Source organism: Ptychodera flava, chromosome 10 (assembly GCF_041260155.1).
Source record: "Ptychodera flava strain L36383 chromosome 10, AS_Pfla_20210202, whole genome shotgun sequence".
In the NCBI taxonomy this organism is placed as follows: Eukaryota; Metazoa; Hemichordata; class Enteropneusta; family Ptychoderidae; genus Ptychodera; species Ptychodera flava.
Window position 1 is genome coordinate 20,805,704 of NC_091937.1, and position 72,089 is coordinate 20,877,792.

Consider the following 72,089-nt stretch of genomic DNA (forward strand, 5'->3'; position numbering starts at 1 on the left):
TGAAGTTCGAAGAATCGTAAATGTCAACAGGAAAAGTCAGTAGAAGAAGCCGTATTTTCGGAAAATCGACATGAACGATTCTCCCATGCTTACAACAGTATGTTTTACACCAATGATTAACCTTTGTGACGCAATATGAATTACTGACCGATCAAGAATTGAACGATAGGGGGCGTTAGTATTTACTTTTTCAATGTTTTCGTCACGGAGCCTTTCGTGTGACATGCTGACTTTTCTGCTTTACGCTTTGTTCTTTTGTTTCAAGAATCTGGCGGGTGTAACACGTTCGTTTCCTTGCATATTCCTCACGCCTAATTGATCATTCATTACTGTACGTTTTTCATGAAAAAGTTTCCCTACGCTGTGTAATAATGGGTTTCACGCTCAAGTTACTCCTTGCACAAACATTAGACGTTTCCGTTACACTTGTACGTATCTCGGAAGAGCCAGAAGCAATTCCTTTTCTTTCAAGTAGAATTTTAGAGTCGCACTCAAGGAAGTAGACTTCAATGAGTAGTTGTACAATGTAACCATGAGAGTCACAAAGTGTCATTATGCAAATACTTCAAATAAACCACAAAGCCTAGATCACTGACTGTTTTTTCGGAGATATTTTGTTTCATACTTCGGTTTCACGTTTCTTGACAAACCTTATTTTTCTCAGCTTCATTCGATGCAATTCAGTCTCAGCTATTTTTCCCGCCAAGGGTATATGCAGTCTAGTTGAGTCATTATTACGTCGTTCGGGCGGAAAGCGTTTTTATCTCAAACCTATCGTGGCTGTGGAAACGTTCTACTGTAGTCTTATTTGGTTGTCAAGACATGGCAAAGTGTAGCAGTTTTGCGTTAACTAAATTTGTAATTACCATCGCTACTGTCACGCTGCCAAGCTTTAGACTCTCGAATGCTTCAGGTAAGTTTGCATGTTAGTTAGTATATAAAACACAGGAGAGACATCTGAATGCAATACAAAGCTTATAGTTCGGTTTCTATGGGCTATTTCAACTCTTTCATTCTTTTTTAAATTACTACATGACTGTATTCATTTAGCTGTATTGCGCCAGCGGTTGATATTGATAGCACTGTATTTAGCTTGAATGTTTGCTGACGTATATGTTGCAGTATGGCATTACGCATCTGACTTGACACTGCTCGAGTTCAAATAGAGGTATCATTTGTCATTGTTTTCACGCTTTTATTTCGAAAGCTGGGTTAAATCACGATATTTTAATCACCGACATAAAATAATCTATTCATTGTTACTTTCGAAAAGGGGATGTTTGGAGAAACTTGAGTGTCCAGATAACTGTGGTGGTTGCATAAAAATGCAAAACTGAAACTGATGACCGCCGGTGCACAAGATTTCTGAAAATAGCAGACGATATTTTCATAGACTCTCTTTTCACTTTATCAAACTTTTTAGAGACTTTCATTGTTTTTAGCTCCTCTGTCACAAAATCAGGCACTTAGATGATTCAAGTTTTTCAAATAACATACGAGCCACGTAGTAGTATAATTAGTGTGACGTACCGGCAGGGAAAGTTGAATAAGATGATATTTCACTAAGTTAACACAAGAGTTATTTTGACTGCTACGTCGGGCATGAGTTAACCTTCTGTCCATGAAAACAGCACAAAAAACCATATTTAGGGAAGTATTATTGATTTGAATTAAGCTTGTGGAAGAACACATTTTTTGTATTCGAAATCTTCTGGAGTTAGTCTTTGCATGGTGTACTTTACTTAAGCAATGTCTATCATTGCATGAGAAATTAATTGTTAAAGGAAGACTTACTTTTTGTCCACGTCGTAGGATGTGTCCCAGTATTCGGTGACCACTGTTATGCGATATTTACCGGCCTACGGTCTTTTAGAAAAGCGCTGTGGACTTGTCAGTATCACAATGTTGGCCAGCTGGCTGACATCAGAAGCCAAGGGGAAAACAACTACGCGGTAAGCAAAATGTGAGTATCATGATACCGACATAGGCATACATAAAATTTATCCTGGAAAAGTGTCGATGCATCGATGATGTTTTGACTCCATTTTTGATATGTTGAATTGTACAGTTTATATACAATTGATCCTTCAAATGTATCCGAAGACGCAAAAATTGGTCTCGCATGCTAGTCAGTAAATAGAGACGGGTAACACCATTATTAGTAATATAAGATAAACTTCTTTTTGTTATGTTCTTGAAAGTTTTGTTTTTTAGGTTACATAACTAGAGATTCAAATTATGCGACCAATAAAACATGACCATACACATGGTCTTGAGAATGATTGATCGGTAAAAATGCAACTCTCATCTTACTAATCAAAAATTGGGTATTTGTAATGCAATCAAACTGCTCAAAGTGCTTTGCATTGGTGTCAAACGCAAGAGATTGGTATTCCTGCTGCCCTATGAATGACACTATAGCAGAAAGTATAGACTTGTTCTCAGCATGATGGTTGCAAAGCTTAGGGTACAACGTCTGACGGATGACATGAAACCTGGTCGTCAAAAGTGGCAAAAGACAAGTATCTTCATTGTCGAAACAGAAAATCGTGCCTGCAATGATAAAGACATTCAAAGAAGGCCCTTGTCACACTCACTTGCGGTCATATATTTAAAGGGCAGCAATATTAAAGATCATCCTGAAAATGATCTGAGTGACTAAGTTGGTGCAGAGATAAACAAGACAGATGGCTCAGGTTGGCTCAAAGATGACCACACAAGTCACTTTTATGCGAGCGTAAAGCCATGCTTAGTAAATTCGCCTACAATAACTGAAGCTCATTTGTCGTGGTTTATTGGCAAACGATCAAGTGACTCTCCATGTTGTCTAGAAAGATACAGTTCATTATAATTTAATGGAAATGGATGATTTGACATTTTGTATGAGTGGAAATGTGAATTCCATGACCTATCAAACAGACACATACAACCTTGTGTCGAAGATGCTTGATGAATTAAGATATAGTGTAATGCTTTAGACAACCTTATAGCGACAATGTGGGATATAATACCTCGATTAGAAGTAAATGTTTTCCAGCTCAGAAAAAAGAAATGAAACTCTGCGAGATGCGATTCAATGTTTTTGTGACATTCATTTCTGTGGCCATTGCTGATATTGGATGACCATTTTGGCTTTCAACGAAATATTCTACGATGTATATAAAGAAAGAAACTTATCCTGCAGCCTTGAACACCTGATGTATTTGTGTATGCGATGCAATTTCAGCTAAGCTATACATGTACCTTGATATTTGTTGAGGAAACCTGCTTGGCAGCCATCTTGGATTGTTCATATCAATTTCACATTTTCATGGTTGATTTTACAGCAATTATACCAAAAGATACCAATTCTTTGACTTTGTTGAGATATGAATCGTTACATACTGAAACAGGCATGGGGGGGTCATCTTGGATTTTTATGCAAATTAAGGGTTATACATAACAGCAATGAAAGATATGAATTCCTTTACCCCATTTACCTAGCAAAGGAGACAAAAATGACTCCAACAGCTGCTCATTGAGCTGAGAGAGAGATTACATTAAACCTGTTTTAGAGGTCGTTTTGGCAGCCATCTTGGATTTTTATCCAAATTAGGTGTTTGACATGTCATTCAATGAAAAATATGAGTTCCTTAACCCGATTTACATGGCAAAGGAGGCCACAATGACTCCAACAGCCTCTCGTGGAACTGATATATGACATTTACATGTTTTGGAGGCCGTTTTGGGAGCTATCCTGGATTTATATGCAAATTAAGAGTTGTACATGTTGGGATATGAAAGAAATGAATTCCTTGGTCCAGTTTACGTGGCTAATAACACCAAAATCACTTTCATAGTATCTCATAGAGCTGAGATATTACAATTTATGTTTTAACAGCCATCTTGGCGGCCATCTTGAATATATTAAATGCCCAAGGATGCAAGATTGGACTCATGCAGATCCTGATTTAGTAGGCTTTGAAGATACAGAAACCCCCAAGAACCATTGTGTGGCCAAACCGTTTAGGTTTTGTATTTCGGCACCAGACTATATGCGGTTCTCAAACACAAAATAAAATTGATGACAAATAGACGCCAGAGGGTCTGCGCTGATCCGATTGAATCAGATCCAGTGAGGAGTTATGTGCCCAGAGCCCATTTTTATGTGACCGTCTCAGTGGCCCTCTACTGACAATATAAAAAAGTCACCTATACATCGATAATCCGACTTCAGACTGCGCCAATCCAAAAAGCTCGAAGCTTCGGCATCCCACTGGCTGCCACCAATGAGACAAGTCTCTCTACCCGGCCCACTCAACTTGACTCTGCGGTAGCGTGACAACAAGCCTGCCCAAGCGGAGGTCTTCACAGCAAACACGTACACGTTGCCCTGCCGTAGACTTACTTAAGCTATTGCCCTCTTCTCAGCTAGTCAGCACTTTGATTTTGCGATCGGGAGACCTTGGGCTGACTATGAAAGTAGAAAGAGGCAAAACTAGGTAAAAACAGAGCAGAGCTTAGGGCAGCGGACCATTCCGACGACGGCCAGACTCCAACTAACTCAGAACACGCCTTCTTCCAGCAATTTCTGGCTAATCACGTGACTCCAGAACGTACTTTAAATTGGCGTCCAAATTAAATTATGACATCTTGGTTATTCTGGATCAAGTATATGATCGAAAACTCCTATTCCTGAACCTTCCAAGACATCCTGAACAACAGTCATCATAGCACCACAATGGCATCATCCATTGGCAATCTAGGCCTACTAGCCACGTATTCATTACCGTTTCCATAACAGTATGTATGTATGTATGTATGTATGTATGTATGTATGTATGTATGTATGTATGTATGTATGTATGTATGTATGTATGTATGTATGTATGTATGTATGTATGTATGTATGTATGTATGTATGTATGTATGTATGTATGTATGTATGTATGTATGTATGTATGTATGTATGTATGTATGTATGTATGTATGTATGTATGTATGTATGTACGTACGTGTGTGTGTGTGTGTATGTATGTATGTATGTATGTATGTATGTATGTATGTATGTATGTATGTATGTATGTATGTATTGAAATTTTCATCTCGGTATACATTTTCCACCTGATCCATCTCTTTAAAATGTGTGATTTTGTAAACTAATTGTTCTACATTTGGCGTCTCGTATCTTGCGTGTACTTCCATTGCTTTTTCTTAGTTGTGAACCGCTACAGGCTCGTAAAATGAATCTCCTGCTCTATGGTTCACAAATCACAGAGGCGGAAATACAGTTTGGATCGGCATCCATGATCGCGTCACCGAAGGCTCATTTCAAACCATTATGAACGATGAAGCCCCCTATACGAATTTCTTGTACGGCGAACCTAATGACGGGAGTGTATCGCTTCGCCAAGACTGTGTTGTCCTTGGTGGAGGCCTAGGAGGAAAGTGGATGGATAGATACTGCTACGGACGATATCCAGTTCTCTGTAAAAGAAGAAAAGGTAAAAATGTTTTTTTTTCAGGACCACCGGGTTTGTGTCGCTGTGTCCAGCATTCTACCTGTCTTTGAAATCTCTCTGTATCAAATCGGCGTCAGTCAGTCAGTCAGTCAGTCAGTGCCACTGGCCTGTCTGTCTGTCTGTCTGTCTGTCTGTCTGTCTGTCTGTGCCTGTCTTTCAGACTGGCTGACTCTGTCTATCCTACGGGCTATCTATCTGTCTGTCTGTCTGTCTGCCTGTCTGTCTATCTGTCCCAGTCTCTCGTAGATTTTGTGACCGGCGACCAAAAATTATTAGAAAGTGTAAACACCAGGTTCACATGCTCAACAAATGTTCTTTGGTATTTCGTTCGTTCTCGGAAGTCCGCAAGGCCAAGCCAGTTATGAAAGACCATGCCGGTAACAGCCAGGTGTAACATGCAAACAAAATTGCAGACTTAGGCCAAAAAAAAAAAAAGAAATGTTTCTGGTCAGGCCTTTCTTAAAAAAATGGTGCGGCGACGCGGATTTTTTTTTCTTTTTTCTCCTCCTCAAGGGAGGGAGGAGGGTCAGTTAAAGCGCCAAAGCGTAGCGGCTAATTTGCATAATCATTTGCATATCATTAATTTATATTTGCATATGGATGTAAGCTTGCACATGCATCCACACATACATGTACACTCACAACAAAATGCAATGGTAACACACAAGTGTGCAGTTTGAACATCATGGAAACTCTTTATTACACTTAAATAAATCATCACAGTATTGTAATTACAATTGCAATTAAAACAGAAGATTCAGATTGAAACTTTGAGAGCAAGAAATGGTTCGTCTGATTGGAGTTTCATTATAATACATATATTGCTAATAAATTGTCAAAACTTGCCAACAAAGAGGAAAATTCACAAGTTTAAGCTTTACACAATTCAAATGTAATTGAGTTTTAATATCATTTTTGAACGACAAACACCGCGAATAATTTTTTATCACGGGGATAGATTTCAACCAGCGCCCCCCCCATAACTTCTACTGCCACTGGACATCGTCGTTCGATTCTTGATTTTAAAAATACCAACAAGATGATCACAAGACATGAACTAAGTACGACTAGAATCCCTCGAAAATCAGGTGTAAAATCTTTCAGAGGACGTGTCGGAGTGGCATTACACGCGACGCCTGGAGTATCAATGTCCACACGTTATAAACCCGTCGACCAACATGGCCGCCGCCATATTGAAATTTATGCAATGTGAACTCGATCGCGATCGTGATCGTACTAGGACAAAACTCATCGTTGTACAATCATAATCAACCTCACCAGTTAGCTCTTGTTTCTTTTGCGATCCATTTCGTTGATCAAAGCATGGGAATGTGATCAAAGGCCCTGCTAGTGCTACACCGCCTACCTCTGTGAACACTTGTCCGCGATGTATACTGAGTTGGTCTTTGTTGGTCGTAATAGTCGTTCTGGAATGAAAATTTGTGAACAACCCAGCCGATTCTTCTATTGTTTTAACGTTCCTCTCAACACTTACGGACAACTTATCTGATGCATACTATACTTCACACCTTCCACCAGGTTGAAAGTTGCAGTGAGCGCTAATGTGTAGACAATGCATGCATCGGCTGGTAGCTACGCAAAGCGTGTGAACTAAAGGATGGCGGGACTATTTGAAAGCGTAACGGGGAGAATCAAAGCGTACGGGGAGAGGCGAAAGCGTAGCGGGACCGCTATGGTCTGGGGAGAACACTGAGTTTTACAGTTTTATCAATATAGTAACATTTAAATTGTTCATGCAGTCACTGATCATGTGCCCCAAAGAATTTTCTCTTTCTCTTCAGCCGTTTTGGTTTGGTGTTATAGTAATCAGTATGTAGTTTGCCACAGCCGCCGGCCACAAATCAGGAAAAAAAAGGGTGACGCGCTGTTGTTCAAGTGACGCGCGCGCTGACCAGAAACATTTTTTTTTTGGCCTTATAGAGCCAAGCCGACCATCAGGTACCTTTCTTTAAGAAACTGTTCAGACACTAATAATCGTTTTCGTTTGAAGTTGACCTCGATGTCGATCAAAAGTGGCAACATCGAAGTAAGATTCTTGATAACTGGAAAGAAAAAACACTTAGGAATTTGGCTAGAAAAGGGAGACCGGACGTATTGACTGTCCCAGCCCTTAACGGGTTACGTTTTAAGAAACATAAATGCATCATTTGTTCTGTTCAATTTCCACATAGACAATGCTAAAGATTCGTACAAGTAATTAAATACATCATGTTAACCAACATTTGAATATAGCATTCTTTGATATAATTCAACGGGGCTCTTGACCGCTTGTTGATGATGACTGTCTGCAGAACTAAGGTAATAGAATGACCAGATGCAGGCGAACGTTGATTCCCATCAGTACCATCTACGTGCCTTTAATTCTATAAATAGTTTCGCAAAAAATCGTTGTTTTTGATTTTCCAATGTTAGGATTTTGATTTTTCTCTTATTGTGTTTTTTCCTCTTATTTCAACTGTCGAAATTTTAAATTGCGTTATATCACACTTTGATTGCAAGTATTTACGATTATTCTAAAAGAGCCTTGTGCTGTAAATAAAGCTTTGACCCACTGCAGTCAGAGGGCTGCCAGTGAAACTGTTCATCAAGACAAACTATGGACGTACCAAAACATAAGGTAATTTTGCAATATTAGTTTTAATTCGAACAAACCCGAAATCGTATGATAAAATAGTAGCAATTTACAAATGATCCTTGTAATTAGACTTAGTGTAACGTCATCAATGATGTTAAAGATGCATATTCAAAGCATTTGGGAAGCACACCGTGGGGCGGTGGTAAGGGTACCGGTCTCACTGTTGAAGAATGGTGAGTGCAAGACTTTGTACACTTGAGCCAGGCACCTTACTCCTTTTGTAGTGAATAGATATCAACTATACGTACAGCGAGCACTCGTGAACCTACTGTTAGACATTGGTCTTTGGTATCTCTTTTTCGCTAGTTCTATGTTGTCCGTATTTTTCATTTTTATTAAAATTTTCTAAATGTATCTAAATCAGTCCATATAATTCCAATTTCACAGGTATAAACAGTTTTCCTAGCATACTGCTTCTGTATATTGATAAAATAAAATTTCGATCGATCACAAAAATCACAAAAATGGAAAACATATTCATTTATTCATATATGCAATCGATTGCATTCGCAGTTGTAAAAGAAGTATGTCATATTATTGCATTTAGATTTGAGTTCGTTTTAATTTGTTTTACATCTATTACCTTACGAAATAAAAAGAAGAAAAAGCTGCGTTAAAGATTGGCAGTGAGTAAGTGTCCATAGGTCAACAACGCACTTCATCTTCGTTATCAAAAGCAAGTCAGCTGCAATCACGCGTGATCATTTTGGGCTTTGTGTCTAGTAACGTCCCAACTAAACTGCTGAAGAAACTTACATGCCCCGGGTCCTATCAATCCTTTCCAATGTTTCAGATTTGGTTTCTTGTGATGAGGTACATGCACCTGTCCATGGACGAATAACGACGGATCCGATGATTTCATTTCCGGCCAATCTGGGAGATATTCTTACATTTGAGTGTGACCCTGGTTACGTCATGGATGGTTCTTCCACAATTACTTGTGGACAGGGATATTGGGACAGAGCGCCACCAATATGCAAAAGTAAGTAATCTCAAGCTCTAAAGTCGACGGTTTTCATTTGCCACGAATTGCAATTGTACGTTATATGAAGCAGCTCATTTATAGTAGACCAAAGGGCTAGATTTTAAACTGTTATAATGCTATGCTGCTGCAAAACTAGCACGGGAAAAGTGAAAAAACAATACAACATTACGTATTTTCATCAATACAACGTGTTTTTTTTAAACAGAACTAAACCGACAAAAAATTAGTAGTAGAGGCTTCTTCGACTAATGTGTACAGTATATTAAATGTATAGTATGGAAATGCAAAAAATAACATTAAAATAGTTTGCAGGCACAGTGTGTATTAAGCAATTGTTACCATTTATCATTTTCTAACAAACTGGACTTTTTAAAAGATACCCCCGGCTTTGATTTTTAGGTTGTGAAAATGCTTTCGATGGATACTGTTACGAGACGGTTGAAGAGAAAGACCTGGTTGAAGTATCTTATTGTATCACGGAAAAGCTTGGGTATCCTGCCGACATTACCGACAGTGCCGAAAATGCTCATGTAGCCAGTTTACGTGGACTTTTCACCAGGTATGTAAAAGTTAAGGTGTCGTAGCATTTTTACCTACCCACTTTTTTCACAGCAAGATGACATGAAAGCGCCCGCATTACATGTTTTAAAAAAGCTAAGAATCTAAAATTTAGAATGGTACATGTACTTATACTTTACTCGAAGATGAAGGGGAATATATTTTAGGCACGAAAACTCGATTTTGGTATGAATGTACAAATAATTTAAGTCAGAAACTTTGACATCACTCTGTGAAATTTAATATCTCATTTACTATATGTAGAAATAGAATAGAATAGAATTTTCTTTTGCATTATCTATTCTAAATATTCTAGTCTCATCTTAAAACACACGGATTTAGAGACTGACATTTAAAAAATAAAAAATGATTAAAATCTTAATAGGCAAAACTAAAGTGATTTTTATTATTTGGAGGGACTCGACATGTTGCTGGAAAACTATTTTGCCGCACTCTTTTTTTTTCATGTACTAAAATAATGTACAATTTCTTGTTTCTCTGAAAAAAACATTTTGGGAATAAAACATCATTCATTCATTCATTCATTCATCCATCCATCTATCCATTCATTCATTCAAAATGTAAGGACTTCAGTGCCAAACAAAATTGTCGTTTAGTTATATAGCATGTAAAGTACATTATGTGAAACGTTCACATAATTTGATCAGGCCAGAGTGGAGTTAAAGTGTGTTGAAATATTGTTATTGGTATCCAGCAAATAGGGTGATTTACATAAATTTGCATAAATGTATCTTCTTTCTCACCGAACATATGACTGTGTGCCATGCTAAAAGATAAAAGCAACCAATGTTTGAATATTCGGTTAACAAATCAATGAAAATTGACTGAATCTTTGCAAAAAAGCGATTTTAAACAAAATGCGCTGGTGCAACACCACCTTTTATTCACCTGTATCGTGTTAATATTTCATTTTTTGATTGTCGAAATGAGTTGTTTTATAATGTTATATATTTACAACTGTCACATGACTTCACACACAGACTAAAAACTATTTCGTATCATATTTTATGTAGCTACGTACAAGAAGTGCGCCTTGGTGTAATTGATTACATCGAAGAGGGTGTTTTCAGAACTGTGTGGGGCATAGAAGTAGGTTTCACGGATTGGGGACCCGGCGAACCATCAGACCCTTTAAAATACCATGTTGCCATGGACATGAATACCGCCAAGTGGCAAATGGCACCAGACGTCGTTCCGTCTTCTGACTCTCGGCGGAACAGTCTGCAAAAAGAGTGAATGTAAGTAAGACGTACGTCTCTTATGGTTTGTCTGCATTCATCAAAGAGGAACGGTCATACCAATATGAAGAGGCGCCCAGCGTTTAACCGGGATTCCTGAACTGATATCGATAACGTACACAAGTTAATACCGATAATACTTCTTCAACCGGCAACATAACTTGTGCGAGCTTGGATTTCATAGCTGTCACAACTTTGGTGTCAAATAAAGCAGAATTTACCCGAATCTATTCAAAATATTTGATCGTACAAAATTGATATTCAGAGAAGCACAACTCTAACGAAAATAAAGAAAAAACACAAAACAACAAACCCCAACCACGTCCATACCGCAAAGTAAGGTGTGTGATGGTACGTTTCACTGTTTCTCAATCTATGTTCTCTTTTAAGTATATTGAATCCTCGTTCCATCATTTTTGGACATTGATTTAGTAAGTGGTTATATTTCAGAGACAAGATTCATGATGTTACTTCATTTTAGTCCATTTAAAATGTCGTTAGACCCATTACAAAATAGGGTTAGACCCACTACAAATTGCAACAAATTTCTTTCTTCAGAACGGATGTTGGAGAGGTACCCTTTGGGAAATATGTCTAATTTGCATAAATCAAACATGGCTGCCTCCCATCCAACAAAATAACAGTATTGGCCATATATTACATGTTAAACAAGCTATTTCAGTGATTTTAAAGCCTATCATTACTTATTTGGCAGGGGGGATCAATTTGGTGATATAATGTTTGATATTTTAACTTCCTTAATTTGCATAATTTCAATATGGCGGCAAACATTCTAACAAAAGACATTTTCGGTCATATACCACGTATTAAACAAGATGCACAGCAACAACACCAACAAGCTATATCAGTTATTTTAAAGTTTAAAGTATATTTCTTGGGCATGAAGAAACAATGTTTGAGGTATGATGTTTACATAGGCTCTTGGTTAATTTGCATAAGCAAATATGGCGGCCAACATTCCTACGATGGACATTTTTGTTCATAAAGCACGTTTTAAACTAAGGTTTAAAGATATTTCTTGGACATGAAGGAACATTTTTGGTGGTTCATTGTTTTACAAAGGCGCTTTGATAATTTCCATGAATTAAGTATATCTGCCAAATTTATGCCTCATTGTTTAATAGCTTCTAAAATAAAATAGGTTCTGGTATAGTTTTTAGCACTAGGGATCTATCAAGAAGAAACTGTTGAGTCCATTGACATTTATTTTTTAAAATTGCGAATTTTCGATACATGACGACTGTTAATGATTGTAAGTCGTCTGAATAATATATCCTCTTTCTGAATATAACATTGGAGTGATCTGTGTACGACATTATTGGTAATTTGTATTGATGTTTAATACTGTTCAGTGTCAAAATATGAAAGCTATAATGTGTACGGTTTACAAAAACGACCTGTACAAAATCCTCAGCTTCTTAGTTAAACTTAACCCCCTTTTTAAAGACAAGTGCATCTTCCGTAGATACCCCCTAGATGATAGGCAAGAGGTCACAACATATAACAGCAAAAATATAGTAAACGCAACAAAGCTAAAAAAGATAGAAAAATAATATGACCAAAATAAAAACAATGGCACAATACACACAAATTAAAACTTGGCTCTTTTGCAAACAATGTCGGATTCACAAAAACTTTATGAACACACACATTTTATGAACACAAAAACTCTACAAACAAACAAACCCACAAAGATTGAAAACTGCATGATTCGCAAGGCTTAAAATTAATCCAAACACTTAATCATCAAGATAATCAAACTGTTACACAATATAAAGAAGTACATCTGGAACAATGACAATTTGATATATAATGAGACTTTAACAAACGGTCTGATAGTCATTAAGTTTGCTTATATTATTCGAAGTTAGGACATTTGGTGGTATTGTGAGTTCTGGTAATTTCTAAGTTGGTATTGCCTGTGTTTCTAATTATTTTGTATGTGATCATCAGTTGTTTTGAAAACAGATTCTTTAAACACATTTTCAAATTCACACCACTTTTCAGAGCATGTTTTATTCTCTTAGTTATGATGTATGGAAATCGTTGTTGTGAAAAATAAACTCTCTTCCTTGGTTTTGTCTGCTACTCGTTGTTCAACTTGCCTTCTTCTCTTACGTACTCTTCCCCCATGATGTGTTCTGTTTCCCGTTTTTCGTATTGTCGGTCTTGCCGGTTTTTTTACCACAGTATGTCACTTTCTGTGTAAAATCATTTTTGTTGTTGCACGTTCTAATGTACCTCAATGGTTTACTTTTAATGAGGCCCTTGAATATTGCCGTAGAGTGACATGACTTTCTGTGTATTAACTGGAATGTAGGCCCCTACATGATGCTTTTGTGTGTTCCGGTGGCGAGAATTTTCTTTGTTGTATCAGTAATCTTTTAATCGCCAATTTGGCCCGAGCATCTAGTGCAAGAAGCGATATACAAAGTTGTATGCAAATGAGAACAAGTGTCGCGAAGTGTAGCGAAGCTAAATTAACACTACAATTGAAAGCTTAATGTGTTAGAAGTGTTGGTTTGTATTGTATAAAGCATTCTGTAAAATTTGAACATTCAGTTTCGTTGACGTATTGTCGAAATAAAGCTGAGAATGGCGTACTTGATTGCTTGTCATGGAAGGATATACATGTGTAAAGCGGACCTATGTTTCGCTGACCGCACACGGTCGGCGCGGTGACCGGTACTGTGGATGCAGAATGAAACCCTTGGCCTCGGCGAAAGTTAACTCAACGCGGCGCCGTATAGGCTACATCGTACTCAAGCCAAGTCTCACCGTTGTAGGGTAACAGCTCTGATGATAACTTATTTGCTCGAGTTGTGAAGTCCATCCTCCCACGTAAGTACTTCTGTACTGCCAATTAAAATATGTTAGTAGCTGTGCGTGCGTGCCACGAGTCGACTGTGTGTTCAACACACCACCGTCCCTCGTGGGTGGAGGGACGGTGAACACACTGACTCACAGCCCTGCCACGCAGAGGTACGCTCGATCATATTATACTCGAATTGACTGAATTTGATATATTCATTGCACTGATTTCGGTGTATAGTCGATCATATGTGGTGTGACAGTTGTGTCAACATATGGTCATACGCTAGAACCGCCGAGGATCGAAAGAGTGAACGTTGCACGAAACCGAAGGTTATTCACGGCATGGGTATATTAGCTGTGCGTGGCAGGACTGTGTTTTACCGGGGTTATACGGCCTCCCGCCTTATAACGCCGGTAAAACATTGCCCTGCTGCCACGCAGAGCTGGGGGTTTTACCCCTTTCGTCAGCTGAGGTAACTTGATGATTCACTGTATAAGTATCGCCGTGCGTACAGGTCTCAGGCGTGGCGGAGGCCGTAACGCCGGGAATACAGACCTGTACGCAGGGCTACGTAGTGTACTTGCTTAGTCACACACGTTCTTTTTTCGTGTTCGTGTCTTAGATTTTTTTCATATGTGGAACACGTACACGTACATACGTACGGGAGCTGAATTGCATTACATACGCTGGCGATTCAGTGTACTGTACAGAGATGTTTGATTAAAACGATATGGCATCAGCGGCCAGGAGGTATCATACGGATAGAGGTCACACTGTGAGATCATGGAGGTAGAAGGAGAGATTACCTCCATGGTGAGATCAAGCTTGTTCTCACGGGATCGGAAGCAGCTGTGCCGAGCCCGTATGCTTTATGTTCGGACAGTGCATGCACTGACGAAATTTTTGTCAAGTAAATGGTTTACATGCTGTACAGTATCATGGATCGTAAGCATGAGTGTGTGTTCACAGTTTCCTTACCTACACTCATGGAGCTAGGAACAAATACCATTTCTGGCTCCATGCTAAACTGGTGTATAAAAACTCCGGTGTGTGCATAGTTAATATTTAACTTGCAAATTATTGCATATTTAACTTTCATGGAGTCACAGATTTGATAATCATTTTCATTCTGAAGGTCTGAAAGTCCGCTCTACAATTATTATTTACATGTAGCGTTCAGGGAAATCAATCGAACGGGACCTTGTAAACTTCCGGTTCAGGGGAAAGGCTGGCAGGTAAATGAACAGAGGCCACATATAATCCATGTAGTGCATTTGGTGAAATTCCAAAATTTAATTTCTTGTACATAAATGCCCTTATCACAGATATTTTAACAATATTATTAATGATTAATGTAATTAATGTTATAGAAATAATGGGTGATGCTCTGACCATTATTATTCATTTATGGCCAAGGGCGAGAGGAAAGTCAAGAATTTACAAGGCTTAGCGAGCAAGCTTATTTTGGCTTTCAGTCTTGCCAAAGCCTATAGATAAACGTTAATGGTCGGGGCAGAGCCTGTTATTTCCATGATATTACCAACAAACCCTAGAAAATCATCAAGATTTACAAAAATTTCCCATGTGAAAGACAACGGAGCCCCAGAACTTGTGCAATATTGCCTGAATACATGGGTTTATGTGCCAGAGAACAGGTGACAATTTGCCAGACACCAGGATGGCAAATCGTTTCCTGCTGCGAGGGCACATAAACCCATGTATTCAGGCAACAATATTTTTATTACATGCCTCTGAATATAAATGCTGTATGACATTTAGTTATATGCTGGACATTTTCAAACAGTTTTACCATTATTGACCAGCATCAAACGGATTTTAACGAAGGTCAAAATAGAAGTGTGCACATGTATATTTTACATCTATCATTCAGGGTCTACTTAGATGTCGAAAACATTGTAGGGCTTCACTGGCCTTGGTAACCATGGAAACCAGTCAGTACATCGTTCACCGACCCCCTAACTCCCCGGATGTTCCTTTTCAAATCAATTCATTGATTTGCACTCACATCAAGGCATGTAATAAGCAATGCACAGTCATGGCCACCCTAAAAATTTGTCAAATCTGGAGATTTTTAAAAAAATGTATAACTTGGGCCACAAGTGCTTCATTTTGTTTTTGTGATTGATTATGATCTTTGTACAATTGACAATTTACATTTTTGATGAAAAGTCACAATGTTAGCAGCATTATTTATATTCATGGACATCAAAACAAACCATTACATACTGTGTATTTGTGGTCAGTCACATGGTTCTGCTCCACCAATTAAATGAGATGTCTATAGCATGGTAATACATAATGAATGAGTGTATGATTTTACTGATCTTTTGACCCATATATCATAGCTTCTATGATTAGAAAGTTGAGTATCCATTGTACAGACGGTGAGAAATAGGACTATCTGCAAGATTCTAATTCATTGTATTCGTTGACATTTGCCTACAGCTGTTAGTATACCTCGCGAAACCTGGTCGTAAAGCCTCAGAGGTACATGTATGTGAAACTTAGAAGGAACAAGAATCAAAAGATTGATAACTGCTCTTTGACAAAATCCTTCATCAGGTAAGATTTGATTTTCAATTTCCTGCACATGTCTCGTTCGTTATCAGTTAAGCTTTTCACATGCTCGGTTTTATTTGGCGGAATTGTAATACTTTCTTCAACATCAACTCCCTCAATGCTCTCTACGTAACTTTAATACATGTAAGTATTTCAGAATATGCGTCTGTAGTGTGATCTCCTTGGCAAAAAATTCAACAGGACAAAATAGAGCAAGTGCAAATGAAATTCATGAAGTTCTTCTGTTTCAAACATAGCATCCTTACAGCTGAAATAATAATGGATAATTCTGCAAGCGTTTTAACCTTTAGCCTCTTTATCATTGGAGATTATTTATATTTAATACAAATATGTGAATAATATGTATGATTGTCCCAATCATGTTTCATATTAATTTTGATGTTTCTCAGTAAACTACATGTACAAGAACTCGCAGTATAAAACTCGATGTTTTTAGGTACTTGGCTCTTCAAAGATGTATGGCTACTTTAAATGAATCGTGCATTTCCAACCCTGCCATTGACAACACTTTATCTTGTCAAAGTTTCAGATGCTTGGTCAGAATGCCATGCTTAAATTTGTACATTTTTAATGGTTTCATATAGTTTGTTGTTTGTTGTTTATTGTTTATTGTACTTCATGCATTCATATTATTATGTTTATTTTATGGAGCCTGTTAATGTGACTTGTTCCTGTTGGTCTTTCTTTGAAATAAATATATAAAGATATTGCTACTTGCTTGAATACACGTCTTGACCTACATTATGTACCTGTTCCTTTAAAAAGGTCCACAATCACCAGTGATTACAATGGGTTTAGGCAAAGTTATACCAGTGATGGAAGGTTTAATTAAAATTACAGAAGTCATAAACAATCAAGTTGTCTTATCTTGCATATAAAAAGCCATGTTTTAGAATGAACTGATGTAAACTATGTCAGCAATTTGCAGGAGATAATATTTACATTGCATGATTCAAGTTAATGTTTCTTTTCACCCAATCAGATTCAAGATCCCTTGCTGAGGCAGTGCATACTGGGCAATGACAACCAGGTGAAAAGCAACATAGTGACAATACCATCCTCCATTGCAAAGCATATACACAGTGTGTGGCTATGCAGAGAGCCAACACTGAACAGAGATGATGTTGTTGTCATCAATGCAGAGCAAAAACCTGTGGAATTGAGGGAATCTTTCATCAATATATTTACTTTCCTAAGACAATGGGTCCTTGCTGTGGCACAGGTTTGTACTTACACTGTTCAGTGTTTCCACTGGGTAAATTTTCCCTTAAACCATTCTGGCTAATTGAGACCAAAATTGATTAGCCAGAACTATAGCCATCAAAATTACATGTAATTGCATTTATGATTTTTATCCAACTGACAGTTGTATATATATACTCAGGTGGGTCCTATCAGTTGCTACAGTGGCAAGATGACATTAAACTGGTCCAATAATCATTTCTATTCAAGGTAATACATTACCAGGTCCATTGGACATTTGTGATTTAAAAATTTAAGTAGGACTCATCCTGACCGACTGATAATTAGTGGCAATGAAAATAAACAACTATTTTTTATGGAACAAACTGCTTTCTTAATAACATTCACAACAAATTTTATTTCCTGTGTGCCACACACTTATGTGACTTAATTTTGCACTTTTGTAAATGTATCAAGATGTATTACAAGTATTGCATCATTGACAGGGTAACTTCAAGATGTTTCCTTTGAAAGATCCATAGCTTCTGCCTCAATCATCAAGTGCTTTCAGTTCTCCAATCACAGAGTCTGATTATTAAACCAACTGTTCACTTAAAGAAGGTGTACTCCAAGCAGTAAATGCTTAATAGTTTCAAAATCAAACTGGGTGTATACATGTATTTTAAAATATCCTGTCTGGCCACTTTATATGTCTTACAGAAAAAAAAAGCTGACTCTTCTCTTATTAAAACACTAGTCATGGAAATTCAACAAACTATTCCTGGTACACTTTCTTTTTTGTAACTACTACTACCCTGCAACTCTGCGGACAACCTGTGCAATTATCTTTTTTGCTTAATTGTACTCGAACACGACTTAGCATGTCGCAGTGTGCTGCTTGTTGTTCAGCGTAGTAAACATTCAACAGGACAACATCCTGGGCATATCTTCATGCAAATATTATGACCAATGCCTATCCACAATACAGTGTTACTCAGTACGTGTACACATCATGGCAGGAGGTGACCCCAGCCTATATCCACAAATACATGTACACAGTATGGAAGATAACCCGGGCCTATCCTCAATCCAAATGCATTCACATGGTATGGAAGATGGCACAGACATATATCCACAATACACATAATATATGCAATGGAGGATGGCCTAAGCCAATACACATACATGCACACAGTATGTACATGTATGATGAATCAGCTGGCCTATATAGAATACAAAATGGGAGATGACTAAGGCCTATCATTAATACAAACAGTCTGTACCTGTATCGTATTCAGGATAGGCCCAGGTCATTTTCAAAAATGTGTACCTGTATTGTATTCAGGATAGGCCTGGGTCATCTTCCATAGCAGGTACCTGTATGTGTATTCTGGATAGTCCAGAGTCACCTGCGATGCTGAGTAATTGTTTTGTGGATAGGCCTGGGTCATTGTATTTGCATAGGTTATAACATTTGCATGAAGTTTGGCTCAGGACGTCATCCAATTGACAGTTTACCACACTGTGCTCATTAATAGCTGCCTCTGAGTTTGCTGCAGTAGTGTCCTACGGTGACTGTTTTTGAAACACTGGTTTCCATTTTATTCACCACCCTTGCTGTCATTGGCTGCTGTTGTCTGCTTAGTTTTTGAAAATATACTGCAATCAGTATTTCCTGACTATGTTAAAGCATTGTTTACAAAGCACTTGTCATAAAATAACAAGGTCATTGCATGCAGCCATCTGAAAGCATGGCATATAACTTCATAAGTTACTGATTATAATAGTTTTCTGAGACTGCACACTAAAGCAAGGAAGAATGACCAGCCAGGGATGTTGAAAAATCTCTCTGCCTTTTAAAGGTGGAGCCTCCCTTTAAAAGGACGCAAAGCTATAGCAGCGTTCATTGTGTTAGTGGACACCAAACAGTCAACACAAGGTTACACGCTCCAGAAAATGCCACTTTTTAGTTTTCCCGGCCACAAGAAGGCAGACAGACTGCCAAGCGGTCAGCGTGAAGTTGCTGCCGATCGGACTCTGTGGTTATATTAAAAGTCTAACGCGACTAGAAGACAATTTTTTAGGAAATTCGAGTGTTTGTTGTGACTGTTGGCGATTTAAAACTGACCGTCAATCAAACGCTTGTATAAACTATGTTTGCAGGATTAGCAAAAGGTGCCAAAAGGTAGAGATCAGATTTGTGTAATTAATGTTATAGAAATCGAACATCGTACTGGCCAAGTGTTTGACTGGGAGGAAAGCTCCACTAATGCGAGAACCTGGGATTGAAAAGTGCGGCTTTAACTGCACTCTCGATCAGCCCCCTGAAAATAGCACAGACCAGTTTGGCGAAGGATAGTTGAAAAATATTTCCCAATCTGCAGACATTTCATTTGCCATTTCACGCTCTTGCGAATGGCAGCGGAAACACTGCTGTTGTCATACACATTTGTAGTCCTTTTTTGGACACCGTGGTGCGAAGCACCAAAGGTGTCCTATGTCGCCACAATGTCTGTGTGTGTGTCCGTCTGTCCGTCCGTCCGTCCGTCCGTCCGTAGACAGATTTTGTTCCACTCATAACTTAAGAACCCTTAGGTCCAATGTCATGCAATTTGGTATTTGGTATTATCATGATGAGACTTAGATCTGATTAGATTTTGGTGGGTGTGGCTTATTAATTAATTGCTCATTTGCATATTTTATGACTTTTTTCGTTCACGCAGATATCTCAGAGACGCCTGGAGCGATTTCGTTCAAACTTGGTAAAAGGATAGTACTCTACCTCATACAGATGCACGTTGATTTGTTTCACAATGTGATCAAATTTGGCCGTGTTAGAGGACTTTTTAGTTTTCGCCTCCATAGACTCCCCTGTATAAGGCAATCCATAGACTCCCATGTATAAGGCAATCCATAGACTCCCATGTATAAGGCAATCCATAGACTTCCATGTATAAGGCAATCCATAGACTCCCATGTTTAAGGCAGTCCATAGACTCCCATGTATAAGGCAGTCCATAGACTCCCATGTATAAGGAAGTCCATAGACTCCCATGTATAAGGCAATCCATAGACTCCCATGTATAAGGCAGTCCATAGACTCCCATGTATAAGGCAGTCCATAGACTCCCATGTATAAGGCAGTCCATACATGTAGACTCCCATGTATAAGGAAGTCCATAGACTCCCATGAATAAGGCAGTCCATAGACTCCCATGTATAAGGCAGTCCATAGACTCCCATGTATAAGACAGTCCATAGACTCCCATGTGTAAGGCAGTCCATAGACTCCCATGTATAAGGCCAAGAAAAATAAAATTTAGTTTCTCATCGTATTCATATTGCAAAAAGGATGCAGTGACACAGTTTTTAGTCCCCACAGATAAAGTCCAGGGGCTCATAGATTGGGTCATGTCAGTCCGTCAGTCCATCCATGTGAGTCCATCCGTTCACGCAGATATCTCAGACGCTTTCACAAAATGTCACGTGACCTTTGACCTCAAATATACATATTTGTCCATAACTCAGTAACCACAAGTGCTAAACCTTTCATATATGGTATGATGGGACACCCTATGATGCCACATATTGTACCTCATTAATTATGTGCATATCTAATTTTGAGCAAGCCAATAGAGCTAGAGGTCTGATTTTTGGTATATATGGATAACTTAGCAATACAATTTTTTTGACAAAATGTCACGTGACCTCGGTGACCTTTGACCTCAAATATACATATTTGTCCATAACTCAGTAACCACAAGTGCTACACCCTTCATATTTGGTATGATGGGACACCTTATGACGCCACATATTGTACCTCATTAATTATGCACATATCTAATTTTGAGCGAGCCAATAGAGCTAGAGGTCTGGTTTTTGGTATATAGGGATAACTTAGCAATACAATTATTTTGACAAAATGTCACGTGACCTCAGTGACCTTTGACCTCAAATATACATATTGTCCAAAACTCAGTAACCACAAGTGCTACACCCTTCATATTTGGTATGATGGGACACCTTATGACGCCACATATTGTACCTCATTAATTATGCACATATCTAATTTGAGCGAGCCAATAGAGCTAGAGGTCTGATTTTTGGTATATAGGGATAACTTAGCAATACAATGATTTTGACAAAATGTCATGTGACCTCGGTGACCTTTGACCTCAAATATACATATTTGTCCATAACTCAGTAACCACAAGTGCTACACCCTTCATATTTGGTATGATGGGACACCTTATGACGCCACATATTGTACCTCATTAATTATGCACATATCTAATTTTGAGCGAGCCAATAGAGCTAGAGGTCTGATTTTTGGTATGTAGGGATAACTTAGCAATACAATTATTTTGACAAAATGTCACGTGACCTCGGTGACCTTTGACCTCAAATATACATATTTGTCCAAAACTCAGTAACCACAAGTGCTACACCCTTCATATTTGGTATGATGGGACACCTTATGACGCCACATATTGTACCTCATTAATTATGTGCATATCTAATTTTGAGCAAGCCAATAGAGGTAAATGTATGATTTTAGAAAATAGGGACAGACTATAGGATAGAAATTTTTTGACAAAATGTCATGTGACCTCGATAACCTTTTACGTAAAATACACGATTATGTCAATAAATAAGTAACCACAAGTGCTATGTCCTTTATATTTAGTAGGATGGGAGACCTTATGACAACACATGCTTTACCTCATTAATTATGCCCATATATAATTGTGGGCAAGCCAATAGAGCTAGAGGTCTGAATTTTGGCATATATGGATTAATTAGCAATACAATGGGTTTTTTTTTTCAAAATGTCACGTGACCTTGATGACCTTTGACCTTGAATATGCATATATATGCATAACTTCATAGATCTAAACATATACACTCCAGTGATACTTCTTAATGACCTCATTTCCCTGCCCCATCAAGACTAATACTCCTATTACAAGTGGGGACTATGTCAATGTCAATGACTTGTTACTTCTATACAGAATATTATCTTACATAGTGAGTGTCTGAATATTATTCTGAATTGTATTCCAAAGCACATTCTGAAAGGACTCTTCTGGAATATACAGAATATTATCTCACATAGTGAGTGTCTGAATGTTATTCTGAATTGTATTCCTAAGCACATTCTGAAAGTAACTCTTCTGAAAATTTCACATTCTTTGCCACTGCACCATCTCCCTAATACATACTGATGACCCACGGTGTCCACTCAAGTCTCACTTTGATTTAAAATACCCTCTTGAGTAGATCAAATGTATTACACCTCTACCATACTATTTAATCAGTAACTTTGTTGTGATAATCATTGCTTACACATTTTGGTAAAGTTATTTTCTCTTATTTAGCTGAATTTGCTAAAAAATTTCTTGCCACTTGGCACTCTATGAATTGCCTAGTGAAATGCAGATGATATGATAAATGCACATGACTAGACATTCAATACATGTAGCTTCATTCGTAGGATCCATAAAACTGTTATGATGAAGTATATTCCAATGAGAGAATACATCTGGTATGCACACGTGATTTAGAATGTTTACATGTGTGTAATGCTTATCATCATTAGGGTTAAGGACATACAGAGTGTTTGCAATTCATTGTAGTACATCCCATCACCAAATGTATTTTAATCATTCCGGTTATCATTGTTATTTAAAGAGTTATAAGTAATCATGAGTCTATGTGTTTACAATTCAGGATCAGCAGTGCATGCTGCGCAATATCAAGGATGAGAAATACCATTGACCTTGACAAAGAGCATTAAAGACAAAGTGGAGGGCTTGGGATTGGACTTGGATCATGACATTATTACGAAAGATGAATGGAAATGATCAAAAAACAGGTAAATTTCCATTTTAGTCCTTGCACCACAGTATATATACACAAGTGGCTGTTGCAAAGATGTGCTGGAACTGGTATCTTGTAACTTGCACAAAGTGTTTTATGTTAGTTGTCTTTATAGCTATACACATGTCTAGCATGTTTACAATTACAAGAATACTATTTAGAATCACAGGTTCACAAAAATATTAGTGATACATTTCTGTATTTTAATTGACATTGCCAGCTGCAACTATGTAGGTACATCAGTTTTACACTAATTCATCCTGAATTATACACAACATGCATGTGACAGCAATCCTCATTCTTAAACTGTGCAGGACATTGGTTGTTGCCAATCTACATTGTATTACATATGACATGAGCAAGAAGGAAAAAGTATGGTTTAGATGTCTAGGTTAGAGAAACATGCATATAGCGGAGAGAAAAATAAATTTATTGGTCCTTTACACAAGAATTCTTGGATATGTGACACACAAATAAACTAACTTTTTGTGAAGAGAAATTATTATCTTCCATGATTTGTCCATGATTATCTTCCATGAGTTTATTATTATTACTATGTTAGGGAACAGGTGTGTATATCCATGCAGAAGAGGAAGCAGGATAAATCCAAAACCGACTATAAGGCAGCATTTACCATTCAAAGAAAGGAACCAACCACCAGGGACAGTTGTCTCAAGATGAAGACAGTGGGATTGCACCTCCATTTGGTAGAGGATTTCCTATTAGTCAGTATGGTGGAGAGACGTGCACCCTTACACTGCTCAGCACACAGATTTGTGTATGTTAGGATCAGAGGCTCCTAAACCATAGCACCTACCACAGATAAAGAGTGGCCAACTTAACAGACAAAACCCTCAATACTAAGCATCATCAGATACAGCTAGTACAGAACTGTTGAAGGTATATAATTATATACCTGGATATATAATTATATAATTATATATCCAGCTCATAGAGAGGAAAAATTCAACTTTCAGAGCACTGAGAAAAGACAATTATTATTTCATGCCTCCCCTCAGTATCATGGTGATCTCTGTAGTATAGTAACAGACCTGTAGCTAGTTGTCACTTGTGATGATTGTTTATAAACATTCCATTATAACTTCTTTTTCTGCTCCAGAGGGTGTACATGTCAATCAGGACCCAGATTTACATATACTTGTCAATAACATTGCAATGTGCACATGTATGATACACTTTGTTTCCCAATGAGCTTCCAGAAGAAGAACAAAAAACTGGAGTGATATCAAAAGAAATTGTGAAAAATTCATCAAAAAATTACAGCAACTGGAGCCCAAATTTCATGGGGAGCTGTCATTATTTACGGAGTACAGGTCGGAGAGGAGATGTTGGAGGAATTTCGTCGGAAACTCTAAATTTTGAGTACCCCCCAAACCATGATGAATTTGAGTAACCCCCCCCTCCCTTACATGGAAATTTTGACTGACCCCCACACTCAATTTTGAAAAGTTAAATTTCAATACATGTATTTCTACAATTTACATAAATACAGCAAGAGGAAAGACCATTCAAATCCTTGTGTACCCTGCGAGATAATCATTGGTTATCTCATGACGGTTGAACAAGGTGAAACCAACAAAATGAAATTCAAAGTCACAACAAAACATAGATGTCAAAGGTTACACTATAACCAGTATACAACACATACAGTTTTGTTGTATGTATGGGTATCATAACAGGGTCCTCACTAGGATATCCGACAGGGTAGACTTTGAAAGTACAGATTGAAGAACATGCAGGGCTGATGGGGAAAGTGTCCGCTTGGCTTGCTCCCCTCCCTTGCATGGAAAAGTTTGAGAAATTGTAGTGTGCATCGGTGCAGTTTGGTGTAATCTAAGAGGTATTTTCAATGTGTAATTTTACTGAGTAAAAATTGTAGAAATTGATGTGTGAAGTAGGCAATCTGAGAGGTGTTTCAATACATTTGCACCAAAAATTGAATAACCCCCCTTCTTTCTCTCAACATTTTGAATAACCCCCCTTATAGCTTTCAATATTTTGAGTGACCCCCTTCACATTCCTCTGCCCCAGGCTGTAAATAATGATGGCTCCCTAGGAGATATATCTTCAAGCTTGTGCGATATGGATTTCAGGCAATGTCAACTTGTGGACAAAAGGATACAGAGAATGTTGCAGATTATTGCAAATGGGACTAACTTATGAATACAGCACACCAAGTCACATTCCATTATCAAGAAAAAAAGCTCAAAACTACATCTGAAGTTGGCTTTGGAGATAAAAACTATTGCTTGCAATCATCGACCCTCATTACTCGCAACGCGCTATGCCAGAGCAAAGTGTACATATTCAGAACATGAGTTTGATCGTTCATGAGATTCAATGTTAAGTACCAAGTATTGTTGTTGGGGACCGCTTGGCAAATAAACTTAATATATTTCAATATTACTAAGATTACACAAAGAAACCACAGCAGTTGCCTGTCCCATTTTCTCGAAGGTGTATGTTGCAATAAGTGAAAATATTTCAACAAAATTCACCTTTAGCAGTCAGACAAGCTTATGAAAAATAGAGATTTATATATGTAATCATCACTTGTTTATTTGTATTCTAATGGATATAACTTTAAAAGAACAGAGAGGAATCAAACTGTTTTCTATTTTAGCTCTGCAGTTAGTGTGAATGAGCCTATCTTGTGTACCCTGGTAGGTGTGTGTTGTTGTTGGTCATCCGTCAACTTTTAGCATTTTTGGGGTGAATTTGCTTTTAAGCTTCACTATCAGCAAAGCAGAGCTAATCTAATGAGTGGATATGTATTGTTGTTTGTCAGCCTTTTAGCTCTGCTGTCAGCAATGCGGAGCTTATCAAATGGGCTGATTTTACGTCATTGCCCATCTCTCCCTCCGTCCATCATCCGTCCGTCCGTCATCCATCACAATTGCGCTCTTCTCTGAAATCACATAAATTGTCTGGTTGCTTTGAAATTTGATACTCGTGCAGAATTTGCATATTTCTATATTTTAGGTATTTTTTTGCTGTTTTTGGTCACAAAATCTATTTCTCTGAAGTTGCTTATCTGATTGCTTTGAAATTTTATATGCATTTCACTTGGGGTGACCTCAGTTAGGTTAATTGTTCAAATTTTAGTGAAATATGCAAATTTGTATTTTGAGGCAATTCTTGTCATTTTTTTAGTCCCAATGGACACCGTCCGAGGGACTTATAGGTTGGCCATGTCCGTGCATCCGTCTGTCCATGCATGCGTGCGTCCATTCACGCAGATATCTCAGAGATGCCTGGAGCGATTTCACTCACACTTGGTACAAGGATTACTTCATAAATCATACATATGCAAATTGATTTGTTTTGTGATATGATCCAATATGGCTGCCATGCGGCCATTTTGTTACGATTTTTTTATGTGCAGAGCCATAACTCAGGCACATCTCAACCGATTTTATTCAAAGTTGGTACAAGGACATTGACCTATATCATACATATGCACGTCAATTTGTTTCACGAAATGATCCAATATGCCGGCATGACAGCCATTTTGTTATTGGACACCGTGGTGCGAAGCACCAAAGGTGTCCTATGTCGCCACAATGTCTGTGTGTGTGTCCGTCTGTCCGTCCGTCTGTCCGTCCGTCCGTCCGTAGACAGATTTTGTTCCACTCATAACTTAAGAACCCTTAGGTCCAATGTCATGCAATTTGGTATTTGGTATTATCATGATGAGACTTAGATCTGATTAGATTTTGGTGGGTGTGGCTTATTAATTAATTGCTCATTTGCATATTTTATGACTTTTTTCGTTCACGCAGATATCTCAGAGACGCCTGGAGCGATTTCGTTCAAACTTGGTAAAAGGATAGTACTCTACCTCATACAGATGCACGTTGATTTGTTTCACAATGCGATCAAATTTGGCCGTGTTAGAGGACTTTTTAGTTTTCACCTCCATAGACTCCCATGTATAAGGCAGTCCATAGACTCCCATGTTTAAGGCAGTCCATAGACTCCCATGTATAAGGCAGTCCATAGACTCCCATGTATAAGGAAGTCCATAGACTCCCATGTATAAGGCAGTCCATAGACTCCCATGTATAAGGCAGTCCATAGACTCCCATGTATAAGGCAGTCCATAGACTCCCATGTATAAGGCCAAGAAAAATAAAAATTTAGTTTCTCATCGTATTCATATTGCAAAAAGGATGCAGTGACACAGTTTTTAGTCCCCACAGATAAAGTCCAGGGGGCTCATAGATTGGGTCATGTCAGTCCGTTAGTCCATCCATGTGAGTCCATCCGTTCATGCAGATCTCATACGCTTTGACAAAATGTCACGTGACCTTTGACCTCAAATATACATATTTGTCCATAACTCGGTAACCACAAGTGCTAAACCTTTCATATATGGTATGATGGGACACCTTATGACGCCACATATTGTTCCTCATTAATTATGCACATATCTAATTTTGAGCGAGCCAATAGAGCTAGAGGTCTGATTTTTGGTATGTAGGGATAACTTAGCAATACAATTTTTTTGAAAAAATGTCACGTGACCTCAATGACCTTTGACCTCAAATATACATATTTGTCCATAACTCAGGAACCACAAGTGCTACACCCTTCATATTTGGTATGATGGGACACCTTATGACGCCACATATTGTACCTCATTAATTATGTGCATATCTAATTTTGAGCAAGCCAATAGAGGTAAATGTATGATTTTTAGTATATAGGGACAGACTATAGGATAGAAATTTTTTGACAAAATGTCATGTGTCCTCGATAACCTTTTACCTAAAATACACGATTATGTCAATAAATAAGTAACCACAAGTGCTATGTCCTTTATATTTAGTAGGATGGGAGACCTTATGACAACACATGCTTTACCTCATTAATTATGCCCATATATAATTGTGGGCAAGCCAATAGAGCTAGAGGTCTGAATTTTGGCATATATGGATTAATTAGCAATACAATGTTTTTTTTTTCAAAATGTCACGTGACCTTGATGACCTTTGACCTTGAATATGCATATATATGCATAACTCAGTAACCACAAGTTCTTTACGCTTCAATTTTGATAGGATAGTAGACCTTAAGATGTCACATCTTGTACCTCATTTATTATGCACATATGTATTTCTTGGCAGGCCAATACAGCTGGAGGTCTGATCTTTTTTCCGATTTAGAACCATAACTTAGACATGCCTCTTGTTTCAAAATGGGAACAATGACATAGACCTATGTGTCCATAGATCTGAACATATACACTCCAGTGATACTTCTTAATGACCTCATTTCCCTGCCCCATCAAGACTAATACTCCTATTACAAGTGGGGACTATGTCATTGTCAATTACTTGTTACTTCTAGAATATACAGAATATTATCTCACATAGTGAGTGTCTGAATATTATTCTGAATTGTATTCTAAAGCACATTCTGAAAGGACTCTTCTGGAATATACAGAATATTATCTCACATAGTGAGTGTCTGAATGTTATTCTGAATTGTATTCCTAAGCACATTCTGAAAGTAACTCTTCTGAAAATTTCACATTCTTTGCCACTGCACCATCTCCCTAATACATACTGATGACCCACGGTGTCCACTCAAGTCTCACTTTGATTATAATTATTTCATGTACGGAGCCAAAAATCGGGCACTTTCAACATCAATTTTATTCAAAGTTGGTACAAGGACATTGACCTATATCACACATATGCACATCAATTTGTGTTACAATATGATCCAATATTGCCGCATGGCGACCATTTTGTTACAATTTTTTCATGTCCTTAGCCATGACTCAAACATGTATTATTTGGGGCCGTTTTTGCCATTTTTTGTGAAAACTTTGTTTCTCAAAAACTGCTCATCTGATAGCTTTAATATTTGGCAGACATGTTCTTACGGATGATCTTATTGTGACATTGTGTATTTTTACAGCTGTCTTAAATGAGCTATCAAAGATTTCCACCCTCTTCATCATAAGTGTCAGAAATAGGTAGTCTCTACATAACACAGCTGAGCTTTATCAGCTGCCATTACGCTTGCTTACAAATAAAAACTTTTAATGATACCAATATGTCACAAACCATTAAAAGATAGTTTCCATGTTGTTTTGAAATGAATGTATTCATGACATTGATTATCAATTGGAAAACGCCCCCTAGTACTTTTCCCTTCAGTGACTTTGCTTTGCTTCACTCACTCGGTGACCCCCTATTTTAACCATCATGGATTAGGGTGTCCCACCTTTCCAAAATTCTTGGAAAAACACTCACTGAAACCGACAAGTACATTATTCATCAACACATTTGTCTCACACATAGTTATTCTCTGCACACCACAGCAGGACTCTGTCAGCCGCTAGGTCACTTTTTGGCATAACTCTTCTTCCCCTAAACATTTCAACCTATACTTTGAATAGGTCAAGTGGACCCCAGTACAGTTGGTTAAAAACAACATGTTTGAGTGTTGAAAACTTTGTGAACCTGTTTTATGCAGCTATAGGTATGATGCATCATTTTCCTCAGAATATTTCAGATTATGTACAATGATCAGTCTTAGGCTTTATGTGCTCATTGGTATGCCTGTAAAAATATGCAGCCAAGTATTAAAGCTGTGTATTGTGAAATTCTCTTGTTACACAGTAAAGACTTTTATCACAATACTGCATGCTGATTTACATGGGATCATAATCAGATCTCATCCCCAGTTGGTAGTATTGACATTGTATCAGCTGTACACTGATGTATACTTGAAGCTTCCTTACAGATGTAAGATGTAATTGATTCCTCCAGTAGTTCAAATGACATTGCAATTGTCACCTTTGTAATTAAGTAAAATATATGTTATTGTTTTCCAAGGCCTGCATATGTAAGAACACTTGGTTGATTGTGTATCACTCTTTTACAATGTAATACAGATATTTTAATGGTAAATAAAAGTTCCTAACATGCTTTTATACAACATTACATGTATTTCTGTCTCTGTCATATTGTGGGATGATCTGTGTGTGTCTCTTGTGTTTTGTACAATGTATTGGAATATATTCAAATAGATGTAAGCCATCGTGAATATCACATTAATACTCCGTGCCAAATGGCAAGGTCATCAACTTGAATCCCACCAATTTCAATGTGTCAGAGATATTATTCATATATTATCATAGAAAGCATTATTTTTTTCAAGAAAATTGTAAGTATACATCTATGTGTATACTTGAAGCTTCATGGGATCATAATCAGATCTCATCCCCAGTTGGTAGTATTGACATTGTATCAGCTGTACACTGATGTATACTTGAAGCTTCCTTACAGATGTAAGATGTAATTGATTCCTCCAGTAGTTCAAATGACATTGCAATTGTCACCTTTGTAAACGATTGGAACTAATTTGGGATAATTTGTTTAACTTATTTTTCAAATTTCTCAAAAGTATTAGATGCCATATAGCTGAATGTTGTAATTACTCATAAAACAAGTGTGTAACGTAAAAAGAAAAACAATTGAGCTTACATTTCAGGTTAAAACGACCTTACTTCACCATCCAATTATCCTAAATTAGTTCCAATCGTGTTATATGTTTAAGTGATGAAAATAGGAACACGGGAATTTCACATGATGGGTTTTGCAACATGTAAAAGTGACGTTTGAACATTAACTGTTAGATTTGTATTCATGATTGGATGTACCATTTTATCCATAATTCATACCTATAAGGTCAAAGCCACGCCTTAAAAATGTTTAAAGGCATATTATAAGACAATTCAACGAACATTGGAAAGAGGAACACAGCGGACCCAAGACATTTTGATTATGGCAGAAGCGCATCTTGGGCGATTGCAACTGCCAAGCTTATCTACCGAAAAATAAAGTCTATAGTACCAGCGAACTCTGAACGTCTCGTGTAGTCATTACTTTGAAGATTCCCAATACTTCTCAGCATGTCAAGGCGAGTAACGAGATACACAATAAAGGCATATAGGCCTAGAATCAAAATAGTCGCAGACCCGGCGTGAGGAGACATAAATTGAATGCAAATTAATCTAGTACCGTCCGGTATCGATATTAGAATCCCGCAATTGCCGAAATTTATCGAGTAAACATCGCGGATTTCGCAGACCCGGGCTGTCGAGATATTTTAAGAGTGTAGTACTGTCTTATCGATATTAGAGTCCCGAAATCACTAACATTTAGCTTGTTGATACCGGCTATTTTAGCCTTACTCATGAGCGTGTCTATATATGATCCACATTGTGCAGTGTCGTCGTGTATCGTTACTAGTGTCCGAAACACCTTAAAAACAATCTTGCTCGAACTGTGCAGAGCATGACTTGGCACCTTTGATAGTTTTTAACAATTTCAGCTAACATGTTCACACCTGTGGGCTAATGTCGCAGAGATGTGTCTGTCGGGCCCGACATTTTTACTAAGGGGTTGACCATTTGATATCCTGGGGGTCTGGAAGATTTTCGAGAAAAAAAAATCCCAGCAGATACAAGGGGAAAAAAATTCTGCCTTAGATGAGTTCTGTAAAAAAAAACTGGCAAGCTAGTGTGGAAGAAAAAAAATCTATCAGTATCAGCAAGAACCTTTTGGGATGTAACTTTTTCATTTCCATGCACCCTTCTTGTCTTTCCAAAAGCCTCTTAAAATTAATTTTCAGTTACATTTTGCTTTTTGAATTGTTCACTGATTTTAGATAAGTGAAGACACTCTGTCGATACATGCATATCATCTCTTGTATGTTGACCAATAAATAATACGCTGGTATGATTGCATGCGACATGGACAGATCACACTGACAAGACAAATGACAGAATTTCAGAAGATGTTAAAACAAAACTGTCATCGTCAAGTATTATAATCCATGGCACGTTTCCTCCAACCAATAAACCAATTTGCATGTTCAAAAAAGAAAATCAAAATGTAACTATATTTTCAATTTTCTAATGGTTTTATCATCTGATTAAAACTCTTAGGCCTATTTCTAAATTTAAAATCTTTGGGCTGAGATTGAATATAGGAAACGGGTATGTATACTACATATGTATAGGTGTCAGGGCTCGAAATTAGCGGCAGTTTCGCGTCCACAGACTACCAACTTTTCCTGGGGCTACCAAAATCCATGAAATGCACGGCTCAAAATTAACGTTTTCCCCTGGTATTCCACTTGGGTTACCATTTTCTGAAGTTGGTAACCAAGTGACAATGGCTGGTAGCCCATGCATATTTTAGTTCAGGGATATTGTTTTTCACTAACCAGACAAGAAAAAGCGATTTTGCAAGATTCTGCCCATGAAGTGAATTTCTAGTAATTTATCATTGGCTGCATAATACTTCCGTTTTCTGTTTAGCATTTTTGGACATGCAAACAGGGATATCAAGGATAGCTGTACTGATCACTATGTAACAACCCCCCCCCCCCAACAAAAAAAGCCATGACGCGCAGGTTCTGAAATGACGCACGCGGTGACCAGCTGACAGAAACGATCTTTATTATTTTGGCCTAATGGACAACAGTGATACTCAAAGCTTGGTAATCTATTGACAACTTGTTTCATTCTCAGAGTTGTATGAAAATTTTGATAGTCATCATGACAACGACCACGACTTTCTCAGCACGTCGAGACTAGATATACTGTAGCAGTGCTAAAATAGACCATGGGCTTTCTGTTGGGAGGAGACATATTGTCTGTGATTGATACATTATGATCCAATTGCAATGAAAATACGTTTTCATTGACCATCACTTCCAGTGCCTGTCACTCAAGTACGTCAGTTCAGATATTGGCCATTGCACGCCAAATACTGGCTGAATTTTATGTCCCGGCTTTTGGTATCCGTATGGGCTACCATTTCATGGATTTTGGTTGCCCCAGGGAAAAGTTGGTAGTCTGTGGACGCGGGACTACCGCTAATTTCGAGCCCTGAAATGGTAGCCCATGGTGGACTACCAGGCGAAAACGTTTATTTCGAGCCGTGGGTGTGTATACAGAGGATGGAACTTTGCGCCCATTCAAATTCTCTCTGACAAACTCAATTTCCCACAATGCACATTTCCGTTTTTTCAATTTCCAATATACCAAATGTCCAATTTTCCCATTTCATTTGGGGCGTGGCCCAGTATCTTTTCATTACTATGGCAGAAATAACTCTTTCGAATTTGCACTGTGACCAAATATACTGGGGGAGGGCTTGGATATGATAATTCGCACAAGATACTTTCGGGATACTTTTAAAATTAGCGGGAATGAGGGACTGGTCAGTTTCTTTGGCCTAGGTGACCGGTGGATCCATGGGGTCTCCCTGTTTTTTTACTTTGGTGAAGGGGTCACCTACATGTATTTTAAAATGCCCAATATATTGGGGGTCAGTGTTTTTTAAATATGACGCGGGCTCATACTTGCCTAAAATGCATCAAATGCATCGTGCTAGCCATGAATTTCATCATTCAATTTCATACCCTGTTTTTGACTTTGGTGATAGGGGGTCACCATGTTTTGAAATGTCCAATGGGGGGGGGGGTAGGGTGTCAGTGTGTTTTTTAATTTCGACAAGGCTCATAATTACATAAAATGCATTGTGTCAGCCACAAATTTCATTATTCAGTTGCATCGTTCGGCGCGCCCTTCGGTCGCGTAACTTTAATGATAATAAGACATATTTTTCAGATCCCGTCTAGTGCAAAACGTAATATATCAGACATACATACATCTGAGATATCTGTATGTTTAAAATTTTTCGGCGCGCCCTTCGGGCGCATTTCTTTAAAATATAAAATAATACTTTTCAGCATCCCCTTCAGCTGCGTGACTTTCATATATCAGATATTATGTATATCAGAGATATCTGGATGTTTAATATTTTTCGGCGCCCCTTTCGGTCGCAGTAAATTAACATATCAGAGATATATGTCAGAAATATCTTGATGTCTGTAAAGTGAAAGTCTGTTTTGCGCAGTGTACTGATCATTATGAAATCTGCTGGTCATATGAAAAGCATGACAAGTTCCTGATACTTTTCTGTTCTCTGTGAGAATTCAGTATTAGAAGGCAACATGCACTAATATTTCACAATCACATTTTTCTTACAACAGTTCTGGACATCTGGTTATGCATAAAAAGAGTGGAGTACATTCACAGCTCATTCAATATACTGTATTCAAACTTTAGAATGGACACTTTTAAGTTCGTATCTTACAACTGACATGACTACAATTCCATTAAAATACAGTATGACTGAGTGTTTAAAATATACCAAAAATATTATATATATATATATATATATATATATATATATATATATATATATATATATATATATATATATATATATATATATATATATATATATATATATATATATATATACACAACTGAGTTGATCAGGATAATCTAAAAAATTACAGGCACTACAAATTTGTTTCGTATAGGTTTCAGAGCCGCCTACACTCATCGGGTGGTTGTGATCGACTGAAACGTTTGGGCTGCTGATTGCATATGTTGTTAGGTGGGAACAATATCTTTTGTTTTTGTTGGCACTGTTTGTTGCAAAAGGGTGCATAATTAGTGACTGCACAGGAGAAATTTTCTCCTGTGTCTGCAGGTCGATACTAATTCGTTTCTATTGTTGAGGGAGCACATTTTTGGATATCTGAGGAGTATGATTTCTCGTGGAGGCACAGATTGCATTTTTTGTCGCCTAACAACATATGCAATCAGCAGCCCAAACGTTTAAGTCGATCACAACCACCCGATGAGTGTAGGCGGCTCTGAAGCCTATACGAAACAAATTTGTAGTGGAAATGTAATTTTTTAGATTACCCTGATCAACTGAGTTATGTATTTAGCTCTACTCTAGTATTGAGCACTCCAGCTGATCTTGAACTAAAGAAGTATATATATATATATATATATATATATATATATATATATATATATATATATATATATATATATATATATATATATATATATATATATATATATATTATATATGTTGCCGTAAAGCCATTATGGTGATAACCGGAGGGCAACATTGTATACATTTTGTATATATATATATTATATATATATATATATATATATATATTATATATATATATATATATATATATATATTATATATATATATATATATATATATATATATATATATATATATATATATACACTGGATTATTCAATTTAATTCCAATTTTTGTTTTACCTTTGTCGCGCGCAGGGGGGTCACCCTGTTTTCGAAAGTTTGAATGGGGGTCATCCTGTTTTCGAAAGTTGGAATAGGGGACCGGTCCCTTTTTCTGTACAAGTCCGTTGATGTAAGACAAACAGATTGATTTTGCAACATCGCTGCATTACAACATTTCTGTGAAGGAAGAATGCCCCCCCCCCCCCCCAAAAAAAAAAATGCCAGAATTCACAAGGGAAAAAAATCCAGTGGAACATGTAGAAAAAAAACAATAATGTCCCCAATCTTTCAGACCCCCAAGGATAACAAATGGTCCACCCCTAAATGCTTCGAGTAACAGGGGAGGGTCACTGATTTTCATGCACGGATAAGGGGATGTTCACTAATTTTGTGTGCAAGAAATTTTGAAGGGCCACTATTTTTGATGTAGCGGTGTTTCGAAAAACACCGGCCCACATCCACGCCCCGTAGTTTCTGTCCCTATTTGTCGCTGACGGCCAGTATAATTAAAATTGACCGGCACTTCTACTTATCAGATTTGGTCGTAGGTTTTACAGACTATTTCACCTTTGGTGAACATTGCTAGCATTAACAGACATATGATTAACAAGCATGGCCATGGAAACCACACATCCTTCAAGCGACATCATGTCCGATATTTACCCGATGTATGAAACGTGCTTTTCCGAGCATGAATAATACCTACAGCCTACCTCAGGGGTTTCATGAAGTTTTGAAGTTGGGGGCTAGAATGGAAAAGTAGGCGGCTTGCAGCTGCCATGACCACAAAGCAGTCGTCATCGGGGGAGGGTCCGGGAGGGGTGTTCCCCCTCCCGGCCGAAGGCTGGAAACCCTGAAATATGAGCTAAAATTTACTTTTTACAGCTTACAGTCACTTGAATTTCTATATAGTATTTTCGGGGGAATTGTCAGCAGTGCTCCAGGGCAATTTGTGTTCATATCATAAAAGCCATTTTCCTGGGAGATTAGGCCTAAATATGATAATTCATAATTAAAAATGATAAAATGTGGTAATGTTGACGATAATTTGAACAAAGAAAACTGAAGTCTTTAGAGCCTCTATGCTTTTAGGAGGTAAACTATAATAATTCACCATTATTAATGATATAAATTTGATATGTAGATGATATTATACAGTGTTACATCTAGATAGGGATAGGGAATTCCCCCTCTGTTGAAATGTTGGCACCCCCAATTAATTTGACAAGGGACCACTCCCCCCCTCTTGCCATGAAATGGTGTCAGTCACACCTTAGAGGTACAAGTAGAACACATGAACTGGTGAAATGCCCCCGAAATTTTCTGGTAAAGGGGAAACATTCCCCTTGTTGATGCCATCCTGGATGAAAAACTCATATTTTAAGCACAGTAAATTAGAAACTTATTAATGCATAATGTTATGCTTAAAATTAAGAACCCTGATGTTTGGTATGGAAATCTGTAGATGAAAAAGTGGAGGTAAAAAGGATAATTTATATAACGAATAATGATAAAAAAATGACAATCATTACCATATTTCGCAAATAGAATCCAAGATCCTCAGGGTTATTTGACTATATGGGTATGCAAAGTAAGAACCTTAATATAGGATATGAAATTTGTACGTTCATGCAGAAGCGCACATTTGGATTGAACTTGACGAAATCTTTTGAAGTGAATTTAGAGGTCTGATCGCATTGTAACCACTCTGCGCGACGTTCTTATTGGCGTCGATAGACCGAAGAGCAGTCAGTACATATCATACGTCCTGCTGGCTATACTCCTTCACAATTACGCCAACCGCAGTGCAACGCACATCGGCTTACTAAAAAGATTTTCGTGAAAAAAAATCAGGTCGTTGCCTACGAAAACAGTTTAAATCCACGTAATTATCCTTCTCTTGTTTCTGGTCCACTTCAAAACCGAGGATCGTACAGCGAAGCTTGACCTTGCGATCGCTTCCGTCTTCATTTGTTCATCGACCATTTTGAGTTGAGCTAACGACGGCCGACAGGTGTAGTATGCACGTTTTCATTAGCGTATATAAAGGTCACCAAATAGGAATCAGCAATTCAGGTAGCCAATAGAATCGTCAATTGCAATTCCGATTTTATTGAGGCAGTATACGCAAGACCGTGCTGCATCGTAGTACAAAGCGATCGTAGTAGTCGCTCGTCTTCTAAATTTTGTTTCACATAAAAGCCGTTGAAAAGTTTGATTACACATCTTATGAAACTTGTCCGTATCATTTCAGAAGGTAAAACATATTTTAGCTATAATGAAAGAGTTCAAATTTCCAAAAAGGTAGCCGGCGAAATCGTAAGAGTAACCGGTCAATTTCGCCGGCTGCCGGCTCTTGATGAAACCCCTGACGTACACTAAAACATAAATTAGCCCGGCCCAACATAATACGAAAATTTCTTCAAATTCGTGACATTCAGGCTTGCCCAGCAACCCCTGACACGTTTGTGCGGGAATTTTATAACTGACCTACTTTGACGAAGATTGTTTTTGTTGAAGAATATGAATGAATTCGAAACTGACGTATTTTTACTATGCAAGAATTATCTATTGTGTGTACACGGAGCTTCGAGTGTTTTCCAACACGTATGTGTTCGTTTTGAAATCTAGCAGTGAACTGCCTCAGAATCAGTCACAACATTTTTCATTTGCGGTCAAAAGACTTACTTGTTTTCGGATGTTGTCATGACAAAGAAAGATCCTGTCACTGTCGATCTCGTTACTAGAAACATGAGAAAATAGTATGTGAAACTTTTTATTGATCTTAGTCTGTAGTACGTCCATGATCTTGTTATTGAATACGGAACCATTCCTAGGCCTCACGGCCCAGCTACTGATACACCAGTCAATGAGTCTGCCTGTGAGTGTCTAGCTGCGTGATTGAGTCCTGTGTCCCTTGCCTGAGTTAGTCCTGGTTATAGTGTGTGTATGTCCATTTAGACAGTATCTTGGGCATGTCGGTAACAAACACCAGAACGATAAGTTGATATAACAATACATGTTAATAACAGCTGAATATTACATAGAAGTGGTTGAAATACAACGGAAAATATTACGCAGAATACTTACACGAGAGAGATAGGTTTCCGGCTGAATTTGTAAATGTGTAAACCAGTAAGACAATGTTGTCGAAACACTGCTGGTATTTAGTGACGCCAGTATTATAAGTTCCAATTCGAGAAGAATTGCACAGGTTTTATCGTGTCGAAAAACGATAACGTATCGCGAGGGTAAATAATTAATTCCTTTGCGCCAATTTGGAAAGACTATGACAATTTCAGGCGGAAAATGCTCGAGTAATTTCTTAAGAATTTATAAAAACACTCTGCAACCTTTTGTTTGGTTACTTGAATTATCATGAAGAAAACATCCACACACGCTCACCCCTTCTCCAATTTTGGGAAAAATAAATCTCTAGAATAGGTTACAAAACACTTAACCCTTCTCCAATTTTCAGAAAAGAAAAACACTTCTAGTCTCGGTTACACGTCGTAACACGCTACACTCTAGTTGTCTGTCTGGCGAGTAAAAAGTGACCATCTTACAGCCTATTACACCTCGCTACACTTCGTTACGTCCGCTACACCCCCTTCTCCAATTTTCACAAAATTTTACTCCTAGACTTGGTTACACCTCGCTACACGTTCTTAACTACGCTACAAGATGGGTGTCTCTCTGGCGAGTAAAAAGTGACCATCTTACAGCCTATTACACCTCGCTACACTTCGTTACGTCCGCTACACCCCCTTCTCCAATTTTCACAAAATTTTACTCCTAGACTTGGTTACACCTCGCTACACGTTCTTAACTACGCTACAAGATGGGTGTCTCTCTGGCGAGTAAAAAGTGACCATCTTACAGCCTATTACACCTCGCTACACTTCGTTACGTCCGCTACACCCCCTTCTCCAATTTTCACAAAATTTTACTCCTAGACTTGGTTACACCTCGCTACACGTTCTTAACTACGCTACAAGATTGGTGTCTCTCTGGCGAGTAACGACGCGACTGCTCTTTTACAACTTTACTGTTCTATTCCATACTTAATATCTACATGCATCACCTCAACATATCTTGAAAATTATCATCAATCACCAACGTACCCTAGTATAGTTCTTATATTATTTGTAGGGGTCCCTGGTCCTTTAAACGAAGTTCCGATGACCCTCTCTCTTTTACTACTCTCAACTTTCTTTCTCTTCTTAAAGGCATAATTATTCACGATATGTAAATCGATGGCAAGACCGAGCTGTTCCATACCAGACTCTCTATGTGAAAATAGTCCCATCTAAAATAGGCTGCGCATTGATATATTTCACTGTAATTAGACTTCTTTTCCTAGCCTTCGCTACACTCGCAACACCTAAATACGTAGCGAAGGGGTAGTCTATAAAAAGTTTGCACCTCGGATCTTGCAGTGTATAAAAAATGGTGTTTGTATTTACTTTTTTAATGGACTAAGATACATAGGTGTTAATCGACGTGTCTTTTATTATACATGTTATTGTTAGGTTGTTCATTTCTTCTATTGTTCATTTTGTGCCATCTGCTGTCAATTGTGTGTAGTGTCGTTGCTCTCCAAGTTGTTGCTGACATTTCCTTATATTGTCATGAGCGTCTAGAGCTGCTGATCCCCTATATTACCTATGTTAAATCGCTATCTTCTTAGTTAGACACAATTTCCAATGCCTTACGTTCGGCAAGAATCATTGTGATTTTTCTGGTTTTGAAATGGGATAATCACAAGGGTCAGTTACTTAGCTTTCAAATAGTTTTCTACAGTTTGTGTTTTACGTTTGTTTTGTGAGGTCCATTTTGATTTCAGTCTAAATGGGAGTTTCATGGTTTGTTTCTGTCTCATAATATATCGAAGTGTTATTTTTTCTGATGTACATGTTTGTATCATGTAAGAGTTGGATTCTCTTGGGCTGATTAGGTGTTTGAATTAATTTTAAGCCTTTGCTAAGCATGTTGTTTTCAATTTTATTTACATAAAAAACATTAATTTAGCAGTCATATTTCATTTATGCAATAGATCAAAGCGCCTTTTTTAAACATTGAAGCGCCAAAAGTGTATATTCATGCCCAAGAAATATATGTACATTTTAAAATCACTGAAATAGCTTGTTTAAAAGTGCTATATGACTGAAAATATCTTTTGTAGGAATATTTGCCGCCATATTAGAATTATGCAAATCAATAAAGTGCCTATAAAAAACTTTATTTCCAAAATGATTTTCTGCTAAACACGTAATGTCAATTTTTGAAATCACTGAGATCGCTTGTTAATATGTGATATATGGCGAATTATGTTATTGTAACTGACGGCTGGCAGCTATATTTGATTTATGCAAATTAGACATATTTCCCCAAGGTAGATTCGAGTAAAGTTTTAACATGTTGTTCTTGGTACCTCTCCAAAATGCATTCTGAAGAAAAAATTCAGTTGCAATTTGTGGTGTGTTGGGTGCCAGTATCTGATAGACTAACTGGACTATTTCATTTTTTTATATTCAAGTTATATGCCATACTTCGATGTACCATACCTGTTCACACTCTATGTTATTTGACTGACGAATGAGTTGGTATTCGTTGAAAAATACTTTAATGAATATTTTGCCTGGTTTCAGCTGGTGACTGTACTGAAATTCGAATTCCGAATGGATATATTTCAAATATCCCGGCACTGTCCTTTCCAGCGCCGAACGGAGCTGTAATAACATTCGCCTGCAACGCTGAGTATAAGCTTACAGGTTCCGGCAAATCATCGCTCGTCTGTACTGATGGATTTTGGAACCATGTTCCTAAATTCTGCTCTCGTAAGTTATTAATATATTAGACTTCTATAAGGCTTTTATTTATTCATGTTGCTTGCTTTTACAGAACGAATGCAGCTGAATAGCTGTATTTTCCCACCATTTATAAATAGACTGTTAAGCACAAGCTCAACTCTGTATGGTTTAGCGCGACATGAAGTTGAGATAAACTATTTTTTATTGTTAATAATTTATACAGAAAATGCAATAAATAAATAAATAAACAAAAATGCAATCAATAAATAAATAGATAAATAAATAAATAAATAAATAAATAAATAAATAAATTAATTAATTAATTCATTAATAAATAAAGATACAAAAAGTCAGGAAACAGATAAATCTTGGAATAAAACAAAACTCATTAACTACGGCAAATAAGCCATGTAAAGTTCGATTTCATGCATTGTTTGGTACAAAGAAACTTCCGTAGATAGACAACGAACAATGCCAAACTTAAAACAAATTCATTATACAGATATTGTTATTTATGAACTTCAAACGAGTACATGACACCCAGGTGTTAAATGGGTTATGAGTTCCTTGCATGTTGTTCAGATACTGTACCATCTGCACCAGATACATAACCAGTCCTTAGATCCTTAATATAAATATTGACTAGCATTGGTTTTGATATGAGAAAAGCGGAAAAATAACATTCTCTAGATAATTACACTTCTCATTGACTTTTCCTCAGCCAAAGAAATGACAACGTAAGAGCGATTGGACACTACAGTAAAGTTACAAATGCTTATGAATTTTGTTTATATTAGATACATGTATTATTATATTGACTTGCATAACGTTTCACTTTACGTATGCAATTCCAAAATGTAAGTAAAGAACAATGGAAATAAAGTAACTGGGCTAATCAACTGTACCGTACAACTTATTCCTTTTCGCTTATTTCTAACAAAGACAAATATGCATGTTGAGTTTCTGTAAAACGTTGATGTTTTGGTGTCAGAATTGACATAAGTGAGCATGGTTTTTGGCACGTCTTACTTTGAATAACACAATAAAAAGACAAATATATACCTAATAGTTATCGAACAAACAAAAACTTACAAACAACCGTAGAAAAAGTAAGGCATAAAAAATCACGACGTTTTGAGTAACTGGTAACGAATATGTCATGGTAACTCTTTTCCAAAGCCAAAATATCAATGCACTACGACTTTAATAGGATAACGGCGAATAGACTTATTGAACTCAATGTTTTTCCAAAACACATACAGCGGCGAACGTAACGTCGATGGAATATAACGGACATTACTACACAGCCCAAGATATTCCGTTGACTTGGTACGATGCAGACGCCTACTGTCAACTTTACGATTTAGGTCGACTTGTTGTTATTGAGAACTCTGGGGAATGCGGACGAGTTGAAAATCTGGCGGCGGAAGTGACCACTGAAAGGTATGCAAATCATACTGACGAACATTGAACTCCATTGATTGTTTGTGTAATATTATTTATTTCGATTCGATGTTCTGTTACGCTGATTAGCATAAATCACGTAGCAAATGGCAGACATGGACAACAACAAAGAGGAACTATGACATGGTCGCCATTTGTCACAAACACATGTATCTAAAACATTCACATCGTTACTACGATTACACGAACGAAATATTCATAGCCAACGTGTATTAGGAACAATACTCTTATTTGATAACTTGGGATATATCCCTAACCATCATTTTTGGCTAAGAATCGACATTAAATTCTAATATCACTTGACAAGTTGACGATTTGATAGGCAAAGTGGAAAACATCTCTAGGCGCGTAAGGAGAATGACAAAAATAATCATTGACGGATATTGAACAAACGCACACAATGGTTATTTTCTTGAATTAATCGTACACATACTGATTTAATCAGGTACTTTCTAAACCCTACAGAGCCTTGCATAAATCACGTGAAACTGCATCAGCCTCTTAGTTGAATCAGGATGGTCATTGCTTGTTCAATAGCAGTACAAACAAATTGATCAAGATTGCAGTGAAACACCCCCTCCCCTCGTTTGGAGCGGAATGTCCGGAAATTTGTGCTTAAAATCTAGACAGAATATAAGAAAGTGAAATACTAGTCCCAACATTTTTCTGACAAATTCTCCGGAGATAAATGGCTTTTTGTCGGACTAACAGTAACAGGTCGAAGGCGAATATGACGTTGAACTATCGGACACAAATATGACCAGTCAATATAGAAATAACGGGCGATGCGCTGACCATTAACGTTTACTTATGGGCAAGGGCGAGAGGAAAGCCAAAAATTAACAAGCCTCGCCCGTTGATTTGGCTTTTCTCGAGCCTGCGCCCATAAATAAACGTTAATGGTCAGAGCGGAGTCTGTTATTTCGATTATATTATCAACGAACCCAAGAAAACCGTCAAAATTTCCGAAAATTTCCAGAGCGAACGACAACTGGGCCCCAGAGCTGAGCAATACGAGACAAAATGTCACGCGCGCTGTAAAAAATTGGCAAATCTGGAGATGTTTTCAGAAAAAAGGATCTCAACTTGGCCCACAAGTGCCCCATTTTATTTTGTGATTGAGTATGATTTTCGTTTGAACTGTAAAGTTACGATACTTTGAGTTATTAATCTTATTATTCATATTCACGGGCATGTAAACAGACCATTACTATAGAAATAACGGGCGACGCGCTGACCATTAACGTTTCTTTGTGGGCAAGGGCGAGAGGAAAGCCAAAAATTAACGGGCGAGGCTTGCCGAGCCCGTTAATTTGGCTTTCCTCGAGCCAGCGCCCACAAATAAACGTTAATGGTCAGAGCGGAGTCTGTTATTTCCATTATATTATCAACGAACCCAAGAAAACCGTCAAAATTTCCGAAAATTTGAGGAGCGAACGACAACTGAGCCCCAGAAACTGAGCAATCCGCGACGCACCGTCACGCGCGCTGCAAAAAATTGGCAAATCCGGAGATGTTTTCAGAAGAAAGTATCTTAGCTTAACCTGCAAGTGCTCCATTTTATTTTGTGATCGATTATGATATATGTTTGAGCTGTAAAATTACGATACTTTGAGTTGTTAATCTTATTATTCATATCACGGGCATGTAAACAAACCATTACTGTGTATTTGTGGTCAGTCACGAGTGAAAGGGAATGCAACAGCCTGTCACTGCCTCTACTTACTGAAGGTACAAGTGCGTTTTTAGGGGGAACTGCAAAATAATTACAACCATTTTCAGTATTAGATAGCGAAGCCACTGCAGTGAACTGCAGTAAAACTACTCACACTAATTAGTTTCAGCTGTAGCCAGCTGGCAAAGTCGACAACATTGTATGTCCCATGCAGACAGTTTGTCTGCGGAAGTTGAAATAAACAAGATTTGTACATGGACCAGTGCATGGTAATGTTACATTGTATCTTAATCTTGAACACAGGGTGCCAATCATAAGCTCTAATTTACAACCCGAGCCTAAGACAGAGCTAGTTTTGCCTTTGTACAAGCAGACGTTTTGGTCTTTATCAAGTAGCCTTGTTCAACACCAAAGTTGCCACGGCTACAGCTGAAACTAATTAGTGTGAGCAGTTTTATTGCAGTTCACTGCGGTAGTTTTGGTTGTATAAGCTGAAATGTAGTAACTTGAATGTTTGAAGTTCGTAAGAGGATACCAAGTACATAAAAATAAGAAAGAATTTTCAAGATTCTCCCCTCCAGAGGTGTTTGTAAACTTAGCCTTAATGCATAGGCTGCATTCCCTAGGCCACTAGTGACCAACGGTATCTTCTGTGGTAAGGTTAAGGATAAAATATAAATGTAGAGCCTAAGGGAAACCATCTTATTTCGCATGAAAAATTACAAAATCTAATCTTCACTGTTGACGGATTACTGCAAGTGTCTTTGCATCTTGTGTTGTTTCCGAAGAATGACTTTTTTCATTTTAGGGTGTGGATAGGTCTAACTGACGAGACAACAGAAGATGACTTTCGAACTGTACATAATGAAGAAGCACCATACCTTAATTGGTCTAATACAAGCGGCAGCCAGCCAGATGGTTCGAATGCGGCCAATTGTGTCGATATGAGTATTGACGGCAGTGGTTTCTATGACGACAGTTGTGATGAAACTCGACCATTTGTATGTCAACAGCCCATAGGTAAACAACTTGTTCTTGCTGCTCATATTCTCACACTTTACAGAACACTTGGGAGGGTGGGGCGTGTATTGCAACCAGTGTATCAGTAAATGCATCTTTTTGTCAAAGCATTAATCAATTACGTAAAAAAATATATCATTCATATGGTTATCATTATTTGCATTAAAACATTTCACCGACAAACTACAGATATTCAGTAATATAGTCAATATACTTACAGCTGTAGCATTTTGCAGTAACTTGATGTGCCGTCACAGTACTGCCTCGGCAGTCTTTTTAAACAGTAAAATATAGGAAGGGGGCCGACTCTGACCATCAAAGCAGTGCACAGACCTTCAATTAATTCACGTTTCCTTCACTACTGCTTCTTGAATTCAAAAACATTCTACCACATTTGGGCAGGTCTCTAGGTCAGGCAACGAACTGACCCTGTTTTATACCCTCGGTCGTGCGACATGTAAAGCCTTGGCCATTCAGAAATGATATTTCGTTTAGAATTCAGGCCATATTTGGCCAATTCCCATTTGAACGACAAGATATCGCATTTGCATTTGGGTCAAGAGATTCAAAATTACCGCGGGTCATCACACTTCTATTACGTCGGGGGGTGGGGGGTGGGGGGTGGACCTATCATAAGAATACATTTGGTATGCTGACATTAATGAGAGAACGGCCAATAAATTAATCTTGTAGACTGTCGCTCATGATCTCTGACCATGCTTTTTACACTTTATCTAACCCGCTGAAAACAAAGTTGATCAAAGTAGGGCGTATGGAAAGATTTGCTCATTTACCATTATATATTGAAATCACATTTAATCGGCTTTTTCTAATTGGTTCAAGGAAAATCGACTGTGGTTTTGTAATACAGTCCCTCTAGAAAAAATGCTCGCGTTAATTTTCAGGATTACATATTTTCTCTTCATGAATTATCAACAAAGTGAGCTATTTAAACAGATTCAATCTGAAATCGTCAAAACAGTCCTGTCAATATATATTTCAATTTTCGCTGCTTCACACACGTGTCATTCGCTGTTATATCGTATCCAATCACAAGATGACAAACATCATTCAATTACACGTTCCAGCATTGCCGTTTGACACGACAACATTAATCAACTTTGTTCTCACTGCGTCTGAATTACACCACGTAGCACTATACGATATTTCAGTGGTGATATATCTACCAAGTACAGATCTGCTGATCCAGAAAAAAATGGCGTCATAACTGCAAAGCAGAACTGACAGACTGTCATTACAAAGTGGTTTATTGTGTTACGTGAGAAAAAAACGAACAAAAAGGTGAACTCAGCAATTTCCTTTTATATAAAATCTATTACAAAATAAATAGAACTAATCACTTAGTTAAGGTGTAAAGTACAAACTATATAAAGTTTACAGGCTACATAATCTCAGCTGGGACGGTAAAACTCCCGTGTTGAGTCAGACACTGAGACAAAGTGAACAGTCCTTTGGCTTGCTTGCAGGCTTGAAGTTGCACAAAGTCCACAGAATAAATCCAGCGTTGTTGTGAAGGTCTTGAAAAGTCATGGAATTAATACTGCTGGAGTTTCCGAAGTCTTGAAGTTACATGCAAGAGACACGATCCCAATGCTGTAAAGCTAATACCAAAGATAAACACTCTTTTTCAATTGTAGAGTAGTTTCTCTGGGATTTACTAAGTTTGCGAGAAAAGTAACAAACAGGATGATGTACCCAATAAGTGTCCTCTTGTAATAAATTGCAAACTGGAATCTGGTGCTGATAAGACTGGAGCACTTTGCAGTATGGCTTTAAGTGTATCGAATGCTTGTTGGCGTTGTTCTGACCAAACAAACTTTACTTTCTTTTTAAGTAAGTTTGTCAAAGGCTCATTAATTGTAGAGAAATTTGGACGGAATTTTCGGTTGTAGCCAGACATACCGAGAAAACGCATCAGTTGTCTCTTGCAATGCGGTATGAGAAAACTTGAAATGGCACTGATTTTACCATCAAACAAGTTTTACCTCCCCTGTCGTACAGTATGTCCAAGGTAAGTCACTCTTGCCCAGCCAAACTCAGATTTGGAGAGGTTGACAGTCAACATTGCTTTGCTTAGCTCTCAAAGAACTTCCGCATGAGTTTGATTGTAAGCTTCAAACCCTTCTATTCCAGACATGACGTCGTTAATAATCCATTGAAATGTTGCGGGTGAGTTCTTCATTCCAAATGGCAATACCTTGTACTGGAACAATCCGTCTGGTGTAACAAAGGCGGATATTTCACAAGCACGATCCATCAGAGGGACTTGCCAAAATCCCTTTAGAAGATCAAATTTAGCTTTTCCCACTCGATCGATGCAATCATCAGTCCTCGGAATTGGGAAAATGTCTGTCTTTGTGAGAGTGTTCACTTTCCTGTAGTCCGTGCATATATGATAGTTTTGATCTGGTTTAGGCACACGTAGGCACGGCGAAGTCCAGTTACTTTTACTGGGTTCAATGAAGTCATTGTCCAGCAGGACTGGTATTTAACTTATTTCTGGAGATATTTCGCTTTCGTTGGATTCAGTCTGTATGGATGTTGTTTCACAGGCCCACTGTCGCCGATATCAACATCGTGATAGATGATGTTTGACTTCGTTGGAACATCTTGGAACAAGTGTTCATAATCGCAATCATACCAATCCATAAGCCAATAACACTAGGTCAGAATTCGTAAGACTATAGTTGTAAACATAGACACAAAACAGCACAGAACAGACAGTAAATAGACGGTACACAAACAAAGTCATATTCGTGGATCAATTCTGACACCTGTTGTTGTTGTGACGGCTGGATGTGTGCCAACTTAGAAGACTCAAGATTTATGATTTTCTGATGTCTTCCTGACACCTAAATGACCAGCCCAGGGGGTTTCATGAGCAAGGCGCAATGTTTCAGCACGATAAGAGTTTGGAACCATAATTTTATGTATTATAGCCTAATCGTCACCAAGCAAGACACCTGGAGGTCTCCATTTACGCATGAGAATACCAGACTTTGTACAATAAAAAACAGAACTATCTAAAGTTTCACCATCGTCAACAACCCTGTCAATCAAACACAAAATATATGGGTCTGTGTTGTTCTGTAATATGATTTGATCTATAAAATGTGTGATAGACCATGACGTTGAGAATGTTCTAGACTAATTAAACTCAGGTCATGAGTGTGGGGAAAATGACCAATATAACACTTGAAACTAGCTAAAGTGCAAATATTAATTGGCGAATTGAGTATAGAAGAGTCCGTGTATTATACCGATTTTTAGCTCACGTGTGTAAACACGTGGGCTAATGTCATAGCGATGTCTGTCTGTCTCTCTGTGTGTGTGTGTGTGTGTGTGTGTGTGTGTGTGTGTGTGTGTGTGTGTGTGTGTGTTAGTGTTAGTGGTGTGTGTGTGTGTGTGTGTGTGTGTGTGTGTCTGTGTGTCTGTCTGTCTGTTTACACGATAACTAAAAAACGCCTGAACAGATTCAAGTCAGATTTGGTACACAGGTACCATATGCTACTTGCAAGAATTGATTAGATTTTGGTTAGTGTGGCTTGCATATTAATGAAGTTATGCAATATCGTTTTTTTTTCCGTACAATGGTTTCCCTATTGAGACGGTAATGACAGTGTAGACATATATCAAGAAATACTGCACAAAATTTCATGAAACTTTTCACAGATGACAATCTAAGAACTAAGTGTCATGTCAATTATCTTCTCATTTGCATATTTAATGAACTTTTGTTATTAGTGAGATAACTCTGAGATTCCTGCATCAAACTTGATGATACTTGCAACAAATATTGATCTGATATATATCTAATTATACTGAGAAGCATTAGGCAGTGTCAAGTTAATAAATAGCTCATTTGCATATTTTATGAAGGTTTGTAATTAGTCATATAACTCCGATATAACTTCACCAAATGTGATGAAATCTGCTGCAGATACTGATCTGACTGATATCTAACTGTAGTGTAAAGCATTTAGTAGTGTGAAATTAATTAAGGGTTGATTTGCATATTTAATGAACTTTGTAATTAGGTATATAACTCTGAAATTACGGCACCCAAGTCAGTGAAATTTGGTACTGATATTGTTTTGATAAATATCTAATTGTACTGAGAAGCATTTGGCAGTGTCAAGTTAACAAATAGGTCATTTGCATATTTTATGAAGTTTTGTAATTAGTGATATAACTCGTAAATAACTGCACCAAATGTGATGAAATCTACTGCAGATACTGATCCGATAAATATCTAATTGTGGTGTAGAGCATTTAGTTGTGTGAAGTTAATTAAGGGTTCATTTGCATATTTAATGAACTTTGTAATTAGTGATATTACTCCAAAATTACAGCGTTAAATTTGATGAAACTTGCTACAGATGTTGATCTGATAAATATCAAATTGTACTGAGAAGCATTGAGCAGTGTCAAGTTAATAATTAGCTAATTTGCATATTTCATGAAGTCTTATACTTAGTCATATAACTCCGAAATAACTGCATCAAATGTGATGAAAACTGCTGCACATACTGATACGACAGATATCTAACAGTATTATAAAGCATTTAGTAGTGTAAAGTTAATTAAGGGTTCATTTGCAGATTTAATAAACTTTGTAATTAGGTATATAACTCTGAAATTTCCGCACTAAAATTTTGTGAAACGTGCTACAGATATTGATTTGATAAATATTTAATTGTGCTATGAATCATTGAACAGTGTCAAGTTAATTTAGGGTTTATTTGCATATTTAATGAACTTTGTAATTTGTGATATTACTCTAAAATTACAGCACTAAATTAAATAAAACGTGCTACAAATGTTGATCTGATGGATATCTAATTGTCCCATAAAGCATTGAGCAGTGTCAAGTTAATGAACAGCTCATTTGCATATTAAATAAAGTTTTGTAATTAGTGATTAAACTCTGAGAGTACTGTGCGAAGTTGAAAAAAACCTGCTACATATAGTGATAACATATATCTCATTGTTCTGTGAAGCGCACTACTATTAATGAACCTGTTGTAAAACACGTGAGCATATTCAGTTCATATCTGGTGTATTATTTTCTTTGGACAGCAACCACCCATCCACCAACGACAACTGCAACAACTACAGTTGCGACCACCCAGCCACCAACTACAACTGCAACAACTACAGTTGCGACCACCCAGCCACCAACGACAACTACAGCAACCACATATATGACCACCCAACCAACAACGGCGGCAACGACACCATCACCATCCACAGTCATGACAACCCAATCACCAACGTCGACAATTAATACACCAACTAGAGACGTAACCACAGACTCGGTGATAGTGACAACAATGGCACCCAGTACAACCCAGCCTTCATCAACAACGCCACAAACGTCTAGTACGCTATCCACTGCAATGCAAGGTACATATGCTGATGTTAACTGACGACCCTGATAGGACTGCGTTAGGGACAAGAGAGCAGTTGAAAATTTATTTTGTCGCTCTTTCTTAATATTGCTTTTCCTTTCTGCAAACATGGACCATTTTGCTTCGTGAAAACAAGCGATGAAACAAATTTTATTATTTGTTGAAAAATGTTCATAGTTTAACCACCTCATACATTATGCAAAATTAATTGTTGTACTTAAACCTGGCATATACTAAGGTGATTATGGTGACTATGGGATTTGTTTGCGTAGCTGTCAAACTTCTTACTCTCACGCAGATGTTCTGTATTTAACCCTTTCACCACCATGGTTTGTCCCAAATCCATTGTTTTCTATGGTAAAGTTGGACCTGTATACAGGGAACATGGGGTGAAAGGGTTAAAGCAGAATGAGCCTCGGGGACAGACATTCGGGCTTTCAAATTTAACAATTTTCTTCTGATCTATCACTTGTGGGAGGGGGTCAGTATAGAGGTCCTGATGAAAGAAAAGTTTTTACCGGCTTAGTTTTGTCAAAAATCGAAAATTTTATTTTTTCCACATAGAGTTAACACAGGGATGGCGGTAATTTTGAATTTCAAATATCGATAAATCTTCGGTAATTTGTCTAGCTAGTTCAACAGTTTACACGGTGACCCCCAATTTATATTCTTAAGTTTGAAGGGGAGTGGTTGAAAGATTACTGGGGAAAAATTTGAGTAAAATTTTAAGTCTTCCACTTTCGAAGCGCATACTACTATAAACCTCCCAATTAAAATTGAAATTACATACTACCTTCTAATGACTGTTCACATATAAGTCGGCGAAACCTAAGTATCGATGGGATTTCTATCTTCACAGGAACTCCTGGTGGCACTGTCTCCGAGGAAGCATGTAATAGATCTGGATACTTTAAATTGAAAGCAGAACATAGAGTTGCCTCCGGGCCTGTCTTGGTTTCGGTCAGTGTTTCATCTGCCATCGGATGTGCGCAAGCGTGTCTTGCCGTAACTGCATGCACTAGTTTTAATGTCAGAAACGATGGTTTCTTTTCATTAAGAACATGCGAACTGTTCTCAGAAGTGTACGATTTGCTGAAACTGTCTCATCGACCAGGATACTCATATTTTGAAAAACAAGATTGGAACTAATTTGGGATAATTTGATGGTGACGTAATCTCGATTTAATCTACAAATGTAATCTAATATGCTTTTCTCTTATATAACACACTTGTTTTTATGAGTAATTTGCAATATTGCAACATTCAGCTATATGGCACCTAACACTTCTGAGAAATTTACACAATATCTCGGAGTTGTCGTTATTATTCACATTTTTATCTGATCATTCCAGAATCTTTCGACGGAGATCATAAGTATTTACCAAATAAACATGTCATTCATAAAAATACCAAAATATTTAGCAAGAAATTCGATCCCATTCTGTAATTAAGGGCACGATATCATATGTAAAACGCCAAGACAAATTCCTGGAATTCCTTTAAGCTTCCACAAAATTAAAGTTTGATGGATGTAAAATGGAAAGGTCGAAACCATATTTTCAGAAAATAGACTTTATCGGTGTTCCTATGTTTGCAATACTGTATTCTTTTACACTATGAATTAACCTTTCTGACGCAATCGCAAATGGCTGACACAAAGAATGAATTCGTAAGGGCAGTATTATTTAATTTTGTAATATTTTCATCTCACTGAATTCTAAGGCTTCCCTATGTTGTTATGATTGTATAATTAGACTTGTGCTCCATTCCTTTGGGATTCAGCGTTGTATGTTCGTTTTGTTTCGGATTTCTGACAAAAAAGCACTTATAAAGAGCGTTCACCCTTGTTGAAGTGTGTTTTGACAACTTGACACACATGTATTTTGCGTACAATATTGTTGTGCAAATCGAACTGCCACCTATGTACATTTTCAGCAAAACTAATGACGTTTTACCGTGGGCCACAGTATCGAACCAACTTTCAGACGCTCAATATCAGAACAATGAAAGTGATCGCTATTCAAAATAGAGAAAGGATATCGATGGTGTTTAGTGTGTTTTAACACATAGTATTCCGCTTAAAATTGTCAAAAAGTCGTATCTGATTGTTTGTAACAAGTCAGAGGAGATTTATGTTACTGTCGAGGTGTGTGGACGAAATTCGCATCAGGATGAAATGCAATATGCCCATTTAATTCTGAATGACAAAAATTCATTAAGTTTTTGTCGTATTTTGGATCGAAAGCAGCAAAATTAGCTGACCCTAGGATTGGACAATCCGACATTGCCACCTCAGCTTCTGCCTGTAACCTTGGTGGGACGGCTCGAAATTTAACGACGTCAATAAAATCTGCATACCTCTTTTGTGCAGTATCGTCACATCCCAGTTGGATTACTATAATAGTCTTTAATATGGAATAAATGAGACCCAGAGTCGTCTTGAATCAGTTCAAAAATGCTGTAGTTTGCCTTGAGAGTCAAACTCACTAATACCTTTTGTGCATTGAAGCTCGCATTTAAATTCATAACTTTGTCGAACACATGTAAAATCTTCTATCGTGTTGCGCCGCTTTACTTGATTGACTTAATGGAGTTCTGTCTGTGTGTCTTCTCTTCGGAACCCAATGCCATCTGAAAATCGCAACACTAGAACTGTTAAGTGTTTTCAACAGAGTTTGAAGACCCATCTTTTCATTCAGTACTGTTTACTATGTATAACCCCACCTTCTATATGATTTGTCAAACCCGTTGACACGGATATCACAGAAGATATTTACCAAACACGGAAAAAATTGCTCCTAAATACAAATGTGCGAATTTCACAGTAAGTTGAACAAACCGAGCTAAGATCACCATAGAAAACCAAAACAATACATTTCAAAGCAGTCAGACCAGTTGTTTCCGAGCGAGATAATGGACAGGACAACTGCAGACAATCAATCTATCTAAAAGGTTACGCGTCGCTTAATAACTGCTATCTTGGGATATTAATACATGTTCTTTTCAGAATTCACAGACGATGTTTATTTATTCGCACAAGTGAACGGTAACACAACACTTCAATATATACGTTAGAAATCAAAGCAATCTGAAATACCTTTGTCTTTTCTGTCCATCTCAACGGATAAAAGCACAGTTGAAGTAAGTATCAATTAACTTTGTTATTAAAAACAACTGAATGTATGATAAAGTCGACAAAAGTAAGCAAGTATGTGGTACGACATTTATCTAATTTTTGTGTAGAAATGAATAATTGAAAAAAACAAACAAACAAACAAACAATTACATGGAATTTTATGAAATGCAATACAATAAATTATTTCATATTGTTTTGTCTGCAAACGTGTAAATCTATTTATTCGTTATTGGATTGGGAGTTGGGGAAGGGGGTCCCTTACCTTCTTTGCAGAATAATCATAGAAAATGAATCGTGCGATTACATGGCTTCATCGAGGGATATAAACGGCAAGCGAGGGTATTCTTAGTGGATATGAGACTCGGGGTGGAGTTTGGCATGTTTGGTTAAAACTAATATGTATTTTCACCTGAGAGTCTTTTATACCCGCTTCCAAATATCTTTGCTTGCCGTCTATAAGCGAAACATAATATACCTTATCTGAAACCAGCAATCTATTCTTTAAAATCCAGGATTTATTCTAAACTAGAAGACCTAGGTTCTTGAAAGCTGAAAACCTAAGCAGCTCAATAATTGGCTGTGACACAAGTAAAGATTGTTAACTGCTTAGCGTCTGTAAAGTCTTACTGATGACATTCAGAGATTAAACATTTGCAATCTCTGCAAACGTACGGACTATTCACATTTGAATGAGAAATCATCATTTTCCTGTACTCATACAATACAGCTGTTAGTCTCTAAAGGTTTATTTATTTATGGACATAGATATAGCACGAATATTATGTATTATGGCATTTTGCAATCACTGCTGCCCGTCTTGATCAAGACGTGAAAATGGCGATTCATAACAGTGGTAATAAAACAACAGGTTGATGGTTGATTTTCCATGATGTGATCTACTTTGCATATTCAATGATGGATGAAGCATGGATGATTGTTTACTGTCTTTAAAAAAGTCTGATGACAAGTTACCTCCGTTATTGTGTGTTCTTGCAAAAAGTGTTCAATGCTGTTCTTCTGACGGAAGTATCAACTATTGACGTCATGGAGAAGGCAAAGCTAGATGTCAACAAATACTTTCAGTTAGAAGGGGAAAGAACCTAGAAAATAGAACTGGCATAAAGTTAAATCGACATGTGCAGTTTCCAAATCAATGATGTTAATGGAATATCATCAAAAATAGACTGTAGAAAAACATTACAATAACTTCCAAACGAGTCTATTTACGATACGTATTTTCTTTAAATGTTTACAGTATTTTAAATTTCATGGATTACACGCTCATGTTACTCTTTTTAGGTTAGTCAACATTTCAATGTGCCTTTGTACTTGTCTCGGAACAGCTAGAGGCACTTCCGCTTCTTCAAGTCGAATCTAAGAATCACACTCCATTAATTAGGACTTGAATGAGTAGATGTACAAGGTGACCGTGATAGTCATAAAGTTACGTCATGCAAATACCTTAAAAGAGAACCTAGAAACCTAGATTTCTGACCTATTTTCGGAAGAATGTTTGGTTTGTTTATTTCATTTGATTCATGAATTCCTGATGAACACAAGATTTTTCAGCTTCATTCCTTACGATTCAGTATCTACCATATTCCCCGCTGGCCCATTGCCTTTGCTATTCTGTGTCTAGGAAAGTCAGTATTGCTCTGGTACTTGGAAATGTTATTTCTAACTTCGAATACATTCGCTAAATATAATTTACTCTGGTCATAAAGACTTGGCGAACTTACAATTTTGTGTTGACTACTACCTTTTCCTGATAAATGCTATGGCAAGTCATTCTGCCAAGCTCTTGACTCTCGAATGCTTCAGATAAGTTTTCTGAACCGTATTCCAAATACCAATAAGGTCTCTAAATATTAAAACAGCATCTTTTGGCCCTCGTAGAGTTTTTCACCAATTTAGTCATTGTTCCTACTAATGTTTTCGTTTATGTGGGTTAGATAACTTGATGGTATTGATGACTCTACATTTGACCCTTAATGTTTGATTGTCACTGTAAAATAATATAGCATTTCTTATTTTTCGTTTACCTGTTCTAAGTTCATAAATTTTATGATTTTAGATTGGAACCAGTGTGAAATCCTGATAGTTTACTCGCTGACATAAAGTTATCTTCTGGTTGCTACTCTCGGAAGTTTAAGTGTAATTAGAAAATGACTAAACACGGCAAACGTTATCAATCTTTTGCGATGATTGTCCGCAGCCGGAAGGTAGTAGAAACACCGGTTGAACGCAAATTTTGTCTGAAGATATAATGATGTGGTTATTGGGTGGCTACAAAATTATCATGAGCATGAATATGGTTGAGTCATAAAGATAAATATTATTGTTCCTCTTATGTTTTGGCAAACCTAAGACGGTGAGCGATTTTTTATTTTTTTACGAACCAGCGAATCTCCCATAAGTTTCATTGTTATAGGTTGTTACTGATAAGTGGGAATCTAAATTTTATATTTACTTGCACCTTTTGCCAGTCGCCCTGCCCGGACTCCATTCAACAGTCTCCTTCGAAATCCAGCGTGGGCGTGAAAACTCGAGAGTCTAAAGGGCGCCATCACCGAAGACACTAATACGGAAGTATGTGCTGGCTGCAATTTCAAAATAAAACCGAAATTAGCTGAAGTAAAAGCATCGGTTCCCAGAAACAAGTGATTTATTCTCAATGGCCTTACTGAATTTTTAAAGCTTGTTAGCAGTACTTAAGAAATCTTTTGGATTCCCCACTCCATGGCTGTTTTTGAACACTACTTTATTAGAGAATCGTATTAATCACCATCCATCCATGGGAATCGTTGGATACAGAGTCAGAGATAGAGTGTATACCCATAGGCAACAAGCACCATACCTGAATTGACTGGACCACTTCTGTCGGTGATAATTAACCAGATAGTTTATTTTCCCGCCGTCAATTGTTTCGATATGAAAATTTACGGAGATGGTTTCTATGATGACAACTATGCTGAAACAAGACCATTCGTGTGTAAATATCCGTTGGGTAAAAAAGTGTGACTTTCTGATCAAGTTCTTTCATTTTGTAGAAATTTTGAAGCAAGTATTAGCACTATTACCTCAGTCAAAACAAGTAAATCTATAAGTCAAGGCATTAATTTACCATTGCTATGGTTATCATGATGTTTAAGCCTTTCCACCATCAAATCAATCATTCCCTTGAAGTCTTCTATGGCTGCAGCTTTTCAAAATATTTTCCAAATTTTAACTTCGAATTTACGTCAAGAAACTTTAATAAGGATTACTGCTGGATCATTATAACTCTTCTACAATAAATGGACGAGTAAATTGAAGTTTTTATGTACTATCTTTCGCTGTACCTGAAAAGTGACTTCAAATGTAAAATCTTCATATAATACAAAGACAATTGGAACAACTATCATACGGTTGTGAGTACACGAAAACCACCATCACCAACGACAAAAACGGACTTACCATCCGCAGTTGTGACGACCCGATCTCCAACTACGACAATAAACACACTGGTTGCAGATGTAACCAAACAATCTGTATCAAGAATGCTACCAAGTACAACCCAAAGCTTGTCAACAGTACGCCGACTTAGGCCACGCAAGGTACATATCACACCGATTTACTGATGTATGACAGCCTGGATAGAGGCAAGGTCCAATATACTCGAAAAGTTGAAATTGATTTTGTCCCCGCCTTGTATTTACCCTCTCTTTTTGATTATATCTTTCCTCCTTTATGCTCACATAGACCCTTTTTGCTGCGCAAAAACAGGATAGGAAAATAAATTTATCGTATTTTTAACTTGTTCATGCGTTCACACAAAATTACATGAAGTTGAACCAACAGTGGTAACACAATTAGCCAATAATAGAATGATTCAAGTGACTATGGGGATTCGTCTGCTTTGCATTCAAACTTCGAACTCTGAAGAAGATTTTTCATATGTTAACTTCCCCGACTAAATTCGATTTCAAACGCATCAATTTCTGTGAAAAGTATTCCGAAGGTTGTAGTGTTTACTTCTGATCATAGAAGCTGTTATCTTTAGCATTCGCCTTATATTTATAGTCACTACTTTTGACATGTTTTGATACTTGATTATACACACTGGGGTAGAAATAAACGCGGAAATGCCTGTTGTCCATTTAATTTCTGGAAGGTCCCAATCAGAATACCAATTAGTCGCCTATGTGTACATTTGACATTCAAACGCTTTTTTGGCAGGTATTGCAAGCTGGTAGATAAATACAATATCTCTCTTTGACAAATGATCGCTGATGGCATCGGTGACATTGGGCCTTAGTTAGTGACCACTACCTATCTGACTTATAGATTGATATATGGCGGGTGCCACATGTGGGGCAGGATGCGCTCACTATTTTCGAAACACCTGACATCACTTCTTAGTCTTTTGACCAGAGGTCCATATATCTTTCTTTCATGAATTTGACTTTGTTTGTGTACCGTCTATTTACTGTCTGTTCTGTGCTGTTTTGTGTCTATGTTTACAACTATTGTCTTACGAATTCCGACCTAGTGTTATTGGACTATGGATTTGTATGATTGCGATTATTTTCCTCACTTATAATAATTTTAAAGCATCATCCCGTATACAATGCATTTCAAAACACTCACACCCTTATCAGGACTGTTCACATGTAATTCGAAGAAAACTGAGTGTTGTTGTGATTTCTATCTTCACAGGAACTCCTCGTTGGTGCTCTCTCCGAGGAAACATACATCTATTAACGATCCGGATACTTTAAATCAATATTACTCTACCTCAACAGTGTTTACATTGACGGCAGAGAAAAGAGTTGCCTTGACTCTGCGCCTGAATTGGGCACGGTCAGTGTTTGCATCTGCCGCTGGATGTGCGCAGGCGTGTCTTGCTGTTACAGCAAACGCGGGTTTTTATATAAAAAACGACGGATTCATTTCACTAAGAAAATGTGAACTCTTTGGAAATCGATTTTAAGCTAATGTTACTGTACGAGCAATTAACAAACGTTTCTGCCTATCTTAGCACTTGTCTCGGAAGAGCCAGCAGCACTTCCTTTTTCTTTCAAGTCAAATCTAAGAGTCGCGCTCGATTAAGAAGAAATTGAAAGGGCGAAAGGATAATGTAAACATAACAATCACAAAGTGCCGTCACGCAAGTACTTCAAACGAACACCGACCATTTCTTGAAAAAGCAATTTATGATTAACTTTGGGTTCTTTGTGTTATTGGTTTTGAGACTTTTCGGACAGCGTCATCCACTGTGTACGCTTTCCGTTGTATTCTGGCACGCTAGGTAAATGCGAAGGGCTACGCGCTGTCCAGTAAATTGAGACTTACATCGCTCGGGTAGGAAGGAACATCATCTTGAACATAGTAGATAAGGTTGAAAAGTATGGTTTCCTTCGGTTGTCAAAACATGGCGAAGCTTAACAATTCTGGGTTTTCTTACCGCTGTACTTTTGTAACATCTCTTGTAACAGTCACACTACTCAGTTTTAGACTCGCGAATGCTTCAGGTAAGTTTTATAATCATATTCTGTCATAAGTATACCAATTTCAAAAAAGACTTATAAATATTTTCGCTTACAGTACTACCTTTCGGCTCCTATGAGCTAATTGTACTATTTTGTTCTCTTTCTTACAACAAATTTTTTCTTTGACTGAGTTCTATTAGCAGTCCATATCGACAGACTCATATTTGACTAAAATGTTTGATGGCGTTAAAAATACGATCTACCATAAGTCTCCGTCTTTAAACTGTTCACTGGCTAACAGCAGCATCGTGTCTCATTATTTTCGCAAAACGAGAAATTATTACATAGTACTCACTGACAGACAAGTATCTAACTCAGTAAAACACCCTTAAACATTCCCCGAAAAAAAGAAAAAAAAATGAAAAACAAAAAAACACACGTTTATGACCATCGCTCCGAAATTTGGAATATGCATGTTTTCTGAGGGGCAGAGCGACATAAACGTATCGCATATACTCAATAAGTCATCGTTGATGACACAGTCCCCACTTGTTAATGGGTACTTTGATTACATGTCCTCAGAGAGGATAGAGTCCTCTTCATTAATTAGGTCTGTGATAAAATACTTTGATACAGATGGCACTCAATGGCCAAGAATGAGTTCCATGGTGATGAAAACATAAAACCAAAGTAGCCACCATCCTAAAGTTCATAAGATGAGTCTACTAGAATTAATCAACAGGATGTTGCAAAACATTTTTGCATACAATCCTAACACTTAACAGATTATCACTTGTACCACATTTCATAAAGTTTGATGCAGTATTTACAACACTATGAGATCAAAATCTGTATCAAGTTTCATCACATTTGACGTTGTATTAATTTGTGGCTATATCACCCTAATTAGGAAAGTTCATTACTTATGCAATTACAAATTAATTAAAATGACACTGATAAATGTCTTTTTCAATGTTAAAGCAATGTGAGCTTAACATCTGTACAAAGTTTCATGAATTTGATGCAGTATTTCTTGACATATCAGCCTATTTATGAAACTTCAATAATTGACATGTTACTGCTACATGACGTGAAACAAATTGAGGAGCATATGTATGAAATAGGTCAATGTCCTTGTACCAACTTTGAATGATACTGGTGGCAATATGTCTGAGTATGGCTCTGTACATTAGAAAATTGTAACAAATTCACCGCCATGCAGCGATATTTGATCTTACTGTTTAAAAAATCAACATATATATGTATGACGTAAGTCAATGTACATGTACCAAGTTTGAATAAGATCAGTTGAGACTTGCCAGAGTTATGGCTCTCAACATGAAACAACCATATCGAAATTGCTACCATGTGGCCATATTGGACCATCTCGTGAAACCAATCGACATACATATGTAGAAATAAGTCAATGTCCTTGTACCAACTTTGAATAAATTTGCTTGATACATGTCTGAGTTATGGGTTCCGGACATGAAAAAATCGGAAAAATGGCCACACGGCGGCCATATTGGATTGTATCACAAAACAAATCAATGTGCATATGTATGACATAGGTCGATGTCCCTGTACTAAGTTTAAATAAAATCGGTGAATAAAATCAGTTGAGACGTGCCCAAGTTTTGGCTAAGGACACGAAAAAATTGTAACCAATATGGCTGCCATGCAGCCATATTGGATCATATCATGAAACAATTGACGTACATATGTATGACATAAGTCAATGTCCTTGTACCAACTTTGAATAAAATCGTTGAATATGCCTGACTTATGGCTCTGACAAAAAAAAACGTTAAAAATGGCCGCCTGGCGCCATATTGGATCGTATCACAAAACAAATTCACGTGCATATCTATGACATTGGTCATGTCCTTGTACCAACTTTGAATAAAATCGGTTGAAACATGTCTGAGTTATGGCTCTGTACATGAAAAAATCGTTACAAAATGGCCGCCTGGCGGCCATATTGGATCGTATCACAAAACAAATTGACGTGCATATCTATGACATTGGTCAATGTCCTTGTACTAACTTTGAATAAAATCGGTTGAAACGTGTCTGAGTTATGGCTCTGTACATGAAAAAATCGTTACAAAATGGCCGCCTGGCGGCCATATTGGATCGTATCACAAAACAAATTCACGTGCATCTGTATGACATTGGTCAATGTCCTTGTACCAACTTTGAATAAAATCAGTTGAAACATGTCTGAGTTATGGCTCTGTACATGAAAAAATTGTTATAAAATGGCCGCCTGGCGGCCATATTGGATCGTATCACAAAACAAATTCACGTGCATCTGTATGACATTGGTCAATGTCCTTGTACCAACTTTGAATAAAATCAGTTGAAACATGTCTGAGTTATGGCTCTGTACATGAAAAAATCGTAATAAAATGGCTGCCTGGCGGCCATATTGGATCGTATCACAAAACAAATTGACGTGCATCTGTATGACATATGAAGTAATTCTTGTACCAAATTTGAATGAAATCGCTCCTTGCATCTCTGAGATATCTGCGTGAACGGACGGACGGACGCACGCACGCACGCACGCACGGACGCACACACGCACGGACACGACCAAACCTATAAGTCCCCCCGGACGGTGTCCGTGGGGACTAATAACCTCTTCTATTTTCTACGAACATCAACAGAGAAGCTGATTTTTAGACTGTTCTTTTAAACACACGGTACTGTGATGATTCCATCTTCGAAATGACAGTTACATTTTTAGAATTGCTCCATATCTACGGCACGAATAGACCACACGGATCACTACAAAAATTGTTCACGCCTATATTGTTCAAAGAGTGTGACTAAATCGGAAGTGGTGGAAAAATCATTTTTTAGATGGAAAAAAGGAATTTACTCTGTCATTGCATGAGACATTATTCTTCAGAAATACTTGTATTCACACTTTGTTCACATGGTAGGATGCGGCACAATTTACCAATGGCAATTCGGTGACCACTGTTACGGAATATTAACCACCGCACGAAGTTTTCGAGTGGCCCTGCGGAGATGTCAAATACTTGACTTTGGCCAGCTGGTTGACATCAGAAGCCAAGGAGAAAACGCCTTCGTGCTCAATATAGTTCGGTATTACGATGACAATTTCGGGTAGCTATGTTTAAACGTAAACTATCTGTGTTTCTTTAATGTTGCAATACATACAAGTGATGCATTGAACTGATTCAGGGATTTCTTTCTGCTTGCTTTGCGACCTATAAAATAATCTTATCACGCATAGGCCTTACGATTTTAAACAGAGAATCAAGTTAATTTTTCGAGGACAATTCTAAAATGGCTTAATCATACACATGCTTGAAGTTCAGCACAAATATTTCAAGTAAACATTGCTGTCTATAGAGTGGAAGCCGTGTCTAAATACATTCCACGTCAACGAGTTCCTCTTGAGATAGTCAGTCGTGTGTATATATCTGTGTGTCCATATTTTATGTTCATATATATATATATATATATATATATATATATATATATATATATATATATATATATATATATATATATATATATAATAATATTCGCAGTAAGTACATGTAAGACAATACACCTGATACAGTCGTCGTTCTATCTTGACTAAATTTGAATTCTACCTCAAGTTTGTTATATTCATGTTTTCCTTCCATATGGCACTTTTTCGCTTTGTCGACGGAACGGCTATGCGCTGATAAGGCTGCGTTCACAAAAAAACGGTTGGGGGGAGGCTGAAGGAATTCAGCTGGGATTCGAAAATTTTGGGGTAGTAGAAGGGGGACTTGAAAATTTTGCTCTACCTGTAGGGGCGACTAAAAAATTTTTGGTTCCCCTTTTATTTTTTACATTTTCCAAATCAAAGTTTTTGTAGGTAATTCAATGAAAAATGAATACCATTTTTATGTCATCAAATTGTTGTAATGTTAGTAATAACTTAACAAAATCTAGAACCGCTTTTGTTACATTTCATGACTTTTATCTCGAAAAAATCTAAACTTGTGTGATTTGTCGTAAAAAGCCAAACGAGCCTAGTTACACAGGGCAGAAGCTGCAAATGTTGTTCAGTTTGTCGACAAAGCCTGTATATATAAATATGTATTTATAGGTGACAATTTGATTAGAGTTCAGACTGACAGTCAGTGATACAAATGCATGGTACACATACACAGGCTGTGATAGCAAGCTGAATACTGGACAGTTCAACATGCTGCAAGGAGTAGAACAGGAACTTAGTTGTATAAACAGAACAAAAATATTGTCAAAATTTTCAAAGTGTCACTATCAGATACTACCCTGCTGCTGTAGTGTCACTGTCACTGTCATACCTGCGCAGTGCAGAGATAGCTCTGACTCTGATGTACACGGTAGTTAAAGAAGATTTTTGGTCACATGATGGTCATGACAGTGAAATATACAGTCCAGAGAGCAACATATGGAAAACAGGAGATTTGAAAAGTTATCGCGAATTTTTGAATTCTTGCATATGGGAATAACCAAATATTCAAGAAAAAAGATGGGGTCACCATGCTTGATTTTCTATATTTTCACATTCTTGTCATAAAATAATACAAAAGTAAAACTTTGAACAGTGAGGAATAAATGAAAAAAATATATGACTAAATGGAATTATTTATATTTTAACCAAATTAGCCATTACTACACCCACAATTTCAGAGATTAAAACATTTATTTTTTAGCCATCCGTATTGTCAATTTTTAGTAGCAGCTAATTCATATATGTCTTGTACTTTTGTAAATTTTGGTAGGTCACAGTGCTTAGTTTTTGACAATATGGCAATTATCCAGAATTCACAATTTGCCTACTCTCTCATGATCGTCATTTTGTGTGCTCTTCAGCAGCAACAACTGACCTGGCCAGAGTTGGATGAATTCAAGTTTGCTTAGACTGATACATCCAAAAAGTTCACTGATGCCTTTAAGATGAATCAATTTAAGACCTTGTCTTAGGAATATGACTTTACAAAGTGCTAATAGCAGGTAGTGTTGAACACCTGTGAGCGGAACGCCGCAATACGTAATTTTTTCTGCATACACATCCTTTACAAATATGTGGGCTTGTGATAGTTGGGGGGACTTAAAAACTGTTGATTATATAGAGGGGGCATTTGAAAATATTTTAGGGTATTGAGGGGGTATCTGAAAAAATAAGATTTTAATCGCAATGCCTCCAGCCCCCCCCCCCCCATCGTTATTTGTGAACGCAGCCTAAACGAACCTAGAGCACGGACAACTTTTCTCAAGTGTTGTTTATGAATTACAGAACCGGCCCGACTGCTTGGATTGGCATCCATGATCGTGTCACCGAAGACTCATTTCAAACCGTCATGAACGATAACGCCACATATACTAATTTTATGAATGGCGAACCTGATGACGGAAGTTCATCGCTTCGCCAAGACTGCGTTGTCCTTAGTGCGGCAGGACAGTGGCGGGACGAATACTGCTACAGTCGATATCCAGTTCTCTGCAAAGAAAGGAAAGGTTACATAATTTTTTTCAAGATCTTCTTTGAACTCTTTCTCTGTTTTTCTATCCGTTTCCCCTCCTCATTTACATCTCTCTCTAAAATGATCAAGAAACAAGTTTAAAGACTCAACATGTTATTTGTCACTTCCCTGTCATTGGCTTGTATCGGTCCGCATAGCTCGGCCAGGTATGAGAAAAATCACAATGGGAACAGAAGGGTAGACATAGAGCAATGCGAAATTCCTACCATTCAGGTAACAAACACTTCTTTAATAATCTGTTGGGACAGATGAGACAATCGTTAAACCCTTTCTCCATCGTGGTTTGAACCAATCCCATTCTTTTACATTGTAAGGTTGGACCTCTAGAGAGGGAAATGTGGGGGGGAAGAGGAGGTGGTAGTGAAAGGATACAGATGGCTCTATCTTATGCCATTTGTTTTCTGTTTGTCAGTCTATCAGTATTGACTTAGAATAGTCAGTTTTTTTTGGTAAAATAAATGGATCCCCGAGGATTTAATTACTTAGTCAAACATGAAAGTTTGGGCGGAGTGGTCAGTAGTCTTGCCAGGTATTGTCTTGCTAATGAGAAATACACTTAGTCAAGGCAAAAATGAAAACATATGTTACTAATATTTCCCTGGGCAACTCGAAACAAGCATTACAGCTAAAGATTATTTCTCTGTCTGTGGGCATCTCGCCAAGGGTTCAATTGTTGACATGTTATTGGTCAGGATCATTAATAGGTGTCAAGGATTCTTGGATAAGAGTAGAGACATATGACAAGTAACACAGTGTTTATCCACAAAATATAATCAACAATCTCTCGAATAAATAAATAAATAAATAAATAAATAAATAAATAAATAAATAAATAAATAAATAAATAAATTTTACAACTTTACTCAAACTGAATAATACACAGGTACTCGTTTCGGCCATAATTATTACACAATAACGTTCTGTGCCCAACTGGACTCTGATTCAAATACAATGAGTCTAATCAATACCAGATATCGCAATATTCAACTGGACACTGATTCAGCATTCAATGAATCTGGTATTCAATCCAATATACACTCTGTACTCATCAGAAATCTGATTCAGAATAAAATGAACCTGATCTTGAATTCAATATACTCCTGTAATCACCCGAGCTGATTCGAAATACAACTACTTCGATCAATGATGTACACAACAACTGTTCATCAAGATATCTCTTTTTTGTGACAATATTGAAAAGGTTTACGCAGGCCTCTCTGAATACGTAGGTCTCTCAGATCACGCGTTGCTAATCACATGCAAGTTTTTCTTAACAAGGCTCATGGAAATATGAATAAATTATCACAGATTTTTTATCTCTTCGGAAATATTACAAAGCATTTCATGTGCCATGGTCGATTATTTCTTTCGAGTAACTCTAAAATTAGTAAAAGACGCTTATCGAAAAAGCTACAAATAATTGATGCTGATAAATCTACGCTGTGAAATAAAGGCTCTGAGTTGGACTCAAAATGTCGCCATCAAAACGACTGCCAAACTTTGAGGCCACATCGCCATCAAAAAAACTTTTGCCAAACTTTGAGGCTATCCACAACTGTCAAATAGCGGTACCACCAAGTCATTTACACAAGACAGTCCTAAATAGTTGCGAAAGTTGTTGTCTGACGTTTGGAAGATGCGCTAAACTTAAGTAATATACATTTTTACATTTTTACTTCGTACACTGTCCATAAGGAATATGTCTAACATCGAAATATACGCTTTTCTCTCTGTTTCAGGAGAGGTTACTTGCGATGAGGTACACGCACCTGTCCATGGACGAATAACAACGGATCCGATGATTTCATTTCCGGCCAATCTTGGAGATACTCTCACATTTGACTGTGACCCTGGTTACGTCATGGATGGTTCTTCCACAATTACTTGTGGACCGGGATATTGGGACAGATTGCCGCCCATATGCAAAAGTACAGTCGAAATCTTAATCCGACGCTTTGTTATGATATGAACTTCACTTTCATATTTTATCGAACGAATATTTTGCACAGATTAAAGCTAAGGACATAAGAATAACATATGTATGCTCTTCTGCTTCATGGATTAGGGTGAAAAGGTTCAAATTCATTTATGAAGGTTCAGCTTATTTCTCTCCTGACTTAAAATGAAACAAAGCCTTGCAAAACTGGCTTCTCCGAGTGATTAACATAAAATGGGTCTCGGCGACAAATATACTCCTTTTCTGATCTACCACTTTTGGGGTTCATGTTAAAGCTCTTAGTGTAAGAAATCTTTTCACCGGGATGGTGGCCATTTTTACAATTTCAGATGTCAGTAATCTAGGATAATTTGTTTCTCCAGTACCAAAATTTGCACGATGACCCCCAATTTTATTCGTGATTTTGAAAGAAGTTAGTTAAGAGATTCCCAGAGGATATTTGAGCAAAAGTTTTAGTCTTTCATTTTCCAGGCGCGTACTACCTTAAATAACGTTAGCTACAATAGATAGATTTTATAAATGTTTCGAAGACGCTTGTATACTCTACCTATTAGTGACAATTTGTTGTTGTTTTTCTAATACTCTAAACTATCGAAAATATCCTTCTCCCTCACATCAGGTTGCGAAGATAGTCTCAATGGGTACTGTTACGAGACCGTTGAAGAGAGAGGCCTTTCTTCATTAGACTATTGCATCCAGCAAAAGCTTGGATATCCAGCTGACATTACCGACAGTGTAGAAAACGCATACGTAGCGAGTTTACGCGGACGTTTCACTAGGTATCGTCGAAATTAATTCGCCAATATCATGGTAACATTTTTTTTTCTTTTAACAAACATCGACATATTTAAAAAAATAATCATGAACTTCAGATTCACGCGATAACGACGTAGTTAACTCAGCTTAACGTGCGCCTCGTTTTACATTTTCTGTAGCAACGTACAAGAAGTGATTCTTGGTGTATTTGATCACATCGAAAATGGTGTTTACAGAACTTTGTGGGGCATAGACGTGGGCTTCACGGATTGGAAGCCTGGCGAACCGTCAAACCCTGCAAGAAGTCAGGTATCCATGGACATGAGTACCGCCAAGTGGCAAATGACCATAGCAATTGACCCGTTTTATACATATCGTGGGACAGTTTGCAAAAAGAGCATATGTAAGTACTAAGACCCATAACTCTACATCAACGAATTCGACACAAAGACAGAATTTCACATTGTAAGTCTGTATCAATAAGAGAGGAACATAAACTACAATAGTTCGTGCTCACAATACGACCGGCTGCATCGTTGTCAAAACTGTACTGTGGTGTCAGTGAAAGCAGAGTCCATCTAAATCCAACCTGAAAATCTGCAATATTTAGAAATGCACAAAAATTGAGAAAATGCAGCACAAGACAAAACCATGTCAATTGCAGAATGAAAAATACAAAATAGTATGTTTCACTGGTTTTAAACTCATGCTGGGATGGATGATTTTCCTTGGTTTAGGCATATGCAAACATCTTTACATCGTTTTTCTGTAGATAATCGAATTTGTCTTTGGGTCAGGGTTTACGATGGCCTTTTATTTCATTATTTTCAGTGGCGTGCCACACTAAACCATATCTGTTCACATTTAATGTTCTTTGAATAATTACGTGCATCGGTATTCGTTGAATAATGACATTTGAATGAGTAATTTATCTGATTTCAGCTGGTAACTGTCCTGAAATACGAATCCCTAATGGATACATTTCAAATATCCCGGCACAGTTCTTTCCAGCGCCGAACGGAGCGGTAATAACGATCTTCTGTAATGCTGAGTATAAGCCTCAAGGTGCTGGAGAAACATCGCTCGTCTGTACGAATGGATTTTGGAACAATGTTCCTGACGTTTGTATTCGTAAGTTATTGGTTTATATGGGACTATCATGAGGTAGACCTGAATGCATTTTCCTGTAATATGATGCAGCCATCTTGAAGGCTACCGAGTTTTAACTCCATTTCTCTCTCATGAAATTCCGAAGAGATTACATACTATATTTGGTAAATATACATGACGTCATGATACCAAAACTGGCTTCTTCGAATTATTGGAGAAACGACAAAACGAAATCACTATAAGGTAGTATGTGCCTGTAAGTAATAAACTTAAATTTTTGCTCAAACATTCCTCAAAATGAATCTTCCAAACATATTCACAGACTTTTGACATCGAGAATACAAATCGGGGGTCACCGTGCAAATTTTGGTACCAGAAAAACAAATTACCCGCGATTTACCGATATTTGAAATTTAAAAATGGCCGCCATCCCTTGTTAACTCTATGGAGAAAGAAAAATTTCAATTTTCAAAAAAACTAAGACATTGAAAAGTTGTTCTTACACCCGAAGCTTTGAAATGAGCCCGCATAAGTGGTAGATCTGCAAAGAATGATAAAAGTCCCCAAGGCACATCTATGCTTACTACCAATCAGCATGAGCATACATCGTATTCGACCAATACAAAGTGTTGGCTGTGTCAAGAATGTAACTGTATGGAACAATATGCTGTATGTCAAACGGTTAAAAGTCACATTTAGTTAAAGGATTTTTTAAAAATTTGATTTATTTGAAGAAGTTAAATAATGCAAATACGTTGAAAGCAGGATGGAAGCCATGAGAGGTCGCGAAAAGAGCATGAGAAAAATTGACAAAGGCATCGCAAGGTCAGATAAACCAAAAGAAAAAAAAGCTCGTTTGAATTCATTTTTCAGCAACTTTCATGAGCCAAACACCTTGTCTAACACATCAAAGGGGAGAAGTATTTACTGAGGAACAGAACATAAAACGTGTAACTGTATGCCTATACATTCTATCAAAACAAGATGTACATCTATGTTTTCGTGGAAGGATTGTCTCACCCAAATTGAAAGACAATTAAAAGACATACCTGTCAATTAACAAATGAACAAACAGCAATCAATAAAATAACCTGATATTAAATACCCAAACAAAAGATGCGTCTGATAACAAAATAATAACTATGGCATGTACGTCACATTAGCTCTGTTAGGAACATATCAATTCAGTAAGTCTAGGACTTTCTTTGAAAGGATCACTGATGTACTAGAAATGTACGAATTCTTTCAAAATATACTTACAGCGGCGACCGTGGTGACGATGGAATATAACGGACATAACTACACAGCCCAGGATATTCCGTTGACTTGGTACGACGCAGATGCTTACTGTCAACTTTACAATTTAGGTCGACTTGTTGTTATTGAGAACTCTGGGGAATGCACACAAGTCGAAACTTTGGCTTCGGAAGTGACCGCAGACAGGTATGCAAATAAGACTTTCGTACGCCGAACTGGTAGCTCTATTTATCGTTTGTGATACTACTATAGATAAGGTTAAATGTTGAGTTTCAGTCTCCTTGAAAACTCTTATATTTCACATCTAAAGGTTATGTCTACTAGCCTTCAGTGTACACCTATTTAACAAGTGTTTTGGTATATTGAGATGTCTTTGAAGAACTAGAAACCTTTTCCATTGTCCTAACATTTTAGAGTGTGGATTGGTCTTAGTGACGAGACAACAGAAAATGACTTTCGAACTGTACACAATCAACTAGCACCATACGTTAATTGGTCTACGTATGGCAGCCAGCAACCAGATGGTTCGTATTTGGCCAATTGTGTCGATATTGATGTTTATGGAACTGGTTTCTATGACGACGACTGTTCTGAAACGCGACCATTTGTGTGTAAATATCCATCAGGTAAACAGCATTGCCTTTCTGATTAAGTTCTCCAATTTTATAGAAAACTTTGTAAAGGTAGTTCCCGCCTCGAAAATGAAAGACGTAAACTTTTGATCAAACTTTTCTCAAGCAAACTTTAAACCAAAAGCAAGAGTAAAAATCGGGGTGACAGTCCGTTCTACCCTTCGAGGTGCAAGTACGTGAGAATTTTGACTTTTCGTGAGCTCGCTCACTTTTAATAGTAATGATAGCCTACGCTTTGTCGTTGAAGTCCACACAATCGTCATAAAGATACCACGAGAGTCAAAAATAGATTCATTTGAGTCGATATTAGCTGTACCGTATATTTGTATTTACATAATTTATATTAAAAAGAGTGCATTTCTTTTGTTCTGCAAAGTATGCTTAATGAAATAATAACATATTAGCCTTGCAAATGCAATATTTTGCGTACAATCTGCGATGTCATTGATATCAAATAATTCTAAATCAGACTGTCAGTCAAAAAGTCAACAATGACGTTGACAGTAAATATATAAAGGCTTTGTTTATAACTTGAATGTTGGTAATTTGACATGTCTTTTGATGTAGAACCTAAGACTGTGTCTCACAAAAAATGTAAAGTACTGGAAAGCGCAAAAACATTATATTTAATAAAGCTTCCCCAATGTTTGTTTTCCATAGCTGCACCTCAAACTACAGTTATGACGTCTCAGCCACCTACAACAACTGCAACAACTACGATTGAAACGACCCGACCATCAACAACAACTGCAACAACGACGCTTGCGACCACCCGGCAACCAACGACAACGGCAACAACTACGGTTACCACCACTCAGCCACCAATAACAACTGCAACAACTATGTTTGCGACCACCCAGCCACCAACGACAACTGCAACAAGCACCCTTGCGACCACCCGGCCACCAACGACAACAGCTACAACCACAGTCACGACAACCCGGTCACCAATGACAATTGCAACAACCACGGTCGTGATCACCCAGCCACCAATGACAACTGCAACAACTGCAGGTCTGACCACTCAGTCACCAACGACAACTGCAAGAACCATGTTTGCGACCATTCAGCCACGAACGACAACAGCAACAACCACAGGTCCGACCACTCAGCCACCAGTAACAACTGCAACAACTATGGTTGCGACCACCCAGCCACCAACGGC

The 72,089-nt window shown here is 37.5% G+C and overlaps 1 long non-coding RNA gene across 3 annotated transcripts; it reads left to right on the forward strand.

Moving 5' to 3' along the window:
- The first annotated feature begins 13,394 nt into the window (after positions 1-13,394).
- Positions 13,395-24,872, forward strand: LOC139142223 (uncharacterized). 3 transcript variants are annotated; one of them, XR_011554320.1, is made up of 5 exons: positions 13,395-13,821; positions 16,262-16,378; positions 17,379-17,618; positions 23,309-23,453; positions 24,021-24,872. It is a non-coding gene; the product is annotated as an uncharacterized lncRNA (long non-coding RNA). The 3 variants fall into 3 exon arrangements; XR_011554321.1 differs by lacking the exon at positions 13,395-13,821 and adding an exon at positions 13,829-14,267; XR_011554322.1 differs by lacking the exon at positions 13,395-13,821 and adding an exon at positions 13,834-13,962.
- Positions 24,873-72,089: the final 47,217 nt, after the last annotated feature.